This window comes from Dryas octopetala, chromosome 8, assembly GCF_963921425.1.
Source record: "Dryas octopetala chromosome 8, drDryOcto1.1, whole genome shotgun sequence".
Taxonomy (NCBI): Eukaryota; Viridiplantae; Streptophyta; class Magnoliopsida; order Rosales; family Rosaceae; genus Dryas; species Dryas octopetala.
The window spans coordinates 11913563-11984340 of NC_141373.1; the positions used below are offsets into that span (position 1 = coordinate 11913563).

Here is a 70778-nt window from a genome sequence, read left to right on the forward strand (position 1 = left end):
CTGATGTAGGGTGACTATGAAAAAACAAATTATTATTAGTAGTTATATGAAAAAACAAATTTCAATGGTTGTTTCAGCCTGCCTGTGTTTTATAGCCATTGGGAAATTTTGTGGACCAGGTAATTGCCATATTCTACAGCACCAGAGTTACATTCTGTACAATCCCAGACTGAGAAAACTAAAATTATTAAATGTATCAGGAAGTTGGAGTGCAGGACCCTTGAGAGGGAATATAAGCAATGAAAGATAAACACAAACTTGAATTTCATGAGGACAGAGAATATACTTCAAGACATAATCAGGAAAATTAAACAGCAAAATTTACCAACTCACTGAAGGTTTCATACTAGCAATTCAGTTATTTGGTATATGGAAAACCAGCAAGATGTTAATTATTCCCTCTACAAATAGTCCAGACACCATTAAACGAGCACATAAGCGTTGCTCAATTATCTCAGACTAAACACATTTTTGATCCTACTCTAATGAATTTGAAGGGTCACAGTTCTTCTGAATCAAAAGCGTGTGGAAATCATGGGTTTTTTCAGCAAACCCAATGTCTGTGAATGCATTCAAAAGCCTCCTACAGGCAGAAACAACAAAATCTGAAGTGGCCGATTTCTTCCACTGTTCAATAACTTCTCCTACTTCTTTCAACTGCCCAAGCATTAGATACGAAGAAAGAATGCAAATATAGTTTCTACTTGTCATCTTTTGTTTTGTCATTATTAAGGATTTCCATATCTGGTCAATTCTATCTTTGTTTCCTAAACCAGCATACAGAATAATAAGGAAGTCATACGTAATCCATTCTCTCTGTGTGATTCCTTTCTCAGCTTCAACTACACAGTTGGACTCTGAATTCACAAGTTGACCACTGTTAACATATATATTGGTCAGGTTAATGTATCTCTCCCAGCCTTCACCAAAACTAGGATCATATCTCATTTCATCTAAAATCTGTCTAACTTGATCAATCTTTAGACTTGCAGCACATGAACTTATCCAAAGATTATAAGTGAAGATATCTGGTGCAACCTTCTGCCTTTTCAGTTCTTCAACAACTAATGAGACCTTCTCCACTTGGCCCACTGACATGTACAGGGTCATCATCTCATTGTATGTAAGAGCATTAAGGGACAGGTTAGGCTCCTTTATTCTCTCATAGAGACCCTCAGCCTTGTCAGTCAATTTTGCCCCAGCATAAGAGTGGAGGAGAGCAGTATAGGTCTCACTAGTTTTTGCAGTAAGAGGTAGACCTTCAAAGTAGCGTTCTGCAGCATCAATGCCAAAAACTTTTGTCATCAAGACAATGCGCTCTGCATAGTCAGAATCTGATAACTCAAACTCATCATGGGTGACCATCCACTCGGATATCTGCAAGCTTGTATCAATTACAAAACAGAATGGACTAAATTTTTAGCAACTATGTGGGTGACAGAGAACTGAAAATGACATGCTAAGATTACATTGGGCTGCCTTCCCAATTTTCATTTTCTTTTTGAAAACAAGGAAAACAAAATGTCTTCATTTTTTAAAACAAATTGGTATGAAAACCAATTATACATTTTTAAACCCAAAAAAAAAAAAAATAGAAATTAAAACTTGCTTGGTACACCTACTAGCTGGAAAAAGATATTTATTTCATGTAAAAAAGAGTTTAAACCTACGTAAGAAAAGGTCCAGTATTGGTAGGGTCTACCATAACCCTTTTGGCCAAGTGAATCAACTAATCCTTCTGCCAAATTAAATTTCTAATTCGTTCACTCTTCTAGAAACAATAATTTTCAATTATAAGAAATTTTTTCTTAAAAGATAATAAGTATAAGAGAACCTGATTCTTACAAAATTTTATAATATAAAAGGAACAAAAACTAATGAAAACTTGCTGCAACCAATACATTTCAATTTACAAGGAGTCAAGCTCATTTTTCCATGAAAGTAATTTTGTTTCCAGAGGCATTATCTTGCCTGGAAAAATAAAACATAACAAAGATCAATCACCCATAATTTTTTTTTTAAATTATAAAGAAAATTTGTACAATGTTAAATAAAAAAATCGCACATGTCTACCTTTATGCAATCAATAACAATAAATCATCCCTGTTTGAAACTACTAATGAAATCATTTTAGTGATATAAATGTCAAACAGAAAAAAGCAAAACTCATGGCCCAAAGCCTTGAACAGTTGAACCAGGGCCACAAGTGTGGTCAGTGGTGGAGATGCCCTTGTTGCACGGTTGCACCTCCCATGATTTTATATTCCCAATTTGTTTTGGAAATTTATGAAAATAACAAACTTGTGCCAGATTTTGCCAAGGCTCCCAGCTTTTCAAAACTTTTGAAAACATTCTCACATTCTAGAAAACAAAATGGTGAAACAAATCTTTTATTTATTTACAGTTTAACAAAGAAGAGTAGAAAAGATAACATTTAAGGCGAAACAGTAGATAATCATAGCCTAGAAAGGCTAATTGTTTCATATGGATTGTCTGGAGAAAAGTCTGTCAACTATTGGTTCATAACAACTGTGTGGTATCATGGAAGGAAAAACCTATAACAAGAAACGAAATGAAATCTTACAACATCCAAGCACTTCACTAAGCCCAGTCTATACTAATTTTTATGTAGGTGAAAAATTAAATCTTATTCTTATTAACAAATCATACATGAGGACATCTGTCAAGTAATACGGGCACAAAATGACAAAATCTTATTCTTATAAACTATTTTCAAATTGAGAAAGTTTAGTAACACAGATTTCCTTTTAACAATATATCAAATGGTTAATGGTATAAGCATTTAGACGATCGGTCATGTTGTCATCTGTTTTTCAATACTCACCCTGTGATTAAAATCACATATCATCGATTTTTAAAACTGTGTTAAACGCATACTAGACCAATCCTTTTCTTGGGAAAAGATGAATAGTCATTCAATCTTTCATGAATTTATTCATATAATAACTCATTGGTTTTACTCAGAAAAAACTTCCTAATTCTAAAGAATGTGTATTTTGCATATGGATAAAAAAAACATTTCAAAGCCACAATAATTTCGTTTCTTATAAAAAAAAAAAAAAAAAAAAAAAAAAAAAAAAAAAAACACACACACACATGCACACACAATAATTGCATGGTCACAACAAATCATTAGTAGTTTCTTTTCAGTTTAGCTGTCTTGTTTGCTTTTTCTTGGGCTATGCTTTGATACTTTTTTGAGCTTTTATGATTTGGGTGAGCCTGCGGAGAGTTTTGTATTCTCCCTGGAGGATGCCCCTTTTATCTAATGCTACTATTTATCTATCAAAACTGTTTGTGGGAAAATCCACATCGATCCGAATAGCCAATCACGGCTCGACACGTGGCTGGTCAACACCCATCTCGGAGTTGACTTTCTATAGTCAAACTTTGACCTTCACATCATCACTGGTCAGCATTTCCTCTGCCAGCTCGGACCGAATTCCCACGCCGGGCCCACCATGTTCGGTCCGAGCCGAACCGATGATCTTTCAATGGATCGAGTGTCCATCTCACCACGGTCATTCCGGTTCGGCTCGGCTCGGCTCGGCACAGGGCACGGTCTCTTTTCGAGTTCTGGCGTCGACCAGTAAGGGCTCGGAAGGACCCCAGTCTACTGGATCGGCTCGGTCTTGAATCCCGTGCCCGATCCGATCATACATGGACTTTATGTCTACGCATAAAGACACGTGCTTGTATCGGCTCGGCTCGGCTCTCCGCCGCCATTCCCGGGAAGATCACGCTGGGACGAACCGCCGCACTTAAATGCACCTGACACAAATCTTCTGACAGAAGGGATATCAGGCTTGCATTCATGACTACTGGAGCAGTCTGCCTGAACCTTCCAGCCTTGCATTTAATGGAGCATTCAATGCAGCATTGAATGCTGAAGAAGCAGGCAGCTGAGCATGCAACTAGGTCTGACCAGGTGCGTGGGTCTCTGGCAACCATTCATTCACATGCAGGTATCTTACTCATTAAGGTTTCCTTTGCTTATATATATCAAGTCATATGTGCAAAAACTAGGACTACGCATCTACACACAAAACACTTACACAAAATTTCCACTCTCCCAAGAATATACCCAACTTGCTGAGAATAACCCAGAACATTTGCCTTGTTCTTCCCATTCTCCCAAGTTCTTCCTTTGTTCTTCCTCATCCACCATCAAATACCATCACTGACTTCATCATCGGAGCGTGTTTGGCTGGTACCACACCGGTCCATCTCCCTTGACCTTGTTTCTCTTGCAGGAAGATCTCAACCAGCATCCACTTCATCATCCAGCAAAGCACCTGATCAGCCAGATCAGCTTATCTAAGTTGTTGCATCTACCTTACAAGAATTTGCATCAACAGATTGGCGCCGTCTGTGGGAAGCCGACTTCAGCCGTTGTGTTCATCACTGCAAGTGCTAAGCCCCTCCTTCACATAAGTCATCATGGCTACCATCTTTCGGGACACCAGCTCTTCCTCAGGAGCATCTCAGAATGATGAACAACATCAGCCTGAGACACCTGAAAAGACAAGGGGAGCACAACCCCCCAGGACATCCAAGTCCAAAGGTCCCTCCAAAATCCGAGCTGCTCACAAACTCCTTAAGGAGAGCCAACGGCACCTGGCCGCTGAGAATGCACTTCTCAAGCAGAATAATGAGCTGCTTGCGAAGCAGGCCGAGCTGGCCGGCGAACTTGCACGCCATCGTGCTCGGCTCGAGAATAGTGGGGGTTCGGGTTTCCAATCGCGCCGAACCCGAACCGAGCAGGAGGTCCTTTCACCATCTCCTTCTCGGCAAAGCACTCCTGCCGAGCCGAACGACCAGACCGATCGGCAGGACTCGGATCACGTCTTCCCGGGCTTCGAGGACATGCCCCCGGCCGAACAGGCCGAGTGCCTGAACGCCCACCGTCTTCTTCAGCGAAAACTGGCGGCTTTCGGGAAACGTGTCCCCAGGAATTCGAGCGGAGACCGTGCCGACCCGAATACAAACCGACGATTCCCGGCCCAATCAAGGTTGGGGGCCAACAGTCCAGCCGGTTCGGCTGAAACCAGGGTCCCGATTGGGGATAGGCTCGGCCCCATCATCGGCCAGGATCCTTCCCCATCAGGAGCTCACTCAGGGAGACGATCGGTGAGCGACCGACTGGGATCGACTATGATCATGTCGGATCGACGACCGGTGAGCGAGAGGATCACTCGCCAGCCGGTGAGTGAGAGACTCGGTAACCAGGCCGAATGCTCGGGGGAAAATGTGGCCGAGCCGACCCCGCCCGACGTGGAAAATCTTGTCCGGACTCTGGTCCAGGACCAAATCCGGAGCGTCCACGATCGGCTCGGCCACGTCGAGGTCTCCAGGGGGTACACCGGTAGGGCCGACCACGGAGAGGAACTCCCCCTCCCGTACACCAGCAGAATCCTGGATGCTGAGGTCTCCCGCGACACCAAACCCCCCAAGATGGATCAGTACGATGGGACCAAGGATCCCTACGACCATCTTGACAGCTTCAGATACGCCATGGAGGCCCGCCAGGCATCTGAAGCCACGAAGTGCAGAATCTTCCCTTCGACCTTGAAGGGCTCGGCTCGGGGTTGGTTCCGAACCCTCCAACCGAACTCCATCGACTCCTTCTCCGACCTCCGGAGGGCCTTCCTGGCGAGATATCGGGTTGTATCCGAACGACTCTACAACTTGAACGATATGTCGCTCATTAAGCAGCAGAAAGGGGAGAGCCTCAAGGCCTATCTGATCCGCTTCAACATCGAGTATACGAAGTGTGACGATTGCGACGATAGGTCAGCTAAGAACGCCCTCATGCAAGGTCTGCACGCCGGGGGACTCCGCTCCCACCTAATGAGGAATCCTCCCTCCACTTACGATGAGCTCTCTGCCGAAGCCACTAAGTGGGCGAGGGCTGAGGAGTGGGATGCTCAGGTGGAGGCCCTGAACCCCAGGCCGACCTCGGCCAAGAGGAAGGAGGGAGAGGTCGCAACTCCCAAACCCCAGGTCCAATCCAAGAAGACCAGGACCGAGGAGCCACGCCAACTTCTGGGTAAGGGACCCAAGTTTGTCCAGTACACGGAGTACACTCCCCTCAATGCCGGTCTGGAGACAATCTACTCCAATGTCAAGGACCAACTCCCAGTTGCAAGGGAGATCAAGGGACCACCCCCAGACAAAATCAAGGAGGGCGTCTTCTGCAAGTACCACTCCAATCACGGCCACGTCACGGGTGATTGCTACGCCCTCCGCGACGGAATTGAGACTCTTGCCCGGGCGGGTAAGATCAATCAATTCCTGGCCAGTGGACCTAGGGTACCCAAGGCCGCGCCGAAGAAGCCCACCAACACCATCGAGGTCCAGGATGCTGCCATCGGATCAATCGGCGGGGGACCAACCTTCGTAGGGAGCTCGAACCGATCCTAGAAGGAGTATGTCAGACAGGCGGCTCAAGCTCACGAGTCCCTGTCGATCCAGGCAGGTCAGCCCAGCACTTCCAAAAGACAGCGGAAGGACTGGGCGCCGGTCACCTTTGAGCCGAACGAGGCAAACGAGATCATCTTCCCCCACTATGATCCGGTCGTCATAGTGGCTGAGGTGGCCGGGACAACCATCGCGCGCTCCTTCGTCGATGGAGGGAGCTCAGTCAACATCCTCTACCACTCTGCGTTCGCGCAGATGGGCATCTGCGAGGATAAGTTGGAGACCGATACACCTGCCTTGGTCGGGTTCGGGGGAGAAGTGGTTCAGCCCCTCGGACACATCTACCTTCCCCTTTCGCTCGGGAAGGGACCGATTAAGAAGACCTGCATGACGTACTTCATTGTCGTCAAGCGGCCGTCAGCCTACAACATCATTCTGGGCAGACCGGCTCTGGTCGACCTTGACTGCATCGTCCATTACGCCAACCTCCTCATCAAATGTCCGGTGGGCGACGACTGCATCGTCATTCAAGGAGACCAGTGCTCGGCTCGGTCATGCTACGCCGCTTCGATCAAACAGAAGGGTCAGCTGCCGAACTCGCAGGAACTTGACTCCATCGCCGATTCGGGCAGATGGCCGAGGGCGGAGACATTCGACTTCACTTCCGAGCCGAGCTCAGATTCTCGGCCCCTTCCCGCCGAGGCTTGGGAGGAAATGCCAATCTCGGACGAGACACCGGATCGGCTCGTCCGAGTGGGGACTCAGATCAGCCTCGAGCAGCGCTCCGCCATAATTGACTTCCTCCGTGCCAACGCGGAAGTGTTCGCCTGGTCTTACGATGACATGCCAGGCATATCATCTGACGTGATCACCCACAGGCTGAACACTGACCCAGGATGCAAACCGGTCCGTCAGAAGAGGAGGTCATACGATCCGGTCCGATACGCCGCCATGGCTGAAGAGGTAACCAAGTTGCAAAACAACGGGTTCATCCGGGAGGTCAACTACCCCGACTGGCTTGCCAACGTGGTCATGGTAAAGAAGAACAATGGGAAGTGGAGGATGTGTGTGGACTTCACCGATCTGAACAGGGCTTGTCCCAAGGATAGCTTTCCCTTGCCCAGAATAGATCAGCTCGTCGATGCAACAGCAGGACATCAGCTCCTCAGCTTCATGGACGCCTACTCTGGATACAACCAGATCCTGATGCACAAGTCCGACCAGGAAGGCACATCTTTCATAACGGATCGCGGCATGTACTGTTACAAGGTCATGCCCTTCGGCCTCAAAAACGCCGGAGCCACCTACCAAAGGCTGGTCAACCACATGTTCAGATCCTCCATCGGCAAATCCGTAGAGGTTTACGTAGATGACATGCTGGTCAAAAGCATCAAGGCGGACGATCACGTCAGGGACCTCTCAGACATGTTCGGAGTCCTGAAGGAGTATCAGATGCGGCTGAACCCAGCCAAATGTGTCTTTGGGGTTCGGTCAGGAAAGTTCCTTGGCTACCTGGTCAGCCAACGGGGGATTGAGGCCAACCCGGAGAAGATCCAGGCCTTGATCAACATGAAGTCTCCAAGGACACGCAAGGAAATCCAGAGTCTGACTGGAAGAGTCGCCGCCCTGAACCGGTTCATCTCGAAGTCCACTGACCGGTGCCTCCCTTTCTTCAAAGCCTTAAGGGGAGCAGGGAAGAGCATAGAATGGACCCCCCAATGCGAGCAGGCTTTTCAAGATCTGAAAAGGCACATGGGGGAACCTCCCATCTTATCCAAACCAGAAGAAGGTGAAGAACTTTTTCTCTACCTCTCTGTCTCTGACTCGGCTCTCAGCTCAGTTCTAGTGAGAGAGGTCGGCGGTGTACAACACCCCGTCTTCTATACGAGCCGAGCCCTCGCCGATGCCGAGACCAGATATCCAAAGTTCGAGAAGATGGCTCTCGCCCTGGTCAGCTCGGCTCGGAAACTGAGACCCTACTTCCAGGCTCATTCAATTGTTGTCTTGACGGATCAGCCGCTCAGACAAATCCTGGCAAAACCCGAGACTTCGGGTCGGCTCATCAGGTGGTCAGTTGAGCTCGGCGAGTTTGACATCATCTACCGTCCCAGGACGGCCATCAAAGGTCAAGCCATGTCGGACTTCATCTGTGAGTCGACCACCTCGACGGAGGATCCGCCGCGCACCGACGCTATGCCAGCGGCGTCTGATCCGAACTCAAACGGCGATCACGGCCAGGTTGACCTCCTCACCTGGACCCTCTATGTGGACGGATCTTCCAACACCATGGGAAGTGGAGCCGGGCTTGTTCTGATCTCCCCAGAACAAGTTGTGATGGAGTATGCCCTTCGCTTCAGATTTCAAGCATCCAACAATGAAGCAGAGTATGAGGCTCTCATCGCCGGACTCAGACTGGCAAAGGAGCTCGGCGCAACCAAACTGAACATCTTCAGCGACTCCCAACTCATCGTCAATCAGATATTGGGAGAGTATGAGACTCGAGAACCTAGCATGACTGCCTATCTCGAGAAGACTCGTCTGCTGCTTGGGAACTTCCATGAGTACAAAATATCCCAAATCCCGAGGGCAGAGAACTGCAGAGCCGACGCCTTGGCACGTTTGGCTTCGGCCACAGACACCGGATCCGCTAGACACGTTCCAGTTGAAATCCTGGACAGACCTAGCACCGCCGAAAACGAGGTCACTGTCATACAGACCGAGGCCGAGCCGAACTGGATGACGCCGATCATCACCTACTTGGTCTCCGGAATCCTCCCCCCAGAGAGGGACAAGGGGCGCCTCATCAAAACAAGGTCGGCTCGGTTCAGCATGATCGGTGGTCAGCTCTACAAGAGGAGTTTCTCCTTGCCTTACTTGCGGTGTGTCACTCCCCAGGAAGGTCAGGATGTACTGAAAGAAATCCACGAGGGGATATGCGGAAACCACTCTGGAGGAAGAGCCCTCGCCTACAAGACGATCCGGCAGGGCTACTTCTGGCCGACGCTGAACAAAGACGCGGATCATCTCTCTCGCGCTTGTATCAAATGCCAGCAATTTGCCGCAGTCCCCCATCAACCTCCCCAGTTGCTGACCTCCATATCCAGTCCCTGGCCGTTCGCGCAGTGGGGACTCGATCTGATCGGCCCAATGCCGAAGGCGAAAGGGCAAGTCACCATGGCTGTGGTAGCAGTCGACTACTTCACCAAGTGGGCCGAGGCCGAACCCCTGGCCACAACCACAGCCGAACGGATGGAAACCTTCGTCTGGAAGAACATCATTTGCCGGTTCGGCATGCCGCACACCATCATTGCGGACAATGGCAAACAGTTCGACTGCAAGAAGTTCAGGAGCTTTTGTTCACGTCTGAACATCAACTTGCGCTTCACCGCGCCTTACCATCCGCAGTCGAACGGACAGGTCGAGGCCATCAACAAGATCATCAAGAAGACCCTCAAGACTAAACTGGATAATGCTAAGGGGAATTGGCCTGAACTCTTGCCAGAGGTGCTTTGGTCTTACCGAACTTCCTATCGCAACTCGACGAAGGAAACACCCTATGCATTGGCATTCGGAACTGACGCCGTCGTCCCGGTCGAAATGGGGACTCCTTCATTCCGGACCGGCACGTACAAACCCGAGACCAATGACACCGGTCTTCGGCTCGGCCTGGACATAATCGAGGAGAGGCGAACCAACGCCAATCTCTGCCGAGCCGCTTACCAAAAGAGGGTAGCCAAATACTACAACCAGAGGGTCAGACCCAGGAGCTTCGGATTGGGCAGCCTCGTCATGAAAAAGAATCCCCTCGCTGTCAAGGAGAGCTCATTCGATCCGAACTGGACCGGACCATACAAAATCACAGGCATAGTCAAGCCTGGCACTTACAACTTGGCCACTCTAGCTGGTAAGCCTCTCAAGCATAGCTGGAACGCTGAACACTTGAAGACTTATTACCAGTAAAAATGTAGTTAGGATCGGGGACTGTCCGACCTAACACCCATTCCAATCAATGAAAAGATGAACACATTTCTACTCATTTTTCTTCTTATTTTTCGAAGCAAACACTGGGGACTCTACTCCTATACACTTCCAACAAAGAGGAAAGATCTAAGTGTTTCCTTCGAAAAAATAGTAAACACATGTGCCGAGCCGAAGTGCCATTCTCGGCCCGACGCTCGGTGCATTACAGACTCATCAGGTCTATAAACTCATGTGTCGAGCTGGCGCGCCATTTCCGGCCCGATGCTCGGCATATTACAGACTCATCAGGTCTATAAACTCATGTGTCGAACTGGCGCGCCATTTCTGGCCCGATGCTCGGCATATTACAGACTCATCAGGTCTATAAACTCATGTGTCGAACTGGCGCGCCATTTCCGGCCCGATGCTCGGCATATTACAGACTCATCAGGTCTATAAACTCATGTGTCGAGCTGGCGCGCCATTTCCGGCCCGATGCTCGACATATTACAGACTTATCAGGTCTATAAAAATCCCTGTCCGAGCCGAAGTGACTTCCTACAGTCCTAACGTTCAACAGGATATTTTTAAAAGAAAAATATACACTCCAACCAAAACTTTCATCGTGCATGCCGAGCCGATCTGAAAGTAGGTTTGAATATTTTTCTCAAAAAAAAACCGCATTCCTAAATACCTCAATGGGTATGCCGAACCCATTCGGAATCACTAGGGTTGTTAAATTTTTACTTATCTTGGTTATGCTTATCAAGCTGATCCGAAGACAAGTTTTAATTTACCATTACCATTCATTTTCATTACGATCGGCATGCCGAGCCGATCTCAAAATGCCTTGGTTTTTATTATGTCTTTCACTTTTATCATTTTCTTGTCCATGTGTTATTAGTTTTGTCTTTTAGCTTAATTTCCGAGCCGAACTGACAGCAACTTGTATCATATAAAGAAAATACTGATAAATAAATAACATAAAACCAAATACAAATTGTTCCAAAAACAATTAAACCCGAGCCACACTTCGGCTCGGGAACAAAAAACAAAAACAAGACAACATAAGAGTTAAACAAAATCAGCTATCATGCAGATCGCTCGGCAGGGCCCTCTTGGATCGGCTCGGTAGACTCCTCAGGCGTCTCCTCGCCGAGCTGCACCACCTCAACCCCGCCGATCTGCATCTCATCATTAGGATCGGAGTCGGGGACTGCGGGAATCGGGTTCGGCTCGTGTGCAGGCGGTGGAGGATCTTCCGGAGTCGGCTCGACTTCGGCGCGGACTTGGCGATCGGAGGGAGGAAGCTCATCCTGTTGACTTCCCTGGGTGTCTTCATCGTCATCGGACTCGCCAAGGAATGAGACATCCCAGTCCGGCCTCTTCGATTTGATCGCCTCCAAGAGCTCCTGATACCCATCAAAATGGGCATCAGCCAGTGCCTGGGCGCTCGGCACTTCAGCTCGACGTCGGAGTTCGGCATTTTCGACCCTCCGTTCGGCAGCCTCGACGTCTCGCTGGAGATCACCGACATAGTGCCTCAAGTCAGCCACATTTTGCTCCGAGGATGCAAGCTCTTTGCCGAGCCGAGCGACCTCCTCCTCCTTCCTGGCCAGCCTGGACTGCAGACCCTCTGACCGTTCGCGCTAGGCATTGACCGTCCGCTCGGCCTCGGCCAGCTTCTCTTTTAGCTCCAGGATTCGTGCCCGAAACCTCTCCAGTTTCGCCTCGGCATCGACGGCGGCCTTAGCAGCTTCGAACTGCCTCATGGCGAGCTGCAAGAGAAACATATCTGTTACTAATCCGAACCGAGCGAATAGACGAAATCCGAAGTAAAAGAGACTTACCAACATGGCCTGGCGGGATGCGATCAGAGCCTGGTGGCTGAAGCCCGGCTCGCCATGATCGGCCCACAGCCCCTCCTGCACCCTCGCGGTCATCACGCGCTTAAGGCCCGTGACGAACGGCTCGAGGCCGGGGTCTACCTCCACCGCCTTCAGGGGCGCCGAACCAGATGCTCCGGCACCAGAACCGCCGGGTTCGGCCCGAGCCCTCTTCTCCACCGGGGCCTCGGTCTGGGGAGCTTTCCTCTTCTCTGCTTGCCGAACTGGTCTCGGCGCAGGAGATCTAGGCTGGGCTGCCGCTGGGGCAGGAGCCTGGACCGGCTCGGCAGGGGGCCGCCCCGCTGCTTTCTTCTGGACGCTCCGAGCCGCCCTCCTCCTAAGGCGAGTCTCCAGTTCGGTGGGCGCCATTCCCCTTTCGGCCCTAGGATTCCACCTGGGCACAAACCAGGAGATCCCGCTCGATCGGATCTGAGTCTCCCCGAGCAGGAACTTGGTTGACAAGTACTCTGCCGGTGAGTCCCTAATCGCGGCGATCTGGTCCTTGAGTTCGCCTCGGAGCTTGTACTTGCCCCAGCTGACTGCAAAGGCGAAACCAAAAAGGGTTAGACAGAGGAAAAATGCAATTGTTACAAGACATAAGCAAATTGTCCTCGGATCGGCCCCAAACTCCCAATGCCCACCTGGGATCCTAAAGGCTCTGGGAACCCGAGCCGAAGTCATTCTGTTCGGATCGACGAATTCCCAATCCCCAGAAACAAAGAAGTATCTTTTCTTCCATGTCTTCTGGGAAGAGGGATTCCCACCGAAGAGTGGCCCCGAGTACGCCTGGAGGTTGTAGAATCCGAGCTCGCTCTGCTTCGACCTCAGCGCGTAATTGCAAAACAGGATATCCTTGTGTGGCACACACTTGTGCACTTTGTGCCACAAGATATGCATGGACAGGATGATCCTGTATACATTCGGGTTCAGCTGGTGTGGCGCCGCGCCGATCGTCGCGAGCCAGTCCTGCAGGAAGGTATGCAGGGGAAGCCGAACCCCATTCTCAAACATCTCCGGGTACATGGTCACCCATCCTATCGGGGGTCGGCTCGGCTTCTCCCCCTCGGTCGGCAACCTCATCAGCACGGAGTCGGGGACTGAGTACCTATTCCTCAAGTCCCTGAGATGGTATTCGGTCATCTCGTTGGGGATCTGATCGGCCTTCCACGCAAGTTCCTCATAGAAGTCCGGGTCGACCGGACTCCCCGTCACTCCCTGAGCCGAGGTCGACGCCTCGTGACCCCTATCCCTTTCATCCGAGCCTGAAGTGAGTCTGCTCGGGATAATGGCGATCGGCTCGACGTCGAGAGGCTCTTCGTCGCCTCCTTCGGCCGTCCCTTGTTCCCAATCGGAACTCAGTATCTCGGGGTTTTCTTGGTCCCCTCGGGCTCGGCGCTCTCCACCTGGATTGCGATTCAGTGCCGAGCCGGCCTCGTCCAATTCTTCGGACAAGCCATCCCAACTCGCCTCACCCGCAGGTGGGCTTCGGCTCGGCTCGGCCTCTTCCGCAGGTGGGCTTCGGCTCATCTCGGCCTCGCTGTCTCCTTCAAACGCCTCCCCAGAGCCGAGCCGATCACTCGAGTCGGATCCAGACATCACTAACAGTTTCTCTTTTTCTCTCTCTTGCTTTTTGGATCAAAAGATGTCCTTTTTCAAGAACACCAAGAACACACACCCAGAAAACCCGAAATGCAAAAAACTCAGAAAGGAGGAGAATCACTTACTGGTTTTCCTCCGCCCAAAGTTTCCGCCCCAAACACCCTCGGAACCACCTCGCCTACCGCCGTACGTGGTCGGATTCGAGATCGGACAACTTCGAAGACGATGGTGAGAGAAAGAAATTTGCGGTGAGAGAGAGAGAGTTTTCGCAGAAGAGAGAGAAGGTCTGAAGGTGAAAGTGAGGGAAGAGAGAGAAACCACCACTTTTATACCCCCATGCAAACCGATCTCAACCCTTCATTTCTGGCGCTTCACATGCCAGATCTTGACACCTGTCAAGCATTCAAAAATACCCATAATGAGGTGACCCTTACGTTCCCCCATGCAGAAATCAAACGTCCCTTCACCTGCCCCTGAGATATTTTGGCCAATCACAAGTCGTCATGTGTTCGGATCTTCGAGAACATAGATTTGTAGGGTTCGGCTCGGATCGAACAAAGTGCTATCTTTGGGAAAATCCTTACATCTCAACTTCCAATCCATCACTGTCTGCTCGGATCGGAAGTTGGGGGACTCCTGTTTGTGGGAAAATCCACATCGATCCGAATAGCCAATCACGGCTCGACACGTGGCTGGTCAACACCCATCTCGGAGTTGACTTTCTATAGTCAAACTTTGACCTCCACATCATCACTGGTCAGCATTTCCTCTGCCAGCTCGGACCGAATTCCCACGCCGGGCCCACCATGTTCGGTCCGAGCCGAACCGATGATCTTTCAATGGATCGAGTGTCCATCTCACCACGGTCATTCCGGTTCGGCTCGGCTCGGCACAGGGCACGGTCTCTTTTCGAGTTCTGGCGTCGACCAGTAAGGGCTCGGAAGGACCCCAGTCTACTGGATCGGCTCGGTCTTGAATCCCGTGCCCGATCCGATCATACATGGACTTTATGTCTACGCATAAAGACACGTGCTTGTATCGGCTCGGCTCGGCTCTCTGCCGCCATTCCCGGGAAGATCACGCTGGGACGAACCGCCGCACTTAAATGCACCTGACACAAATCTTCTGACAGAAGGGATATCAGGCTTGCATTCATGACTACTGGAGCAGTCTGCTTGAACCTTCCAGCCTTGCATTTAATGGAGCATTCAATGCAGCATTGAATGCTGAAGAAGCAGGCAGCTGAGCATGCAACTAGGTCTGACCAGGTGCGTGGGTCTCTGGCAACCATTCATTCACATGCAGGTATCTTACTCATTAAGGTTTCCTTTGCTTATATATATCAAGTCATATGTGCAAAAACTAGGACTACGCATCTACACACAAAACACTTACACAAAATTTCCACTCTCCCAAGAATATACCCAACTTGCTGAGAATAACCCAGAACATTTGCCTTGTTCTTCCCATTCTCCCAAGTTCTTCCTTTGTTCTTCCTCATCCACCATCAAATACCATCACTGACTTCATCATCGGAGCGTGTTTGGCTGGTACCACACCGGTCCATCTCCCTTGACCTTGTTTCTCTTGCAGGAAGATCTCAACCAGCATCCACTTCATCATCCAGCAAAGCACCTGATCAGCCAGATCAGCTTATCTAAGTTGTTGCATCTACCTTACGAGAATTTGCATCAACAAAAACAAAAAATATGTTTATGTTATGCATACCCAGAAAGAAAATACTCTAAAAACTCCCAGCTTTCCACTTTCCATTGTTTTCTTGGCGACCAAACAGAAAAAATATCAAACATTGCAAAAAAATAAAGAAAGAGAAAAAATAATCCCAACCTCGAGAGCGTGCTTGTAACGCTGAGACTTCCGAAGTTCCTTAGAGATCTGGCGAAGATCTGAAATGGTAATTTGGTTGCCTTCACTGACCCATTTCTGAAGAACGTTGGCGGCACTTCGCTTGGGCTGCCTCAACCTGAAGATTCTGCTCTTGAGGTCGTCACTTTCCTGAGAATCTTGGAGAAATTCACTCCTCAGAGCATCCGAACAGAACAATCTAGAACCATTGGGTCGAGAAGTGTTGCTGAGGATGCTGCTGCTGCTCGCACTGCATTTTCTTGGGTTCCATAATAGATTGCCATGAGTTCTCAGAGGTTATCAGATGGACATTCAGTATGTTTGGTTGCCAAGAAAGTTGCAGGAAACGGAAAGAAATGAAGGGGTCGATTGATTTGAGTTTTTTTTTCGGTCAGATGATATTCAAGAGCTGTAAAGTCCTTGGTAGAGGTTTTTGATTAGAAATCGAGCATTTTGGAATTCAGAGTATTGAATTTCCTTTGGTTTCCTGCATTTTCTCGGCAACCAAACGGAGAAATGGGAAAACAGATAGAGGAATAGGTTGTGGTTGAGCTTACCGTCTGAGAGCGATGAAGAGTGACCGAGACGCCATTGATACTCTTTGTTTTCCTTACGAATCTCTTTGACTTTAGCAAACCAGCTGTGCTGCAACATTTTCCATTTTTTGTTCAAAATAAATTCAGGGGATTGTTGACGAGAAAACAATTTCAGGGGATTAAAATTGGGTTATGAATAGAGAGGCCTACAATGGTCTGGGCCGGCCCGAATCCGGCACAAACACGGCCCACCTTGGCCTGTCAAAATTTATGAACGAATAAGCCCGCATAGGGATGGCAAACAAAATTGTGGGTTTGGGTACCCGCATGTATCTGAACCGAACACGGCGGATATGGTGAGAAAATTTGGGTACGAGGACAAATTTGAAATTTTTTTTGCAAATACACAATTGAATACAGAACGAGAATAGTATTGCAATCCCCATCCTCGAATTAAATATAAGCCAAAGTACATTTTTAGTTTCTGTATTTTAACGAAATTTCCATTTTGATCCTCGTTTTTTCAATTTTGGCAATTTTAATCTTATACTTTTATTACGTTTACAATTAGGTCCAAATTGTTAACTCGGTTTATTTTTTAGACGTAAATATGACGTGACATCTATGAATGGATAATTTAGATATTTCATGATTAATACGGTCTAAAAAATAACTTAAAAAATATGATTAAGAAAAAGATAATTAAGAAAGAAAGAAAAGACAAAAACTTAAATAATTAAGAAAAAAAAAAAGACATGTGTCCAAATGTAATTGGGCAACGTCACCCGGTTAAATGAGTTTCACTCATAGGTTATTTAAAATGTCCAAAATATCTCTGTTACGTCATATTTTCGCCAAAAATTTAGACATAATTAATGATTTGAATCCAATTGCAAACTTAATGAACATACTGGACTGAAATTTTCAAAATTGAAAGAACGGAACCAAAGTAAAATTTTTATTAAAGTACATAGACCAAAAGTACACTTTGGCCTTATATATATATATATATATATATATATAAATGCTCTAAAACTAACTAGTTAGTAAGTTAATACAAAACTAACCACCTTGTTGGGCCCACCGCACAATGTAATCTCAAAATACAAACCGTCTATTTTTTAGGCCCTACTTCAAATATCATCTCTGTAAAAAATCTCCAAAATCGAAAGTCATTTAGTCATTTGATTATAACAACAACTATTTATATGCTTTTATTGAAAACACTGATCGTCTATTTATTTAATCTCAATTAGATGACTAAATGATTTCTGATTTAGTTGATTTTTTGTAATGATGATCTTTGAAGTATGACCTAAATAATTGACGGTTCGGATTATGAGATTAGTTATGTGATAGTCCCAAAAACATGGTTAGTTTCGTATTAACTTGCTAACAAGTTAATTTTAGAACACTCCTCTATATATATATGTGTGTGTGATTATTTAATTCTATAATATTATGAATAAAAATTATATATTTTGAATTTATGGACTATTTTTAGATTTAGGAATAAGTTTTGGACTACGTTTTTAATCAAATATGAACTTTTTATTTTTCACTACATGATATGCTTTTAAAGTAAAATTTATTTATCTGATTGGGATTCAAGGATTAAGGATGGGATCGGGATCCCATTACCCATATATATGGTAAGGGGAATCCCCAAATTGAAAGATATGGGAATTAGGGAGGGTATGGGGGGGGGGGGGGGGCAAAAACAAATTTGATTATTGGTAGGGATGTGGCATACCTATCCCCCTATACCATTGCCATTCCTACTCTGACACTATGTTTAAAGAAATCCTTGGGTCCCAACCCATGGTGCATTTCCATGTCCACCCCAACGTACTAATTGACCAATTATATGCTTACACTTTTCTTTTTTAGAAAAAATTTACCAAACAACTAAACTTTTCACATAGTGACAATTATAATAGTGTTACTATATGAAAATTCTAGGCTTTTTTACTCAAATACCACCTGAAGTATAAAGGGTGTGCTCAAATACCACCCAAACTTTTTTTCTTGCCAATTTACCACCTGAACTTTCACATATTGGCCAATTTACCACCTACCGTCATTTTAGTTAAATTTTCTGTTTATTTCAAGGGTATTTTCGTCATTTATATAAAAAAAGCATTTTAAATATTAAAAAAAAAAATCTAATTAAACCCCTTAAAAAAAAAGGGTATTTCCATTTTCTATTTTTTTAGTTTTTAATTTTTTTTCTAATTATATTTTAAAAAAAGTTTTAAAAATAATAATATTTTTTTATTGTATTCAAGGGCAAAATGGGAAGTTTGGGAAATTTTTTGATGATTTAACAGAAAAATGGATGTTAGGTGGCAAATTAGCACATATTAATAATTTCAGGTGGTAAATTGACAAGAAAAAAAGTTTGGGTGGTATTTGAGCACACCCCCTGTAGTTCAGGTGCTATTTGGGTAAAAAAGCCAAAATTCTAAGGGCACCTTTGTTAGATTGGACTAGGACCAGATTAGGTTAAATAGGCCACTAACCTGCTTTTGTTTAAATTCACACACGGTATTAACTTAAGTTGGACTAAATAGCACCGGTTCCTGAAAAAAGCCTCACTAAACCTTCTAGTTTAACACCGTGTAAATGAGGGTTGTTGTTTAGCACTTAGTTAGAAGGCCACTAAATAACACCCAATTCACCTTCTCGTTTCACCCCTTTCACCATGTTAGTTTCTCTCTCTCTCTCTCTCTCTCTCTCTCTCTCTCTAGACAAGCTTGATTTAGAATTGACTTACTAGCTAGGTTTTTTTATTTTTTATTTTTTTTTTGTGGGATTGATCTATTGGATTGATGGCTTGCAAGCGGTCAACGATCCCTATTTGTTGCGGCGATGAACTTACACCCAATATTGGGTGTAACTTGATCAATCGAATAAAGCCTTCAAAAAGAAGGGTTCAAGAATTTTAGGCAAAATTCCAAAAACAAAGATTAAAGCTAGGTTAGGAATAATTGTTTAAGCTAGGTAAACCTAATACCATGTCAAAATCTAGGTTTAGGGGAAGAAATAATGCAATACATTATTCTTCTCAAAATAGGAACACAATAGTACAAGCCTTGTTAAACAAGAAATAGGATAAAAAAAAAGTAAATAATTAAAAATACACTTGGAATCCTAGAAAGACTAGGACTCAACACAATCACATTGAAAAAAAAAGAAAAAAAAAAACACCCAAATCTAGCCGCAACTAATCCACATGTTTGAACTGTTGAAATAGCAAGCCAGACCACTGTAAAAAACCTAGCTAGGTTCCAATGTGATCAAAGATGGACTTGGCAATGCCGCTTTTCTTAAGTTTAATATGTTCCTTATAATTCATTCCAATGTATTTTGGAGCTCGACCTTCCCTTTCACACAACTCTGGTGCTGGTGCAATAATTGTATCGAGCGATGGTCCATGTACTACGGCTATGGATATCCTTGTAGCTTTGTTGTTCACATTCGCTCTATGTATCACACTCTTGTATTTACCATTAGTGAGGATCTACATATATAAAACCATCAATTCAATCAAATATGAAGAATCATAATGATTGATATACAACATATCAATTTATAACCATCATGTAGATTCGGCAGTGTATTTGCACATGTTTCACTTTTAGCAATATTTTTGCTCCCCACATATTTAATCTTTTGGTCCTTCTAGTTTTGGTGAAGTTCTGTTTTCATCACTTTACTTTCAGATTTTTCGATTTTGGTCATATACTTTACAAATCGATCATTATAATTCAGAGATCGACATGTTATTAAGTAAAAGTATAGAGAGGAAAATAAAACTTAGACCAAATTACATGAACTAAATTAAAGTGAATTTTGACCTCCCATTTAATCTACTATATATGTAGAGAACTTCAACAGTAAAACCATCTTACATAAAATTAACTAATCCAAAACCTTTGTGAACACCGTATGTAGTGTATTTATGAGATTAATTCTCTAATTTTATGCTAATGTTCAAACACACATTATTGTGTTTATCATTAATATTTGACAATTACCTTAAAATAATGATTGTGCAAATTAATCTTTGTTATATATGACTTATGTGATTGTCAAACAGTCACAATTGAGTATTTAGATAAAATAAGAAAACGTTGTTTGACAAATCAATCAACCAAGCTATCGATCAATCAGTGGAACCGCGCTTGATTTGGTATCTAAAATAACATGACATAGAGTTTTTATATTTAAAATGAAAAAAATAAAAGTTCTAAGTTGGTACCTAAGGTTAATGAACTTCTACTTGGAACATTTTCTTGTAGAAAAAAGTACCTGCATTTGGTCGGAGAGGTTAACAAGAAAAGCGTTGGAAGGGGGATTGACATTGAACCACTTGCCATTGTGTTCTACTTGGAGGCCATTCATATCATTCTGTATGAGGAGTGTGAGTAAGCCATAGTCGGTATGATGTGGTAAACCAATTGCATCTTGTGGCTGAGGGCATGGTGGGTAGTAGTTGGTGACCAACAATTGTTTGCCACGATCCAAATTCATTGCCTCGTGTATGTAGTTGGCCTCCAATCCCAAGCTTTCTGATATTGCTTTTAGTATTTCCCTTGCTACTTCTCGGGTTCTTTTGGTATACTCCAATAAAACCTCACTGCATCACACAATAACTTTATAATCTAAACAAATAAAAAATAATTACCATTAATAAGGCTAAATTGCAGGTTTAGTTTTTGTGGTGTGACTAATATGTTTATAGACAAACCCGGGCAGTTTTTATATTTGTTTAAATGATACCTTCATGTGCTTGATGTCCATTTGACAATCACACGATAAAGTTCATCTTTTTGGTCAATTTAAGCTAGATGGACCAAGTGGGCATCCTTAGGAGGGCTATTTGGCTTAAAACCAATTAATACTAAATTTTAATATATATACCTGAAGCCAACCGGTTTGTCTGGGGAGTAGAATTCAGGATATACGCCGACCTTGAAGAAGTCTCGCCAGAAAAGGACTTTGTCCAATACAGGATTATTATAGCTGCTTCCATACTTGAATATTTCGTCCACATTGTCTCCTTTGTTAAACTCGTGCTTCTCATTCTCTGGAAGATTGAAAAATCTATTACTTGCATCAATCATCGCATTCATGAGGCTCTCTGGGACTCCGTGGTTAATCAACTAAGTACAAAAAGTTTGATGATTAGCTTTATATTCCACATGGTGTAATAATTAATGTGTTTAATGAATTGGTTACACCGCCACGTAGTGCATGTTACGGTCAAATTGAAACATTTCTTGACAAGCAAATACAAATTAACATACTATGAAGAAGCCCCATTCTTCACAAATTCTGACGAGGTCAGGATGGATGATTTTGGACCGTTCATCAGGAGAAGCAAAGGTGAGAAGAGAGAAATCAACGATGGGAATTGAGAAATCAGGGTGGTTTAGATCATCTGCTTCATCATAGGGGTTTTGGGTGTAAGTGTATGCAGAAGGCACAGAGTTGAGACCAGATGATGATTCAACTAGTGTTTTGATGCTCGTTTCTTTGGGTGGTTGAACAACCGGAGATGCCTGCAAGGTATGGACATTGGGAAAGTGAGTTGTTGCAGCCATTGGGAGATGAGTAATAGACTGATCAGACTGAGAGTACGTAAGAAGATATAGTACTGACAGAGAAGTGTAAGTATGGCTATTAAATGGTTCGAATTTATAGGCATACTTAGACTTGAAAGTGACAAATTGAAAAAAACAATAGTAAATAATTATAAACCTCCTAATTCTACTTTAGTTAATTCATAACCTCTGATCATTTTTATAGTTAATTCATAACCCCCTATTTTACTTAAATTTTTGTCTAAACCCCCTACTCAATAGATATATAGCTACTGTTGACTTTTATTTTTGTTATAATTTCGGTTGTGCCCATTTTCAATTACTGCTGTACATATGCACATCGCTGACATCATCCAAATGCATGATACACTCGCTGACATTGCCCAGCTGCATGATCCACTTGCTGACATTGCCCAGCTGCATGATCCACTCGCTTGGTCTAGCGCCATCTCCATCCCATATCTAAAAAATTGAAAAAAAGAGTTGGGTGAAAAATGAACAAATCATGGTTTGATGAACTCTAGACCTTGTACAAGAGGGAAGCACGGCCAACCAACTCAACCAAGTTGCAACTTGTGTAAATGTATTTATACAGTTTTATAGATATGTAAACTCTAATTCTAATTCTAGTTTGTCTATTTTTATTGCACTATTATTAAATCTTTATTTGAAAATTACTTTTTGAGTGCATTGTAATTGATGGATGTGAGGATTCTGAAAGCTGACAGGGAATACAAGTTAGAGAAATGTTAGCTACATTCCCTAATCTATTTTTTCTTTCCACCTTCTCTTATTATTGTAGTTTCCTTATCATTGTAGTTTCATGATTGTAACCTTTCATTTTTAATACAACCATATTGCATTTAAAAATGAGGAAATTACAGATTTAGTCCAGTTATTTTATACATAGTTCAATTTTGGTCCACAATCTTTTTAAAGTTGTGTTTTGGTCCACTAATTGTTCCACTTGTTTAATAAAGGTCCAGATTTGTTTTCTCAAATTTTGGTATGCCTTTTACCCTATCAAATCTCACCCAAATTCAACAAACATATACTTGTTTTAAAGTTATGCATTTTTTCTTTACAACTATATAAAAATTATTAAAATTGGAGTTTTAAAACTCAAGATAATTGACCCCAAAGTAGAGTATATGAAACTGCCAATTTTTCAAACTTCACCCAATCTCAATTCTCTTAGATTCTAATACTCCAAATTTGTTTTTATGACTAAGAAATGATGAAATATAACTTATACTTCAATTATAATTGAAGAAAACACTACCGAAAGGATTTAAAATCACAAATCTAGACCTTTATTGAACAAATGAAACAATTAGTGGACCAAAACAGAACTTAAAAAAGATCGTGGACCAAAATTGAACTAGGTATAAAATAAGTAGACCAAATTTGTAATTTCCTCTTTAAAAATCATTTCTATAAAAAATTAACTAAATCGAAAATTAATTTGTTGTATAATTGTTATCAAACAAGCAAACAATTTTGTTAAAAATTACACTCACTATTTGTTTCTTTAATAACATTTACATGACTAAATCATTTTCGATTTAGTTTATTTTTACAAAAAGAATTTTTAAAGAGTGATCTAAAAAAATGATCTTAATTGAAATAATAATTTTACCGATTGGTCTTGAAACTACACTTTAAAATGAGAACAATAAGAGAAAAAATCGAAAGAGAAAGTAGATTAGGGAAATTAGCTATAACATTCCTTTACAAGTTATCCAATGCCAAGATCTGGCAGTGATATGCATGTGCACACAGACAGAGCTACACAATTTGTAGTTTGTAGTTTGCTTCATTAATTATAAGCATATGTGCAAAAAGACATAGAAGTATAGGACGTAAATTCATGGCAGATTTATAATAAAATATCTATGGAAAGCGACTTTTCCATTTCTAAAATCAGGCATATCAAGATATGATGCAGGAGCATAGAGGCCTAATCAAGATCGAAATCAGCCCAAAATAGCCCAAAGAAGACCTATAACAAAAGTCAACTTTTAATTATTATTTTCTTAATTAAGAATATTGTAATCTTTATTTTATTATTTTCCTTTTACTAATTTCCTAATTCTATAAGGTTAAGAGGCTATTTAAGTCATGTTTTGTAGCTATTCTGGGAGTTTTTGATAATTAATAGAAAAATACAATAACTATTTTAGCTGTAGGCAGGATTGCCTTATCCTTTACTCTTGTGTCGTGTTTTAATTGAGTTGGTGGCTATGTTTGAAATTTGATCTGCATCATTAATAGCTATTGTATTTTTCTATTAATCATCAAAACTCCCCAAAATAACTACAAAACATGAATTAAATAGCCTCTTAACCCTACAAAATTAGAAAATTAGTAAAAGAAAAATAATAAAATCAAGATTACAATATTCTTAATTAAGAAATTAATAATTAAAAGTTGACTTTTGTCATAGGTCTTCTTTAGGCCATTTTGGGCTGATTTCGATCTCGATTAGGCCCCTATGCTCCTGCATCAAGATACTGTACAAACACCAATTCGAAAGGAACATAAAATATTAATCGTAAAGCACCAATACCAAAATTCCAAAAAAAAATCACCATTAAGTTTTGTTAAAAAATTAGATTTGAAGAAATGAAGAAATCTATCTCCAACTAATTGTGGTTATTACACTTATGAATATGATAAGCTGGTCCATCCAAAATTTTATGCCACATTAATTACCGTCTGTCTAACAACAAATAATATCGTCCTCAAATCATCCAAAATCAATGTTATATATCCACGACCTCTCCTTTAGTGAAGGATTTAAAATAACTCGATCAATAACTTGAAACAAATAATTTTAGCTTGGTCTTCAGGTCTTTAAGCTTCTGTTCCTCCAGAGCTTTGAGTTGAGCTTCTGTCAACATGGTCCCTTCTGCATAGGCTGTGATTCCATTCTCCACCAGACTCCAGTATTCTTTTGATCTCAAGAAGTTTTCCATCAACATGCTCCAATGATCGTAATGACCATCAAACCGTGGAATATATTGATGGTTGAACAAAACTGCTTCGCTCTGATGACATTGAGACTTGCTACGGCAAAGCTCACTGCTTTCTTTGATCTTCATAACCAAATGGTGTTGCTCTAATACCAATTGTTAGTTTCAGGAAGATCAAAATAGGAGAAAAAACCTATTGTTTATTGAATAACAATGAGGCTTAAATAGAATAACAATGAGGCTTAAATAGCCTTACAAAACAGAGGAAATACAAACATGATTTCACGATTAACAAGTCCTGAAATCAAGGGATCCTCCTGCATGTGGAAACATTCAACCCTTGGCTACTTTCCTAAAACATAGAGTTATTTCCAACGGAAACAAAACAACTGAAACAAATAACAAATAAATCTTCACACTCTCCTTTGCTTGTCCAAAATAATGCAAGTGAAGGATTTAAAATGTGTCAATTAATAAGTTTCGGGGTCCGAAGATAGGTGGAAAGTGGATGGTAGGTGGAGTGTGAAGCGACAGCACATTAAGGACCAGAAATCTGTGCTTGCTGTAGCTTTCATCTTTTATGTTGGCTAATGGCTACAAACAATTTATCATTCAAATCAAGTTGGTATAGAAATATTTGCAAGTACTCTCAGATCATAATTCTAGGCTCTAGCACTAACATTTTCTCATTGGCCAACGCTATCCATTTACTCATCATAATTGTAAGTTGACGCCACTTTAAACTTGATTTCTACGCATCCAACTTCCACAACACACTTTAGAGCATGTACAATAACATGACTAAATGTTATGCTATATGTTAAATATAATAGAATTAATAAAAAAAGGTCATTACAATGACATAGCTGAATTTAATAATTGATATTGAGGAACTAAGGAAAAAAGTGGACCCACCATTTAAAAAGTATGGATAAATAAAAAATAAAAAAATCAAGTGAAAAAAAGTGATTGGTTGAAAAAGTACTGGGTCTCACGATGAGAAAGAGAGGAAATGATATTTACGTGAATGAAAAAGGTTGTAGCAAGAGGCATGAGGATGGGCAACTATCATGCGTTGATTGGTCATATATTCAAATTTTACAATTCCTAAATTTGACTTTGACATGAAAAATACTAAAATATTAATTTGAGTATTAAAATAATAATATTTAAATATATTTAATATTGTACTCATATTAAAGATCTCATTAAAATCTTTATAATGATATAATTATAAAAATCATTTAATATATTAAATTTAATTTATAAAGATATATATTAATATATTAAAAATATAAACATATTAACATATAGCTATAGTTTTTGTGACAAAAAGCACAAAAACTATTGCTAAATGTTAAAAGTCATACTAAATATAGCATATAGCATAACATATAGCAAAAAGTCGTTGTACATGCTCTTATTCATATTTCTTCTTCTGCCTGCTTTTGTTTTTGGTTTGTGCGTGCTTCATTGCTACACTTTGGTTCGTGGCCGGAGAACATCCATACTTCTTATATTTTATCTTTTTTGTTACGTCCTCCCTTTCTTAATTTTTTCTTTCTTAAATTTGGTTTTGTTTTTTCCACTCTTGGATATATGGTAAGCATGCGCTGATGCGCATTCCTTAATTTGTTAGGATATATGGTAACACTCTTAATTTATATAAGGCTTTTTTACCTAAATACCACCTTGAGATGTGCTATCATACCATTCAAACTTTTTTTCTTGCCAATTTACCAACTGAAGTTATCAATATGTGTCAATTTGCCACTTGACATCCATTTTTTTGTTAAATCATCAAAAAATTTCCCAAACTTCTCATTTTGTCCATGAATACAATACAAAAATAATACTATTTTAAAAACTATTTTTAAAATATAATTATAAAAAAACTTAAACTAAAAAAATAGAAAAAGGAAATACTCTTAAAGTCTTTTTTTTTTTTTTTTTCTAGTGGTTTACTTAGAAATTTTTTTTTTCAATATTTCAAATGCTTTTATCATATGAATTGACGGAAATACCCTTAAAATAAATAGAAAATTTAACTGAAGTGAAGGTAGGTGGTAGATTGGCCAATATGTGAAAGTTCAGGTGGTAAATTCACAAAAAAGAAAGGTTTGGGTGGTATTTGAGCATACCCGGCCCCTATATATAGTTCAGATAGTATTTAAGTAAAAAAGCCTTTATATAAATATATTTTATATTAATTAAGACTTACAAAATAGACGGTTCGAATCGTTAAATATATATAATATAGAATAAAACTCATGATTGATTTCTTAAATAAAATTATTTAAGTAATTCCTCAGTGAAAAGAGCTTGTCTCATTATATATATATATAAATATATATTTCATTGATACGTACGTAGACTGTTATTGTTATGATTCAAAGCACGCTAACAAAACTAGATTTAAATATATGGAAAAAAATGGCTTGGAAAGTAAGATCAAATGGCGGTAAGAAAAAATACAAAAGGAAAAAGAAGAGAAAACTGGATTAAAATGTTTATGTTATTATCAAATGACCATTAAAAATGATTTGTTTTTTTTTTTAAATCTATGAGGGCGCATCAAACTTCACTATTATTGATGTGTAGCCACTTTTTCTATATTATTTTACACTAAACTGGAATGTAGTTTGCTAGCAAAAATGAAACGATAGCAAACAGATCTTTTATGAAGTAATAAAGGCCCTAATTTAGAGCAACACATACACTCTATAAGCGCCCTATTTATCTGGTTGCCCTATTTTAAAGCAAACAAATCTCTCAGGTTTCATTTATACATCATATAACACGTACTCACACTCTACAAGTTTCTAGCAAACTTGCTGGGACGCTGCATACACTGCCAACAGGTAAATATATATGTATCGCCAAGCAGAGCAAACATGTCGTAAGCCTTCATAAAATCAACCTTGAGGACACATTTAGAATTGCTAGTTGGCCCAATATAGGAATCTGTCCAACTAACACATTTAGAATTGCTAGTTAACCCAATATAGGAATCTGTCCCATGTTCAAGTAGTCATACCCTTAATTATGAAATGTATTTATGGTCTTACATAGGCGTTATTACATGTTTGATGACTACAAGATCTTTTGCAGTAACAGAGAATCGATCAGCACCCAAGGCTCGATAAAGAAGAAAAAATCAACCTTGAGGACACACTTAGAATTGCTGGAAATATATTTATTAATTGTAGTTCCGCGCGCAAGAGCTTTTGGCCAAGCAGTAGTATGTTATCACCAACATATATTTATTCCAACCAGAGCAGGCCCACACTTTAATTAGTATTTTTCGATTTTTTTTATCTGTCTGTTGTCGGCTTCTCCTCTATTGCCCTTTTTGGGGGTTCTTTATATATTATATTCAATTTACTATAAATTAAAACAGGCCCCTTGATCTCCATCCAAGTGAGAGGTTGACTAACTTTGGGTCTAGATCTCCATTCAAGTGGTTAGGAATTTAGGATTGGTGATCTCTATTCAAAAATAAGGATCAATATCACCAATCACTCACGTGCACATGCATACAATTGATCGAGTTGATTAAATGCACAAATATAGTTGAAATTTAGCCTAGCCGAGTCGATCATCCTCGCTTTTCCCTTAATGATGATATACATCATATATATATAAAGCTTTGGTAATAATTATGTATTGTTTGACAAAAGAATATTTATTAGTAGGTATATAAGCATATAGATAAACACTTTCATGTCAAATCGCGAATTAGTTTGTTGAAATTTTAGAAGAATAATGATAGCCAAATGACAATTTAGAATTAACCAGCCTTGTATGAAAAAAGTGAGCTTTTTGGAAATTAATTCAATAGTATTGATCCATCGATCTCAACGTGTTACAAAGGCCAAAATATATAAACTATACTTGGAGAGATCAGCAGAACTTGAGGGTTCTCTACTTGTTTTACATAGCTAATTAATAATATTTTATAAATTATCAAAATTATTGGGTTTAGTCTAAGTGGTGATGGTGGATGGGATAATGAATATTAACTTTAGAATTAATATATAGATTGAGTGTTCGATTCCCTGCATTGTAGCCAAAAACAAAGAATTTGAAGCATGAAATGTATTTATGATATTAAACACACGCTCTTACATGTTTAAGCCTAATGGCTTTTAAAGCTATGCGTTCAATCATCCCAGCCAAATTACAAGATCTTCGGCAATAACTGACTTATAGAACTAAAACACCGATGATAACATAATTATTGAAAGAGAGAAAAAATAAACCAAAAGGAAGCAGCAACTGTTTCATTATATGGTTGAAGCCATTGTAGAAAGTTCAGTTAGGCTCGTATATGATCAAAGGTGGACTTCATGTAGTTCTTGCCACTTTGTTGAAGTTGGATATATTCGTTATAGTTCATGCCAATGTATTTTGGAGGTTGGCCCTCTCTTTCACACAACTCTGGTGCTGGGGCAATAGTTGTATCTACCGATGGTCCATGTGGGATGGCAATGGATATTCTTGTAGCTTTGTTGTTCATATTGGCTCGATGCATCACACTCTTGTATTTACCGTTGGTCAAGATCTACCCAAAAGAAAAACATATATTTAAAATTTTAAATATACATGAGTAGTCAATTATACATGTGTTCTTTTTCTTCACAAATGTACAGAACATTTGGAAATTTGCAATAATGTTGACTAAATGTCAAATGGGATTGCTTTATTTCTCCCTTGTTGTTTTGAATGTAGGGCACATATAATATATAATTAATAATGATTGATTAGAGAGAAAATTTCTACCTGCATTTGGTCAGCAAGGTTTACAAAAAAACCATTGGGAGGGCCATCCACAGTGAGCCATTTGCCGTTATGTTCCACTTGGAGACCATTCATCTCATTCTCAATGAGGAGTGTGACCAAGCCATGATCAGTATGATGGGGTATTCCAATTGCATGTTCAGGCTGAGGGCATGGTGGGTAGTAGCAGTTGGCTGCCAACATTTGTAAGCCACGATCCATATTCATTGCATTGTGTATGTAGTCAGCCTCCAATCCCAAGCTTTCTGATATTGCTCTTGTGATTTCCAGTGCTACTTCTCTTGCTCTTTTGCTAAACTCCATTGAAATCTCACTACATCATCCAAGAAAATTATTAATCAATGAATCCAAATTTATAGTCTCACAATATAATTATTTTGGTAAGAAAATTATTAATAAATGATTTAGATTTATAGTCTATAGTCTATACATACCTGAAGCGAGACGGTTTGTAGAGGGAGTAAAATTCTGGATGCACTCTAACTTTGAAGAAGTCCCTCCAGAGAAGCACTTTATCCAAAGCAAGTTTGTAACTAGTTCCATACTTGAACATTTCCAGCACATCATTTCCTGATTTAAACTCTTGCTTCTCTTCGTCAGGAAGACTAAAAAATCCGTGACACGCGTCAATCATCGCTTTCATTAAGCTCTCTGGTACTCCATGGTTAATCGCCTGATTAGGTGAAATGATACAATGGTTAGCTTTGATATTCATCATTAATTAACACAAAGAATAACACAATTCACAAGTGATGAAACAAAATAACATACTATGAAGAAGCCCCATTCTTGGCAAATCTTGACGAGATCATGAATGATTTTGGAACGTTGATCAGGAGAACCAGAGGTGAGAAGGGACATATCCACAATGGGAATAGCGAATTCAGGATCATTTGGATCCGCTTCTTCACTGGGGTTTATGTTGAAAGCATAAGCAGAAGGAACAGAGCTGAGAGCAGGGGATTCAGCAAGTGCTTTGATGCTTGTAACTTGAGGTACTGCCTCCACGGTTTCAGCAGCAACTGGAGGAGCCATAGAGTGAGAGAGAGACACAGAGAGAGAGAGATTGTTGAGTTGCTATGGATGAGAAACATTGTTCTAATTTATAGGCAGTTCGGGTGACCTCAATTTACACGTGGTCAACATCCTTTATAGAAGCAAGAAAAAAATTTAATACTTTCTAGCCCACCTTACCCCATGAATTAATTGAGACACAACCTACAGAATCCACCAGCTATATACTTTTTTTTTTCCTTTTTTTATCTCTTTTATTTTGGCCATGTTGTTATCTGAACTATATTTAATTTCAATTGTTTTTCACATTCTTAATTATTAGAATATTGTGTAGAACTTTTTAATTATATACTTTAGTTAATTCATAACCTCCGATCATTTTTATAGTTAATTCATAACCCCCTATTTTACTTAAATTTTTATCTAAACCCCTAGCCACATCACCCAGCTGCATGATACACTCATTGACATTGCCCAGCTGCATGATCCACTTGCTTACATTGCCTAGCTGCATGATCCACTCGCTTGGTCTAGAGCCATCTCCATCCCATATCTAAAAAATTGAAAAAAAAGAGTTGGGTGAAAAATGAACAAATCAAGGTTTGAACACCAGACCTTGTACAAGTGCGAAGCAAGGCCAACCAACTCAACCAAGTTGCAACTTGTGTAAATGTAGTAGAATTAACTATATTTATACAGTTTAATAGATATTTAATTTCAATTTCTAATTTGTCTATTTTTATTGCACTATTATTAAATCTTTATTTGAAAATTACTTTTTGAGTGCATTGTAATTGATGGATGTGAGCATTCTGAAAGCTGACAGGGAATACAAGTCAGAGAAATGTTAGCTACATTCCCTAATCTATTTTTCTTTCCACCTTCTCTTATCATTGTAGTTTCCTTATTATTGTAGTTTCATGATTGTAACCTTTCATTTTTAAGACAACCATATTGCATTTAAAAATCATTTCTATAAAAAATTAACTAAATCGAAAATCAATTTGTTGTATAATTGTTATCAAATAAGCAAACAATTTTGTTAATAATTAGACTCACTATTTGTTTCTTTAATAATATTTACATGACTAAATCATTTTCGATTTGGTTTTGTTCGTATGACTAATCATCTCGGCATAACGACAAGTCACACAAAGCCTAACACCATGCTGTTTGGGCCTAGACCCAAAAGACTAAGCCCTTCCTGGGCTCCTAGCCCACGATCTACTAGGCTCCGGCCTCATGGGCTCCGGCCCCCTGGGCCCCGGCCTCTTAGGCTCCGGCCTCCCAAGCTCAAGCCTCCCGGGCCCCCGGCCCGTGTCAACTCACTCGGATCCTCGAGACCGGTGCCACGTGGCGCTCCTACAGTGCAAGTCACCACAAAGGACACGTGTCGTCACCGGATTGGTTGACACTCTTCCAAAGGTACTATAAAAGAGGTACCTTCTTGTCATCAAGAGGACAACTGAAATCATTATTATACTATTCACTCACTCTGCTCTCAGATCTCTCTGAACACTGACTTGAGCGTCGGAGGAGCTTTGGCCAGCACCACACCGGTGCCCTTCCCGCTCACTTTTGTGTACTTGCGCAGGGTGCTTTGGATATCATTCTCTCTCATTACTCACCAGTCGGACCCAGCTACCCGTTCCTGCCCCAGTTCGACGTGTCATCCACTCAGTGGCGGGTCAACGGGCCTACGTGGTTCGACTCGACGTTGACTGCTCTACCATTTTTTAGCATCAACAGTTTGGCGCCGTCTGTGGGAAAGTTACAACTTTTCCCCATTGAATTCTCTACCCTCAGTTGTGGTGCAAAAACCTTCCGAGCTTCCGAGCTCCCGAGCTTCCGAGCTCCCGAGCTTCCGAGCTCCCTAGCTTCCGAGCTACCGACCCTCACAATGTCTGACGGAGGTCCTATCCTCGACCAAGTTGACAACACCCCGCTGGTTGACAAGCGAGGCAAGAAGACTGCCGAATCTGATCAGGAGGAGTACATCCAGCGATTGGAGGCTCAGCTCCAACAAACCCAGGAACAGCTCGACCTCCAAAAAGGTGCAACACAGCTGTATGAGCGACTCCTCCGCGACAGGGAAGAACATACCACCCCCCGGAGTGGTGAGAGGAGGAACCCCCATGACAGGGACGAACACACCACTCTCCGGAGTGGTGAGAGGAATAACCCCCCCCGAAGGGACCAAAATGTTTCGCGTCAGCTGGACGCGGGGGAAGGTAGCCGCCCACCCCCAGGTTTCCAAAAGAGACTTATCCACCCGGTCGCCCGGGCTCGATCTGGCGAGCATCCCACTCGCTCTGAAGAGTTTCACATTTATCGGGACTGTCGTCATCTGCTCGACGACAACCGCTCTCGGCGAGAAGAGCAACGGACGAACCGGGGCGAATCCAACCCGCGTCCCCGAGACTTGGAGGAGGAGCAGGACCGATCCAACCCGCGTCCCCGAGACTTGGAGGAGGAGCAGGCTCCCCGTCCCAAGCGACGACGGGGAGAAGAGCAGGTCCTCTCGGCTGGGCGCCGCGCAGAAAGTAACACTTTCATAAGTGAACAAGTCGCTGACTCAGGTAATAGCGGCTCTCTTCCACCAGACCAGCTCCAGCAACTTCTCATGGACATCAGTGAGCGCCTGAAAAGAGTGGAGGGAAGAAGTCGGGGTGGGCACCCATCTTTAGAAACAAGGGAGCTGCCTGGACCTTTCACAGCTCGCATCCTATCCACTCCTCCGGTTGGCGACGTCCGACCTCCCAAAATCACTCCATACACGGGGAAGGAAGACCCATATGACCACCTCATGAGTTTCAGATCCGCTCTGGAATCTAAAGGTGCTGATGACATTACAAAGTGTCGAATCTTCCCTTCCACCCTCTCTGGCAGTGCAAGGGACTGGTTCTACCAACTTCCTCCGGGCTCGGTTGATTGCTTCAACGAGCTCCGAGAACTCTTCCTAGGCCAGTATATCATCCAGACCGATAGAATCTACACCACGGATGACCTGACTCGAGTCCGACAGGGCAGCAGGGAATCCCTCCGGGAATACATTACTCGATTTCAGCTAGAGCGATCTCGGTGTCGCGACTGTGATGAGAAGGTAGCCTTCGCCGCTTTCAAGGGTGGTCTCCTAGAGGGGGACTTCTTGTTCGAACTCAACCGCCGCAATCCGCGCACCTACAAAGAACTTATGCATGAGGCCATTGCCTATGCTACTGCGGAATTCAAAACATATGGGAAGAAGCCGCCCACCATGGATCGCGTCCACAAACTTTCTGAGATGTTTTCCGGTCTCAAGAAGTCCCAAATGCGCCTGAACCCTGCCAAGTGCACGTTCGGCGTATTTTCGGGAAAATTCCTTGGCTTCATGGTGAGCCAAAGGGGGATAGAGGCCAACCCTGAAAAAATCAAAGCCTTGATCGATATGCAATCTCCCAGAACTCAGAAGGAAGTGCAGAGCCTAACGGGCAGGGTCGCCGCCTTGACACGATTCATATCCAAGGCCACCGACCGTTGCGCCCCATTCTTCAAAACCCTTAAGGCTCGGACCAAATACATTGACTGGACTCCGGAGTGTGAGAAGGCCTTCCAAGATCTAAAAGAGTACATGGGCAAATCACCTCTACTTTCTAAACCCGAGCCAGGGGAAGAGCTACTACTCTACTTGTCCGTTTCCTTGACAGCCACCAGCTCAGTCCTCATTCGACTTGAGGATAGGGTTGAGCACCCGGTGTACTATACCAGCAAGGCCCTGCAAGATGCTGAGACAAGATATCCAGAGATAGAAAAATTAGCCCTTGCCTTGGTTACATCAGCCCGGCGCCTCCGCCCATACTTCCAGGCTCATCCTATCGTGGTTCTCACCAATCAACCACTTAGGCAAGTATTGCAGCGGCCTGAGGTCTCTGGCCGACTTATCAAATGGTCCATTGAGTTGAGCGAATTTGACATTTCCTACCGCCCAAGGCCCGCAATCAAGGGACAAGCCATTGCAGACTTCATTTCAGAGTCTACATTCCTACCCGAGGCTGAGCCCTCCTCCACCATTGTGTCGACCACCGATCCACCAACTTCTTCTACTCCAGCAATCAGGTTGGATCGCCCAATCTGGTCTTTATATGTTGATGGATCTTCTAATCAACAGGGCAGTGGAGCCGGACTTGTTTTGATCGCCCCTGACCAGACCACCATTGAGTATGCTCTTCGATTCGGCTTCCAGGCATCCAACAATGAGGCTGAATATGAGGCCCTCATTGCCGGCTTATCTTTGGCACTACATATGGACGTTGAGCAACTCCGAATCCACAGCGATTCTCAACTTGTGGTGAACCAGGTCACGCAGGAATACCAAACCAAGGGTGAGCGTATGGCCGCTTACTTCACCAAAGTTCAAAGCCTACTCAATCAATTCTCAGCATACCAGCTCATCCAAATCCCTAGGGCGGACAATGAGAGGGCGGATGCCCTAGCTCGCCTTGCCTCGGCAGTCGACCATGAAGCTGGGAGGTCTGTCCCCGTTGAGTTCTTACCTCAGCGCAGCATTGATGTTATGGAGGTCTGCCAATCGGCGCAACAAGCTAGTTGGATGGACCCTCTCCTTGCGTTTCTTAAGCATGGGAACCCACCCGCAGACAAGGCTGAGGCTCGGCGCCTTCGCCATAGAGCTTCTCGGTACACCATTATTAACGACAAGTTATACAAGCGGGGTTTCTCCCTGCCATACTTGCGCTGCCTTACCCCCGAACAAGGCGACTATATCCTCCGGGAGATCCATGAAGGGGTTTGTGGCAATCATGCAGGGGCCCATTCTTTAGCCCACAAGGCCATTCGCCAAGGCTATTATTGGCCGACCCTCCGCGCTGATGCAAGGAAGCTCACCCAGAAATGCATCAAGTGCCAAAAATTTGCAACTTTTCCGCACCAACCACCCGAGCCCCTCACTACCATGAACAGTCCTTGGCCCTTTGCCCAATGGGGCATTGACTTAATCGGACCAATGACCGAGGGGAAGGGCAAGGTCAAAATGGCAGTAGTCGCGGTGGACTACTTCACTAAGTGGGCAGAGGCCGAGCCCCTGGCAAAGGCAACCACCCAGACCATCAAGAGCTTTGTATGGAAGAACATCATTTGCCGCTTTGGTCTCCCTTACGCCATTATCACTGACAATGGCAAGCAGTTCGACAACAAAGAGTTCAAGTCATTTTGCTCCGCCTTCAACATCAAGGTTTTCTTTGCCTCTCCTGGTCATCCTCAGGCCAACGGGCAGGTCGAGGCAGTCAACAAGACCATTAAACATACCTTGAAGACCAAGCTCGATGCAAAAAAGGGAAAGTGGCCTGACCTCCTACCCGAAGTCTTATGGTCCTACCGGACGACCTGTCGATCCTCGACCGGGGAAACCCCCTTTTCTTTGGCCTTTGCTTCTGAAGCCGTCATCCCAGTTGAGGTCGGGCTTGCCTCTTACCGCCTCGATACATTTCAGCCTGAGCACAATGCGGACCAGCTAGCCCTCAGTCTCGACCTCGCTGAAGAGCATCGGGCCCAGGCTGAGCTACACAAGTACGCCTACCAGCAACGGGCTACTCGATACTACAATTCTAAAGTTAAGCCTCGCCACTTCCGAGTGGGGGACTGGGTCCTGCGCAGCACTACCTTGGCCAAAACAAGTGCTCTGAAACCTAATTGGGAAGGACCGTATGAAATTATTGAAGTCATCCGCCCAGGCACATACAGGCTCCGCGCCACAACTGGCAAGGAACTCGGCCACCCTTGGCACGCCGAGCACCTCCGCTACTTCTACAAGTAGACAAATGTTGTACCCCCCGGGGACTTTTTTCAATTTTATCTATGTTATCACTTTCAATAAATACAAGTCCTACCACGGACACATTTTTCTTCATTTTTATTCAAAGTGCTAATTGGCTGTATGGACCCCCGGGCCATCAGACATCCGACCCTGCCCATATCCGCCCCATGCATTCAAGGGAAGCTAAGTACCATGCATTCAGGGCGCGGCTATGGCAAATGCATTCAAGGGAAACTAAGTACCATGCATTCACGGAAGTCCTACCACGGACACTTTTTCTTCATTTTTATTCAAAGTCTTAATTGGCTGTATGGCCCCCCGGGCCATCAGACATCCGACCTTGCCCATGTCCGCCCGTGCATTCAAGGGAAGCTAAGTACCACGCATTCAGGGCGCGGCTATGGCAAATGCATTCAAGGGAACTTAAGTACCATGCATTCAAGGGAAAATCAATATCATGCATTCAAGGGAAACTGAGTACCGTGCATTCAGAGAAAATCAATTTCATGCATCCAAGGGAAACTAAGTACCATGCATTCGATAAAATTCTGCAATACCATGTATTCAAGAGAAGGGCATCCTACCCCATAACGGGTCGGACACCCTCCAAATCATCCAAAAAACAATAAGTACAAAACTTAACAATCAAAAGAGTTTGCAAGTTGGCACGGGCCACATCCGACCCGACCATACAACTCAAACAAAAATAGGGTAATGGTCCGCCCACCCCTGCCCCCGGGCCATAAGTGCAACCGATGCCTATTTGGGATCCTCTCCCATATCATGCTCTCCAACTGGGGATGCTCTGTCCTCATGCTCTACCTCCTGGGCACCTTCCTCCGGGACGTTGCCAGGCAATTCGTTGCCAGCCCCTAGCAGACCACGCACGCGGTCCCAGTCAAAGTCAGGGCACATCTCCTCCAGCTCCAATTTGCAATCGCCAAAGCCCATGGCATAGCCGCTGTTGTACTCATTGTCCAACTCCTGCCTAGCCTGGTCCGCCTCTTGCTTGGCTTGGCTCAGCTCCTGCCCGCTCTGCTCCAACTCCTGCCTAGCCTGGTCTGCCTTCTTCCTGGCCTGCAGCAGCTCGGCCTGCAACGCCTGGTTCTGGGCAACCAGGGTACCGACCCTCTCCTCGGCTGAGAGCGCTCTGTCCTTCCACACCACGAAGCTCGACATCTCGTCCTTCATCTTCTCCACCGTGGCCAGGACACTAACATGTGCCTGATAAGTGAAGAACAGTGCCTGCCAGGTCGGATGCCACGAAAGTGTTATCACAAGCTATAAAGTTTAAACTTTGGACATCTCATCAACATATACCACTTTCCCTTACCTGGGACTGCTCGGAGAAGGCCCGCTGCAAGACGGATAGCGGCTCAACCTCATCGCCAATCACCCGGTCATCCCTCCCCTTCTTCAGGGATCCTCCAAAGTCTATCACTGCCTGCTGTGCCAGATGATCCTCCTCTGGGACTGGATCAGACGCAGTGGCTGTGGCTGTCCTCTTGCCCTCTCTCCCGGGCTCGGCCGCATCTAACCCCGTCTTCCTTTTCCTCCCGGGAGAAGCCGCCTTCGGAACCTGGGTGTTGGTCGACCCACCATGCCTCATACCCCCGGGCACCGTTGCGCCTCTACTTGCATTCCCCTGGGACGAGCCACCTCCGGCCAACAGCGCCCCCATCATCATCCTCCTCTGAGCGGGCGGGGCATGACCAACCGGTCTACTTGTTTTCTTCGTGTTGGCCATTTTCACTGAAAGACAACAAAAAATTCAATGAGCACAAATTATTATCTCATCAACTACTACTCCAAGAGGGGAAGTACAGAAGCTCACCTGGAACTCCGAAGCCGTACTTGGCCAACTTTTCAGAAGACAAGAGGTAGGCAGCGCTCAACTTTCGAGCAGGTCGGCTAAGCACCCTCCGCACCTCTTCCGCGCTATCCTCCGACAATGGAAGCCTCTCCCACTCACCCCCTGCAAAATCAAACAACAAAAGCCGACTATCAGTATAAGCATGACATCCGCTAATAATCCAAGTGTACATAGACCAATGCATCGGCTCAGCCAGGCAACCTATTATGTGGAAATTTGTCGGCACCCTATTCATGGTCCTCCTCTCACTCCGGCCAAACTCCCAGGCTCCACTCGCAAAGAACCATTTTTTCTTCCACTCCTTGTGAGCGTCTGGGTGGCCTACCTGTATTTGGCGAGTCGCCCCATCGGTGAACTGCTCGTTCGCCAACTGCGAGCAGTACACCCAACCCCGCAATTTGGGACTCGACTTAATTTCAAACAAGTGTGAAAATTGAGCCATACTTGGGGCACCATACCCCTCATCCCGGAACATCACATACAACCCAATTAATGTCCTCCAACTATTGGGCGTCAGCTGAGCTGGTGCAATCCCTAACTTCCTCAACATATACTGGAAATAGGGGTGGAGAGGAAGCCTAAACCCATGGTGGAAACTCTTGGCAAAACACAAAATATGCCCCTCCGGCGGGTCACTCAAGACATCATCCTCTCCCGGGAGGCTCAGGTGGATATAATCGGGAATGTGGAACTCTACCCTCAATTTTTCAAGGTCCTCCTCCGTCATCCTATTCTCACACAATCCATCCACGGACCAGTAAGGCACAATGCGCCCACCCACATCATCACAACTAGTGGGTGTCTCTCCATCATCGCTGTCCTCACTACCAGTGCTTTTTCCCTCACTTCCCATCACCATGGACAAGCTCTCCTGGACGGTCTTGAGCACTTTGCCCACCCCCATATTTCCACACCCCATCCGGGGTCGAGGCATATTTGGCCTCATCGGCGTCCCATCACTTGTGGACACCCGATCAGACTCCATAGAACTGTTATCATCTGAGGAAGCCATGGAATGTCCGACCTCAGCACACCTGCTCATCCAAGACAACACCATGGACATATCAGATCAATACTGGTTTCCCACCCCCCCCATATGTGCTCTTCTACACCCAATTTGGGACCATTCACCCTATCACCTTTTCACATGCTCAGCCACCAATCATTTATCAAAGCAAATATTCACAATATCAATTCAAGCAGACAGGCAATAAAAACACAAGCCTTTACCTGTATTGCGCGGCTCCAACGGCTCAGACGGGTTCCGACCCACTTATCTTGTCTCCTCTGTACCTAGCCACAAACCACAACACTCAATAAATTACAAAGTCAAAAATGAAGGCATGTTGCCTACCCAGTGCTCGGCAAGGCTCCGACACACTTGCACCTCCACCTGCCCCTACTCACATCATCCACAAAATTCACAAACAGAATTTCAAGGTCCGCCTCAGGCTGGACGACCACAACTTCTCAAAGTTCTCAATTTTCAAAGGCACAATCAATATGTCAAGTGGGTATGAAAATTTTTATTTGAATTACATACCTCAAAAGTGTGAGAATCAATGTTGCCCGAGCCCACTCAGCCACCCTCCGCGCAGCACAACTCCGGCCCGAGCAACCACCTACACCTGCACAACCCGAGCCGAGCAGCCAAAGCTTCTCTTGTTCCGCGCCGCGTCACCAACCGAAGCCTCCACCTCCACTCCGAGCCGCGCGAAGCTCTCCCCTCTAACCCAGCCGATCCGAGCAGAGGACCAAAGCGAGCACAAGTATCCGAGCCCTCCAAGGATCCGAGCCCTCCAAGCTGACCCGCACCTCCACTGCAGACCCGAGCTCGGCGTGAAACACTCCGACCCGAGCAGAGCCTCCTCGACGAGACAGCCCGACCCGCGCCTCCACTGCAGACCCGAGCTCGGCGTGAAACACTCCGACCCGAGCAGAGCCGCCTCGACGAGACAGCCCGACCCGCGCACTCCCTCACCCACCCGAGCAGAGCCTCTGACCCGCGCGCTCCCTCCCTCCGCCCCGAGCACAGATCCGGCCCGCACTCTTCCTCTCCGGCCCGAGCTCAACAGATCCGGCCACTACCCTTTCCGACCCGACCCCTACCCCTTCAACCCCAGTCCAATCCGCGCCTTAACCACCCGACCCGAGCACCAGCAATGATCCGAGCCGAGCCCTTCTTCTTCCTCTGTTTTTCTCTTTTTTCCGCCCCTTGCAGTTCACGTGAATAGTGCCCTAAGTACTTGCAATTCACGTGATAACTCTACCTCACAACAATTCTCTCTCTCCAAAAGTTTTGTCTACAGTACCAAGTGTGAGATGTGGGGGTGGGTCTTTTATATCTGAGCTATACACTGTAATTCTACCATCCTCTTTACAGACGGCAACATCCCACCATTACAGTCGGACGAGGTTTACTGGGATTACATAAAGTGTCTACTGCTCGGCATACAAGATGATCAGAAATAAAAAAAAAAAAAAAAAAAAGAAATAAAGTGTCATCTGTAACCCCCAAGCTTTCCTGCAGTACAGCTTTTCTTGCTAAGGAACTTGGGGGACTTCTAGACAGTAGCTTAAGCAGGAACAAGTGTGTGGTTACTTGTCGTTCTGCTCGGACTTCTTTGTGTGCAAAGTTCCCAACCAAGAAGTATCTTTTGCTCGGAAACTTGGGGGACTTCTGTTCGTATGACTAATCATCTCGGCATAACGACAAGTCACACAAGGCCTAACACCATGCTGTTTGGGCCTAGACCCAAAAGACTAAGCCCTTCCTGGGCTCCTAGCCCACGATCTACTAGGCTCCGGCCTCATGGGCTCCGGCCCCCTGGGCCCCGGCCTCTTAGGCTCCGGCCTCCCAAGCTCAAGCCTCCCGGGCCCCCGGCCCGTGTCAACTCACTCGGATCCTCGAGACCGGTGCCACGTGGCGCTCCTACAGTGCAAGTCACCACAAAGGACACGTGTCGTCACCGGATTGGTTGACACTCTTCCAAAGGTACTATAAAAGAGGTACCTTTTTGTCATCAAGAGGACAACTGAAATCATTATTATACTATTCACTCACTCTGCTCTCAGATCTCTCTGAACACTGACTTGAGCGTCGGAGGAGCTTTGGCCGGCACCACACCGGTGCCCTTCCCGCTCACTTTTGTGTACTTGCGCAGGGTGCTTTGGATATCATTCTCTCTCATTACTCACCAGTCGGACCCAGCTACCCGTTCCTGCCCCACTTCGACGTGTCATCCACTCAGTGGCGGGTCAACGGGCCTACGTGGTTCGACTCGACGTTGACTGCTCTACCATTTTTTAGCATCAACAGGTTTATTTTTACAAAAAAATTTTTTAAAGAATAATCTAAAAAAATGATCTTAATTGAAATAATAATTTTACCGATTGGTCATGAAACAACACTTTAAAATGAGAACAATAAGAGAAAAAATCGGAAGAGAGTAGATTAGGGAAAGTAGCTATAACATTCCTTTACAAGTTATCCAACGCTAAGATCTGGCAGTGATATGCATGTGCACATAGACAGAGCTGACAAAGCTGCACAGTTTACAGTTGCTTCATTATAAGCATATGTGCAAACAGACTGACGCAGTGTAACACGCAAGTAAAAGAGATTAGAGAAAACCAACGTTAACCCTAAGAAAGAATCTGGGTCCACCAGAGAAATGAAAGAAATCTCAAGGTTTTCTGATTAAAAATAATAATAATAACTATACAAACAGTCAAAAAGGTTGTTTAAATACGTTCAGAACCCTAGACATTCGAAATTCAAAATGAAAATAAAGTGCAATTTAGGAAACTTATTAAAAAACACTAAATTGCTTATTTGAAGCCCTAAACGAAGGAATTTGTCTGGTCGTTTCCTTCGAATCGGTATGTCATGAGCCCATTTCTCACACTGGGCCGGGCTGAAGCTTGTTCATTTTCTTGGCCTTCTGGCGGTCGAGTTGTTGCATGAATTATTCTGCCATTTGTTCTACATCACAGACACAGGACTAGAGGACATAAATTGATGGCAGATTTATAATAAATTAAATATCTATGGAAAGTGACTTTTCCATTTCTAAAATCAGACATATCAAGATACTGTACAAACACCAATTCAAAAGGAACTTAAAATAATAATTGTAAAGCACTAATACCAAAATTCCAACAAAAAATCACCATTAAGTTTTGTTAAAAAATGAGATTGGAGGGATGAGATTTGAAGAAATGACGAAATCTATCTCCAACTAATTGTGGTTAGTACACTTATGAATATGATAAGCTGATCCATCCAAAACTTTTTGCCACATTACTGTTTGTCTAACAACAAATAATATCGTCCTCGAATCATCCAAAATCAATGTTATATATCCACGACCTCTCCTTTAGTGAAGGATTTAAAATAGCTCGATTAATAGCTTGAAACAAATAATTCTTGGTCTTCAGGTCTTTAAGCTTTTGTTCCTCCAGAGCTTTGAGTTAAGCTTTTGTTAACACGGTCCTTTTTGCATAGGCTGTGATTCCATTCTCAACCAGACTCCAGTATTCTTTTGATCTTAAGAAGTTTTCCATCAACATGCTCCAATGATTGTAATGACCATCGAACCGTGGAATTGATGGTTGAACAAAACTACTTTCTTCTGATGACATTGAGACTTGCTACGGCAAAGCTCGCTGCTTTCTTTGATCTTTAGAACCAATTGGTGTTGCTCTGATACCAATTGTTAGTTTCAGGAAGATCAAAATAGGAAAAAAAACCTATTGTTTATTGAATAACAATGTGGCTTAAATAGCCTTACAAAACAGAGGAAATATTTGTTAGAAATACATTTTGATTGTCCGTTTTTGAACATTTGAGTTATGAAAACGAAACAGAACTCAAATTAGAAATCAGAATTGTGGTGTTTGAATCAATAGCTGAACAATTTATGGCTTTTTTTGGTGTGTCTATTTTCTAATGAATTAAGGATTGAAAGTGACTATTAATTTCTGACTAATACAAGTTTTATTATTTGAGATAGGTATGGTACTCTGGTCTGGTATTGCTCAAATCAGAATTATGCACATTCCCCACAAACAGGCACACATACACACACACACACACGTACGAGTCATTACTGTTTTTAGGGAAAAAATTGTAATGTTTAGTAGGACTTGGACTACTTTGGTGTTCATCTCCAAGTTTGCCCATCACTAGTGTATTAGCTGCAAGAAGGCTGAGCCTTAAGTCCCAAATTTATATGTGCTTGAGAATTGAGAATTGAGAATAGAAAGTAGGCCTGGAAAGTCCCAAATTTATCTGTTTTGCTGGCAGACTCCAACCTCATAATTTTTATCCTCTGCAACATCCTTGTATAATTTGCTAGCTTTGATTAATTAAAGCTTTGCCTTGAGTTTGATCAGAGTTTATATCAACTGGGGATTTAGCTATTTAGCTTTTCATACATTCATATGGTCAGTGACTTAATGTGCTTGATTTTTTTAATCCAAAACCCTATTTGCTCACACTTCTTGTTATCATTGTCACTGCAGATCAAGAAGTAAAGAGTGGAATTAGGAACGACCTTCAAAAGTAGTGCTACTTTTGGGACAGAATCATCCTCGCTCAAATTACCACTAATAGGTTGGCTTTTGAGGTTATATATATGTGCTTTTTGGGACAGTATTTTAAGTTTCTAATGGTGTATGTACTAGCTAGAAACAATGCATGTCTATATTATTAAACGACATTTCATTATATGTATTAGGATTTCATTACCATATAATTATCCTTTTGTTGTAATGGTGGAAAACCTTGAACAATTTGGTTGTCTTTAATGTGAATTCTAATTTGATGTTATCATTCTTATTGGTTTATCTTTAGATTGCCATAATACATGCATTTGATAAAATTGATTAGTATTATCATTATTTTTTACAAATACACCCAGTATTCCATGGCATCCTTGTAAAGTCACCAAAAGCAATGACATTTCAAACATGGCAAAATTAGATGATTTAGGTCATCTAATGTTAAACTTTTTCATTGGCAATGTAAACAATGTCATAAAAAATCTTTTCATGACGTTTAAACCACGTCATTGAAACACTTTAACATGACATTTTTCAGGTGTCATTGTAGGCCCAACCCTTTCAATGACATTTAAATCATGCCATGTAAACAAAATTAGATGATAGCTACTGAAAGTCATCTAAAGTTAGCAATTTTAAATGACATTGGAATAACACCATGGAAATGTTTTGCATGACATTGATCAAACGCCATATAATTGTACCCTTTCAATAGCGTTGAAGCCATGCCATGTAAATTATTTAGATGACATGTACTGAAAGTCATCTAAAGTTAACCATTTTCAATGACAATTCATTAACGTCAAAGAAAGACTTTACATGACACGAATCAAATGCCATAAAAAGTGTAGAAGGATGACAATTTTTCAACGTCATGGAAACTGTTTAAGATGGCGTTTTATGGGGGCCGTAGTAGGGCCACCTTCTCTATGGCACCGGTATTTAGGACGTGGCTTGCGGCGCTTGAAAAAAGCCATGAAAACCCTTCCATGACGTTTTTCAAACGTCATGGAAAGGGTTTATGGTTGTAGTGAATAAGGATCAATATCACCAATCACTCACCTGCACATACAATTGATCGAGTTGATTAAATACACAAATATAGTTGAAATTTAGCCTAGCCGAGTCGATCATCCTCGCTTTTCCCTTAATGATGATATACGTCATAAAGCTTTGGTAATAATTATGTATTGTTTGACAAAAGAATATTAATTAGTCGGTATATAAGCATATAGATATAGACTTTCAAGTCAAACCGCGAATTAGTTTGTTGAAATTGTAGAAGAATAATGATAGCCAAATGACAATTTAGAATTAACCAGCCTTGTATGAAAAAAGTGAGAATTTTGGAAATTAATTCAATAGTATTGATCCATCTCAACGTGTTACAAAGGCCAAAATATATAGACTATACTTGGAGAGATCAGCAGATCTTGAGGGTTCTCTACTTGTTTTACATAGCTAATTAATAATATTTTATGAATTATGAAAGTTATTGGATTTAATCTAAGTGGAGATGGTAAATGGGATAATGGATTAACTTTAGAATTAATATATAGATTGAGTGTTCGATTCCCTGCATTATAGCCAAAAACAAAGAATTTGAAGCATGAAATGTATTTATGATATTAAACACGCGCTCTTACATGTTTAAGTCTAATGACTTTTAATACTATGCGTTCAATCATCCCAGCCAAATTACAAGATCTTCGGCAATAACTGACTTATAGAACTAAAACACCGATGATAACATAATTATTGAAAGAGAGAAAAAATAAACCAAAAGGAAGCAGCAACTGTTTCATTATATGGTTGAAGCCATTGTAGAAAGTTCAGTTAGGCTCGTATATGATCAAAGGTGGACTTCATGTAGTTCTTGCCACTTTGTTGAAGTTGGATATATTCCTTATAGTTCATGCCAATGTATTTTGGAGGTTGGCCCTCTCTTTCACACAACTCTGGTGCTGGGGCAATAGTTGTATCTACCGATGGTCCATGTGGGATGGCAATGGATATTCTTGTAGCTTTGTTGTTCACAGTGGCTCGATGCATCACACTCTTGTATTTACCGTTGGTCAAGATCTACCAAAAAAAAAAATATATATATATATTTAAATATACATGAGCAGTCGATCAATTATACATGTGGTTCTTTTTCTTCACAAATGTACAGAACATGCATTTGGAAATTCGCAATAATGTTGACTAAATGTCAAATGGGATTGCTTTATTTCTCCCTTCTTGTTTTGAAAGAAGGAGACATACAATATATAATTGATAATGATTGATTAGAGAGAAAATTTCTACCTGCATTTGGTCAGCAAGGTTTACAAAAAAACCATTGGGAGGGCCATCCACAGTGAGCCATTTGCCGTTGTGCTCGACTTGGAGACCATTCATCTCATTCTGAATGAGGAGTGTGACCAAGCCATGATCAGTGTGATGGGGTATTCCAATTGCATGTTCAGGCTGAGGGCATGGTGGGTAGTAGTTGGCTGCCAACATTTGTAAGCCACGATCCATATTCATTGCATTGTGTATGTAGTCAGCCTCCAATCCCAAGCTTTCTGATATTGCTCTTGTGATTTCCAGTGCTACTTCTCTTGCTCTTTTGCTAAACTCCATTGAAATCTCACTACATCATCCAAGAAAATTATTAATCAATTAATGAATCCAAATTTATAGTCTCACAATATAATTATTTGGTAAGAAAATTATTAATAAATGATTTAGATTTATAGTCTATAGTCTATACATACCTGAAGCGAGACGGTTTGTAGAGGGAGTAAAATTCTGGATGCACTCTAACTTTGAAGAAGTCCCTCCAGAGAAGCACTTTATCCAAAGCAAGATTGTAACTAGTTCCATACTTGAACATTTCCAGCACATCATTTCCTGATTTAAACTCTTGCTTCTCTTCGTCAGGAAGACTAAAAAATCCGTGACACGCATCAATCATCGCCTTCATTAGGCTCTCAGGCACTCCATAGTTAATCGCCTGATTAGGCGAAATGATACAATGGTTAGCTTTGATATTCATCATTAATTAACACAAATAATAACCAGTGTTTTCAGACGCAAAAACATGACGCGAGGCGTTTTAGTCGTAGAAGGCGAGGCGTAAGCCTCAACGCGTTAAGGCGTAAGCTTTTCGGTATATATTTTTTATAATAAAAAAATTATAAATATATATATAAACATATATAAATAGATAAATATATATATATATATATAAGTATATATATAGAACATAAGACCCAAATATATATATAAGCAAGGGTATTGTTGTCTTTTCAGCACATGTAAAAAAATTAATATTTTAAAATGTTTTTGAATTAAAAAATAAATAAAAACAGTATTAGCTATTTATATATGTTTGGGCCAAAGTCTCGTCGCGGATGTCGAAGATGGCCTGGAGGAGGGCGACGTAGAGGTGGATGTTGAGGGGGTAGCCGTCGGCCCAGTGGCAGACGTCGGTGGGGGTGCCGTTGGAGCTGCGCCAGGAGAGGGAGACGACGGCGTTGCAGAGGGTGCGCATGGTGTTGGAGTTCTTGCCGGTGTCGATGGGCTTGTTGTCGGCGGCGCGGATGATCTCGCAGAGGCGCATGGCGAAGGTGTTGCTGCGGTCGAGCGTGATGGAGGGGTGCTGGAGGAGGCCGGCCTCCAATATCTTCAGCTGCCGCTTCTGCCAGTGGTGGTACTCGTTCGAGCTCTCGTTGAATTCAGACGGTTTCAGCTGACGGAGGAGCTCCAGCGGGAGGATTATCGTCTCTGCTCGCCTGATGGCCATCACCATAACTGCAAGTCAACCTTTGCCTTGCACGATCTTACTCGGTTGGAAGAGTGGGTTCTTCTCCAACCGATCTTCTCCAAAACAGAGGTGCAAAAAACCTAGAACAGAGGTTGAAAAAAATCCTGCAGAGTTGGTCGCGAGGCGACGCCTTTAACGCCTTGCCGTCGAGAGGCGTACGCCTTCAACGCCTTGCCGTCGCCTTTCAGTCGTTTTTCACAGTCTGGCGACGTCGTGCGCAATCGGCCGCCGCCTCGCCATGACTCGCGCCTGAAGCTCGCCTTTGAAAACACTGATAATAACACAATTCACAAGTGATGAAACAAAATAACATACTATGAAGAAGCCCCATTCTTGGCAAATCTTGACGAGATCATGAATGATTTTGGAACGTTGATCAGGAGAACCAGAGGTGAGAAGGGACATATCCACAATGGGAATAGCGAATTCAGGATCATTTGGATCAGCTTCTTCACTGGGGTTTATGTTGAAAGCATAAGCAGAAGGAACAGAGCTCAGAGCAGGGGATTCAGCAAGTGCTTTGATGCTTGTAACTTGAGGTACTGCCTCCACGGTTTCAGCAGCAACTGGAGGAGCCATAGAGTGAGAGAGAGACACAGAGAGAGAGAGATTGTTGAGTTGCTATGGATGAGAAACATTGTTCTAATTTATAGGCAGTTCGGGTGACCTCAATTTACACGTGGTCAACATCCTTTATAGAAGCAAGAAAAAATTTAATACTTTCTAGCCCACCTTACCCCATGAATTTTTTTTGGCCAAGTACCTTACCCCATGGATTAATTGATACACAACCTGCAGAATCCAGATGTAGCAATCCACCAGCTATATATATATATATACAGGTTCCTTCTGTTGAGGTATACCTCAACTTATTTATGTTGAGGTATATCTTGTTGGGGCCCACACGAGTCGTTTTGTGTCGATCCGAACCGTTCAATTTTTACATCTACATAGATAGATCATCTTTGCAAAAAATTAGCCAAATCGAAAATCATTTGCCTATCTAACTTTGATCAAATAAATGGACGAACCAAATATTTTTGATGAAACCGTCCATTTGTTTTATCAAAGTTAGATAGGCAAATGATTTCCGATTTGACTAATTTTTTACAAGGATGATCTATCAATGAAAATGATCATTGCGAATGGTTCGGATCGACACAAAGCGACTCGTGTGGGCCCCAATATGGTATACCTCAACATAAATAAGTTGAGGTATACCTCAACAGAAGGAGCCTGTATATATATATATATATATATTTTATCTCTTTTATTTTGGCCATGTTGTTATCTGAACTATATTTAATTTCAATTGTTTTTCACATTCTTAATTATTAAAATATTGTGTCAAACTTTTTAATTATATACTTTAGTTAATTCATAACCTCCGATCATTTTTATAGTTAATTTATAACCCCCTATTTTACTTAAATTTTTATCTAAATCCCCTAATCAATGGATATATAGCTATTGTTGACTTTTATTTTTGTTATAATTTCGGTTGTGCCCCTTTCCAATTACTGCTGTACATGTGCACATCGCTGACATCACCCAACTGCATGATGCACTCGCTGACATTGCCCAGCTGCATGATCCACTTGTTGACATTGCCTAGCTGCATGATCCACTCGCTTGGTCTAGCGCCATCTCCATCCCATATCTAAAAAATTGAAAAAAAAGAGTTGGGTGAAAAATGAACAAATCAAAGTTTGAACACCAAACCTTGTACAAGTGGGAAGCACGGCGAACCAACTCAACCAAGTTGCAACTTGTGTAAATGTAGTAGAATTAACTATATTTATACAATTTTATAGATATTTAATTTCTAATTCTAATTTGTCTATTTTTATTGCACTATTATTAAATCTTTATTTGAAAATTACTTTTTGAGTGCATTGTAATTGATGGATGTGAGCATTCTGAAAGCTGACATGGAATACAAGTTGGAGAAATGTTAGCTACATTCCCTAGTCTATTTTTCTTTCCACCTTCTCTTATTATTGTAGTTTCATGATTGTAACCTTTCATTTTTAAGACAACCATATTGCATTTAAAAATCATTTCTATAAAAAATTAACTAAATCGAAAATCAATTTGTTGTATAATTGTTATCAAATAAGCAAACAATTTTGTTAATAATTAGACTCACTATTTGTTTCTTTAATAATATTTACATGACTAAATCATTTTAGATTTAGTTTATTTTTACAAAAATAATTTTTAAAGAATGATCTAAAAAAATGATCTTAATTGAAATAATAATTTTACCGATTGGTCATGAAACTACACTTTAAAATGAGAACAATAAGAGAACAAATCGAAAGAGAGTAGATTAGGGAAAGTAGCTATAACATTTCGTTACAAGTTATCCAACGCTAAGATCTGGCAGTGATATGCTTGTGCACACAGACAGAGCTGACAGAGCTGCACAGTTTGCAGTTGCTTCATTATAAGCATATGCGCAAACAGACTGACGCAGTGTAACACGAAAGTAAAAGAGATAGAGAAAACCAGCGTTAACCCTAAGAAAGAATCTGGGTCAACCAGAGAAATGAGAGAAATCTCAAGGTTTTCTGATTAAAAATGATAATAATAATTATACAAACAGCCAAAAAGGTTGTTTAAATACATTTAGAACCCTAGACATTCGAAATTCAAAACGGAAATAAAAATGGAAATAAAGTGCAATTTAGGAAACTTATTCAAAAACACTAAATTGCTTATTTGAAGCCCTAAACGAAGGAATTTGGCCAAAATTGTCTCGTCTTTCCCTTCGAATCGGTATGTCATGGGCTCATTTGTAACACTAGGCTGGGTTGAAGCTTGTTCATTTTCTTGGCCTTCTGGCGGTCGAGTTGCATGAACCGTTCTGCCATTTGTTATACATCATAGACACAGGACTAGAGGACGTAAATTGATGGCAAATTTATAACAAATTAAATATCTATGGAAAGCGACTTTTCCATTTCTAAAATCAGACATATCAAGATACTGTACAAACACCAATTCGAAAGGAACTTAAAATAATAATCATAAAGCACTAATACCAAAATTCCAACAAAAAATCACCATTAAGTTTTGTTAAAAAATGAGATTTGAAGAAATGACGAAATCTATCTCCAACTAATTGTGGTTATTACACTTATGAATATGATAAGCTGGTCCATCCAAAATTTTATGCCACATTAATTACCGTCTGTCTAACAACAAATAATATCGTCCTCAAATCATCCAAAATCAATGTCATATATCCATGACCTCTCCTTTAGTGAAGGATTTAAAATAGCTCGATCAATAGCTTGAAACAAATTATTCTTGGTCTTCAAGTCTTTAAGCTTCTGTTCCTCCAGAGCTTTGAGTTGAGCTTCTGTCAACACGGTCCTTTCTGCATAGGCTGTGATTCCATTCTCAACTAGACTCCAGTATTCTTTTGATTTGAAGAAGTTTTCCATCAACATGCTCCAATGATTGTAATGACCATAGAACCGTGGAATTGATGGTTGAACAAAATTGATTCCCTTTGATGACATTGAGACTTGCTACGGCAAAGCTCACTGCTTTATTTGATCTTTAGAACCAAATGGTGTTGCTCTGATACCAATTGCATGTTAGTTTCAAGAAGATCAAAATAGGAAAAAAAAAAAAACCTATTGTTTATTGAATAACAATGTGGCTTAAATAGCCTTACAAAACAGAGGAAATACAAACATGATTCCACGACCAACAAGTCCTGAAATCAAGGGATCCTCATGTGGAAACGTTCAACTACTACAAGAAATGTGAGCAAATGTTACATTCATTGGTTGCACAGAAAGAAGTGGCAATTAGACAATTGGAAAGTGCCTTGATTTTAACAAAAATGGATGGTAATTGGATAATAGGGACTAAAGTTTTCAAATGTCACCCATTTTTATGCAATTAATAAAGGTGATTTTTGTTCACATTTATTACAGTGAACCCTCAGCTACTTCCCTAAAACATAGGATTATTTTCAACGGAAACAAAACAACTCAAACAAATAATAAATAAATCTTCACACTCTCCTTTGCTTGTCCAAAATAATGCAAGTGAAGGATTTAAAATGTGTCAATAAGTTTCCGGGTCCCAAGATTGGTGGAAAGTGGATGGTAGGTGGAGTGTGAAGTGACAGCACATTAAGGACCAGAAATCTGTGCTTGCTGTAGCTTTCATCTTGAGTGCTGCTATTTGCACACCCTGTTTTTTCTTTTTGCACACCCTTTTTAAAAAAAAAAATCAAAACTAAAAAAAAAAGACACACTTACCCCTCACCCAACACACCCTAACTCAATTTTTTCTCTTCTGCACACCCCATCAACAGACAAAAAAAAAAAACACACACACCCCCTTCATCTCCCTCACCCGACCACACCCACCGGCCACCCACGCAGCACCCACCTCCTCCCTCCCCTCCACCAAGCCCAGCCCTGTCGCACCCTCCCTCCAGCCCCGACCCAGCCCACCTCTTTCCCATCCATGCACCCAGCCCGACCTCCTTCCTCCCCTCCACCAAGCCCCAACCCCGTCGCAACCTCCCTCCAGCCCCGACCCAGCCCACCACCTTCCCCTCCACCTTATCAAGCTCAAACAACATTCACGTAATATTTTTTTTTGGCTTTTTAATTACAACATCAAGAGATCAGATGAGAAAGTCCAGTTGCAGTGCCGCGTCGTCGGGCATAAGGAGAGGTAATTAATTATGCACTTCTAGGCAACAGGTAATTAATTATTTGGGTACCTAATTGCAAGCTTAGTTATCATCATATATATATATCCAGTACAACTTGGAAATGAATCAAACAGAGTACGTACACCAGGATTTGATTAATACATAGTAAGTCTATATCCAGCATATATGATGTTTTCCATTTCCTTATATGTCTTTTACATGTTAATGGTGTATGTTATATGCATGATGTACGTCTGTCTGTGAGAACTAATGTAGGTGGGAGGGGATGTGATGGGGCCGGGGCTGGGTGGAGGGGAGGGAGGAAGTCGGACTGGGTGGAGGGGAAGGAGGTGGTCGGGCTGGGGCTTGGTGGAGGGGAGGGAGGAGGTCGGGCTGTGTGCATGGATGGGAAGGAGGTGGGCTGGGTCGGGGCTGGAGGGAGGGTGCGACGGGGCTGGGCTTGGTGGAGGGGAGGGAGGAGGTGGGTGCTGCGTTGGTGGCCGGTGGGTGTGGTCGGGTGAGGGAGATGAAGGGGGTGTGTGTGTTTTTTTTTTTGTCTGTTGATGGGGTGTGCAGAAGAGAAAAAATTGATGTTGGGTGAAGGGTAAGTGTGTCTTTTCCTTTGAGTTTTGATTTTTTTTTTTTATAAAAGGGTGTGCAAAAAGAAAAAACAGGGTGTGCAAATAGGAGCACTCTTCATCTTTTATGTTGGCTACAAACAATTTATCATTCAAATCAAGTTGGTATAGAAATATTTGCAAGTACTCTCAGATCATAATTCTCGGCTCTAGCACTAACATTTTCTCATTGGCCAACGCTATCCATTTACTCATCGTAATTGTAAGTTGACGCCACTTTAAACTTGATTTCTACGCATCCAACTTCCACAACACACTTTATTCATATTTCTTCTTCTGCCTGGCTTTTGTTTTCGGTTTGTGCGTGCTTTATTGCTACACTTTGGTTCGTGGAGAACATCCATACTTCTGATCTTTTATCTTCTTTGGTACGTCCTCCCTTTCTTACTTTTTTCTTTCTTAAATTTGGTTTTGTTTTTTCCACTCTTGGATATATGGTAAGCATGCGCATTCCTTAATCTGTTTGGATATATGGTAACACTCTTTATTTATATAAGGCTTTTTTTTGTCCAAATACCACCCGGACTACAAGGGATGTGCTCTCATACCATCAAAACTTTTTTTCTTGCCAATTTACCAACTGAAGTTATCAATATGTGTAAATTTTCCACTTGGCATCCATTTTTTGTTAATTCATCAAAAAATTTCCCAAACTTCTCATTTTGTCCATGAATACAATAAAAAAATAATATTATTCTAAAAACTATTTTTAAAATATAATTATAAAAAAAAAACTTAAAAACTAAAAATAGAAAAAGGAACTACCCTTAAAGTCTTTTTTTTTTTTTTTTTTCTAGTGGTTTACTTAGAATTTCTTTTTTCAATATTTCAAATGCTTTTATCATATGAATTGACGGAAATACCCTTAAAATAAATATAAAATTTAACTAAAGTGACTGTAGGTGGTAGATTGGCCAATATGTGAAAGTTCAGGTGATAAATTCACAAAAAAAAAAAAAAAAAAAATTGGGTGGTATTTGAGCACACCCCCTATAGTTCAAATGGTATTTAAGTAAAAAAACCTTTATATAAATATATTATATATTCTTTGAAACTTACAAAATAGATGGTTCAAATCGTTAAATATACATAGGGTTAATTACATATATATACCTCAACTATACATCACTTATCAATTGAGTACCTCTGGTTCAAATACTTTCATTTGGGTACCTCAACTTCAATATTTTGTCAACTTAGTACCTCCGTTAGTCTAACCGTTAGGAAGACCGTTAAATGCCTACGTGGTGCTGACGTGGCACACGCGGACCCACCACTAAACGTTGACTTGTCTTAAAAAAAAAAGCCACATATACAAAAATTAATCAAAAAATCAAAAAAACCATTAAAATTATATAAAATTGAAAAAAAAAAAAAAAAAAAAAAAAGCCAACCCCCACCTAGCACCCTCCCTCCCCCACCCTTCCCCCACCCAGGCCACCCCCTTCCACCTTCCCCGCCCCTCCCCCCCAAACCCAGGCCACTCCCCCCACCTCCCCCGCCTTTCCCCCTAAACCCAGGCCACCCCCTCCACCTCCCTCGCCCCTCCCCTCCAAACCCAACCCCCCTGGCCTGTCGCACCTCCCCTCCCACCTAACCCAGAAACACCTCCAAAGCCATGCGTGAGACAGTTAAGCCCTCAACGTCGTCGTTTTCGTCTTCGCCGAAAGACAGAGACCCACCCACCTTGCTGATTCACCCGCGGCGCGAGCCCTTTGAGCATGGGCTGCTGCCCATCCCCAAGCTCATCTTCACCTACCCGACGTAAACCCTAAGTCTGCTGAAGCAGAAGTTGATCGAGCACTGCCCGAGTCACCGGGTCAGCTCGGCCGCGATCTCCGAGGCCTTCCAGATCTTCGCCGATCACGCCAGGCTCGTCCTCGACACCCTGTCCTCGGTCATTCATTCCGAGTTCGACCCGCTCGTTCGGGCCAAGCCCGATGCATTCGACGAGGTCGGAGCCGATGTGCATGATCTGGTTTTGTTCCTCTACATTCAGTCGTACAAGAAGTTGCTGCCCCGGACGCACAAGGACTCGGCTGCCGTCGCCGATGTTTGGCCTTCGACGTCTGCTTTCGATGGAGGAGAGTTTCTGGGTTCTGAGCTTCTTTCTGGCTGTGCAGGGGAGGCGGGGGGAGGCGGTGGGGATGCTGGGTTCTGACTTTCAGGGCTTTTGTTTTTTTTTTTTTTTTAAATTCAATTATTTTTTAATATTTTATATCATTTTCAAAGTTTTATTAATTTTTTATTAATTTTGGTTTACGTGGCTATTTTTTAATATTTAATGGTGGGGTCCGCGTGTGCCACGTCAGCGCCATGTATGCAGATAACGATCAGACTAACGGAGGTACTTAGTAGTTGACGAAATATTGAAGTTGATGTACCCTAATGAAAGTTTTTAAACCAGAGGTACCCAACTAATAAGTGATGTATAGTTGAGGTATATATATGTAATTAATCTATATATATATAATATAGAATAAAACTCATGATTGATTCCTTAAATAAAATTATTTAAGTGATTCCTCAATGAAAAGATCTTGTCTCATTATATATATATATATATACAAATACAAGAATGCTCTAAAACTAACTGGTTAGTAAGTTAATAAAAAGCTAACCACCTTGTTGGGCTCACCGCACAATGTAATCTCAAAATCCGAACCGTCTATTTTTTAGGCACTACTTCAAATATCATCCTTATAAAAAATCTCCAAAATCGGAAGTCATTTAGTCATTTGATTATAACAATAACTATTTATATGCTTTTATCGAAAATATTGATCGTCAATTTATTTGATCTAGTTAGATGACTAAATGATTTCCGATTTAGTTGATTTTTTGGAATGATGATCTTTGAAATATGACCTAAATAATTAATGGTTCGGATTATGAGGTTAGTTATGTGGTGGTTCCAAAAGCATGATCAGTTTCGTATTAATTTGCTAATCAGTTAGTTTTAGAGCACTACTCTATACAAATATATATTTTCATTGATACGTACGTAGACTGTTATTGTTATGATTCAAAGCATACTAACAAAACTAGATTTAAATATATGAAAAAAAAACTCTAAATGGCTTGGAAAGTAAAATCAAATGGCCGTAAGAAAAATTACAAAAGAAAAAAGAAGAGAAAACTGGATTAAAATGTTTATGTTATTATCAAATGACCGTCGGAGAAGCTGCAACCATTAAAAATGATTTGTGTTTTTCAAATCTCATGAGGGCGAATCAAACTTCACTATTATTGATGTGTAGCCACTTTTTCTATATTATTTTACACTAAACTGGAATGTAGTTTGCTAGCAAAAAGTAAACGATAGCAAACAGATCTTTTATGAAGTAATAAAGGCCCTAATTTAGAGCAACACATACACTCTATAAGCGCCCTATTTATCTGGTTGCCCGATTTTAAAGCAAACAAATCTCACAGGTTTCATTTATACATCATATAACACGTACTCACACTCTACAAGTTTCTAGCAAACTTGCTGGGACGCTGCATACACAGCCAACAGGTAAATATGTATCGCCAAGCAGAGCAAACATGTCGTAAGCCTTCATAAAATCAACCTTGAGGACACATTTAGAATTGCTAGTTAGCCCAATATAGGAATCTGTCCAACTAACACATTTAGAATTGCTAGTTAACCCAATATAGGAATCTGTCCAATGTTCAAGTAGTCATACCCTTAATTATGAAATGTATTTATGGTATTACATAGGCGTTATTACATGTTTGATGACTACAAGATCTTTTGCAGTAACAGAGAATCGATCAGCACCCAAGGCTCGATAAAGAAGAAAAAATAAAAAAAAAGACAAGCCTACAAAACGCCTAGGCTCGTATGTGGTCAAAGGTGGACTTCATGTAGCTCTTGCCACTTTGTTGAAGTTGTATATATTCTTTTTAGTTCATGCCAATATATTTTGGTTGTTGGTCCTCTCTTTCACACAACTTTGGTGCTGGTGCAACAAGTGTAAGAATGTGGAGTGTTGTCTCATATTGAAAAATAACCTTACCTAGTAGCTTATAAGGATTTTGAGCTACTTTTCCTATTGCCAATAAATTTTGGAATAAATGTCTAGATTCCTTCAGTAAATGTGTCCACTGATGGTCCATGTGCAAGTTGTTCACAATGGCTTGATGCATCACTCTTGTATTTACTCTTGTATTTACCATTAGTCAAGAACTTAAGATCTACAAAAAGACATATTTAAGTATATGAGCAATCAATTATATATACACATGGGTTTTGTTATTTGTACAGAAAAGGTACAGAAGATTTGGAAGTTTGCAATAATGCATATTGACTAAATGTCAAAAGAGATTGCTTTTGTTTTTTTATTTTTTTATTCCTCCCTCTTTTTCAAAAAACGAGGCCCCCAACCATAAAATTTGAAAAAGAGAAACAAAAAAATGATCGAGTAACTGCATTTCGTGAGCAAACTAGGTTTACAAAAAGACCATTGGAAGGCCCATTCACAGTGAGTCAATTGTGTTCGACTTGGAGGTCATTCATCTCATTTTGAATGATCAGTATGCATGGTATTCAAATTGCATGTTCAGGCTGAAGAAATTTAGGCATTTATCTCAAAATTAATTGATAATGAAAGAAATAGCCCAAACCCTTATAAGTCACTAGGAATGCTCTCACATATTTAATATGAGATTTTTCTCAACACGCCCCCGCACGTGTGGCATCATTTAAGCTTAACACGTGGACAATTTATATTGGGTGATGTGAGAGCACGTGTGGCCGTTAAGTGCATCACGTGGATAACCTACTCTAATAACATGATCACAGTATCTCCAAGAATAAAAAAGAAAATAAAAAAGAGAGAGAAAAAGAGAAATCTTGAAGAAGAAACTGTGTTTTCATTAAGCAAATCGTATTACAAGAATAAGGAACCTAAGGACCTTTTATACTAAAACAACTGCAACTGCTAAAGCCATCTAGCTAACAAGCTTGCTAACAGAAATATCTAACAATTCTAGCAGATGCTCTAACTAAAGTCACACGTTGTACAGCCACATGTCATACACTAATAGGTCTTCAAATAATCAATACTCCAACCACTAAGCTATTGACAGCTGGACAGTCAACAAGGGCATGGTGGGTAATAGTTGGCTCCCAACATTTGCAAGCCACGATCCATATGATACCCAAACTGTGAGGTTGAAGATGAAGTCAACGAAGCCCGAAGAATCTCGGAGAGAAACGAGACAAAGAAAAGAGACCGATGAAAGTGTTTTATATTTTCTGAATGAATAATCGTACAAGCTGATGTGCATGACTTATATATATGCACACAGTCAATTACAAGAATACCCCTCCTTACTTAACTAACTAACCACCTGACAGCTTTACCCTAACAGACTAATGATTAGAGTAACTAAACCTAGCTGATACAAGTTTAATTACATTAATTACAATTATAACAGTATAACCTCTATCACCATATTCATTGCATTGTGTATGTAGTCAGCCTCCAATCCAAGCTTTATGGTATTGCTCTTGCTATTTCTAGTGCTACGTGTCTTGTTCTTTTGTTAAACTCCATTAAAATCTCACTACCCAATTGATGGTGCTGATTGGTCCTTAATTATTTATAGGGACATTTGACTGTTGGGGAAGCTCTACGTTTCCCCATATGGAATAAGGGCGGGCGACTTGTTCCATTGCTTCACATGTGGATCAGCACCGTGCATATTGCTTCCCTTGCTAACTACCGTACGATATGAATAGTAGTATTTTGTGGTGAGCAGATTTTCCTTTTCGTGCACGTAGGACGACTGTCCTTTGTGGTCATCATTACATCTTTTCCGAGCCATAATTTCTAACCGTGCAGTAGAGTTCAAAGAAAATAGTAGACTTACGATTGGTGGGTGGGGTAAGGACCGTTAGGTATTGTACATACATGGTGATCGAGAGGTTGACTAACTTTGGGTCTAGATCTCCATTCAAGTGGTTAGGAATTTAGGATTGGTGATCTCTATTCGGTACATGCAAGGTATGGTACCAACAATAAGGATCAATATCACCAATCACTCACCTGCACATACAATTGATCGAGTTGATTAAATGCACAAATATAGTTGAAATTTAGCCTAGCCGAGTCGATCATCCTCGCTTTTCCCTTAATGATAATATACATCATATATATATAAAGCTTTGGTAATAATTATGTATTGTTTGACAAAAGAATATTAATTAGTCGGTATATAAGCATATGGATATAGACTTTCATGTCAAATCGCGAATTAGTTTGTGAAATTGTAGAAGAATAATATAGCCAAATGACAATTTAGAATTAACCAGCTTCATTAACCAGCCTTATATGAAAAAAGTGAGAATTTTGGAAATTAATTCAATAGTATTGATCCATCTCAACGTGTTACAAAGGCCAAATAGACTATACTTGGAGAGATCAGCAGATCTTGAGGGTTCTCTACTTGTTTTACATAGCTAATTAATAATATTTTATGAATTATGAAAGTTATTGGATTTAATCTAAGTAGTGATGGTAAATGGGATAATGGATTAACTTTAGAATTAATATATAGATTGAGTGTTCGATTCCCTGCATTATAGCCAAAAACAAAGAATTTGAAGCATGAAATGTATTTATGATATTAATAAGTCTAATGACTTTTAATGCTATGCGTTCAATCATCCCAGCCAAATTACAAGATCTTCGGCAATAACTGACTTATAGAACTAAAACACCGATGATAACATAATTATTGAAAGAGAGAAAAAATAAACCAAAAGGAAGCAGCAACTGTTTCATTATATGGTTGAAGCCATTGTAGAAAGTTCAGTTAGGCTCGTATATGATCAAAGGTGGACTTCATGTAGTTCTTGCCACTTTGTTGAAGTTGGATATATTCCTTATAGTTCATGCCAATGTATTTTGGAGGTTGGCCCTCTCTTTCACACAACTCTGGTGCTGGGGCAATAGTTGTATCTACCGATGGTCCATGTGGGATGGCAATGGATATTCTTGTAGCTTTGTTGTTCACAGTGGCTCGATGCATCACACTCTTGTATTTACCGTTGGTCAAGATCTACCAAAAAAAAAATATATATATATTTAAATATACATGAGCAGTCGATCAATTATACATGTGGTTCTTTTTCTTCACAAATGTACAGAACATGCATTTGGAAATTCGCAATAATGTTGACTAAATGTCAAATGGGATTGCTTTATTTCTCCCTTGTTGTTTTGAAAGAAGGAGACATATAATATATAATTGATAATGATTAATTAGAGAGAAAATTTCTACCTGCATTTGGTCAGCAAGGTTTACAAAAAAACCATTGGGAGGGCCATCCACAGTTAGCCATTTGCCGTTGTGCTCGACTTGGAGACCATTCATCTCATTCTGAATGAGGAGTGTGACCAAGCCATGATCAGTGTGATGGGGTATTCCAATTGCATGTTCAGGCTGAGGGCATGGTGGGTAGTAGTTGGCTGCCAACATTTGCAAGCCACGATCCATATTCATTGCATGGTGTATGTAGTCAGCCTCCAATCCCAAGCTTTCTGATATTGCTCTTGTGATTTCCAGTGCTACTTCTCTTGCTCTTTTGCTAAACTCCATTGAAATCTCACTACATCATCCAAGAAAATTATTAATCAATGAATCCAAATTTATAGTCTCACAATATAATTATTTTGGTAAGAAAATTATTAATAAATGATTTAGATTTATAGTCTATAGTCTATACATACCTGAAGCGAGACGGTTTGTAGAGGGAGTAAAATTCTGGATGCACTCTAACTTTGAAGAAGTCCCTCCAGAGAAGCACTTTATCCAAAGCAAGATTGTAACTAGTTCCATACTTGAACATTTCCAGCACATCATTTCCTGATTTAAACTCTTGCTTCTCTTCGTCAGGAAGACTAAAAAATCCGTGACACGCGTCAATCATCGCTTTCATTAAGCTCTCTGGTACTCCATGGTTAATCGCCTGATTAGGTGAAATGATACAATGATTAGCTTTGATATTCATCATTAATTAACACAAATAATAACACATTTCACAAGTGATGAAACAAAATAACATACTATGAAGAAGCCCCATTCTTGGCAAATCTTGACGAGATCATGAATGATTTTGGAACGTTGATCAGGAGAACCAGAGGTGAGAAGGGACATATCCACAATGGGAATAGCGAATTCAGGATCATTTGGATCAGCTTCTTCACTGGGGTTTATGTTGAAAGCATAAGCAGAAGGAACAGAGCTGAGAGCAGGGGATTCAGCAAGTGCTTTGATGCTTGTAACTTGAGGTACTGCCTCCACGGTTTCAGCAGTAACTGGAGGAGCCATAGAGTGAGAGTGAGAGAGAGAGAGAGAGAGAGAGAGAGAGAGAGAGAGAGAGAGAGAGAGAGAGAGAGAGATTGTTGAGTTGCTATGGATGAGAAACATTGTTCTAATTTATAGGCAGTTCGGGTGACCTCAATTTACACGTGGTCAACATCCTTTATAGAAGCAAGAAAAAAATTTAATACTTTCTAGCCCACCTTACCCCATGAATTAATTGAGACACAACCTGCAGAATCCACATGTAGCAATCCACCAGCTATAAACTTTTTTTATTTATTTATTTTTATCTGTTTTATTTTGGCCATGTTGTTATCTGAACTATATTTAATTTCAATTGTTTTTAACATTCTTAATTATTAGAATATTGTGTCTAACTTTTTAATTATATCTACATAATTTGAAATTCGATATCCAAAAATATGTCATATAGCTTGTTTTTTTTTTGGCCAATGGGAAACGTACTTTCATTAGGCTTAAATACACTTATCTGTTAAAATGATCATTAGGCTTTCTTACTTTTTGGACACTTCGCCAACAGTACCACAAAAATACTACTAAAAGGACCAATTAAAAGACGAACAATAGGGGGCGGCTAGACTTTCATGCCAAATCATTAATTAGGTTGTTGAAATAGTTTTAAGAATAATGATAGTTAATTTACTTTATAACGGTGGGTGGTTGAAATTCAGAAATAAAGTACTGTCATGGAATAAGAAAATAAAGAAAACATTACAATATGGCTGAAGTTGGACTCACTTGCTTGATTTTATTACGTTAGAAAGCTTGAACTTGTTATCTATATGTGTTCAAATGTGGATGTTGCTCTCAATGTTTAGTTACAAAGACTTCTAGAATTAATGGTCTCAAAATTTTCAGTGTAGTCATAAATTTGAAGCCACCTACCTCTCAAGTTTCAACTCTGTCGTTTCTTTCTTATTTGCAACCCCACCCACGGTCCCATCTCATTCTTCCAGAGTAGTGTTGGACCATTTTTACCGTGGGATATACGGTCAAACTTATCAGCCCACCAATATTGTATTATATGAGATTTTGAGAAAGCAAAATTAACGCAATCAGACAAGCACGAGCCATGAGGTAATGTCCAAAAAAAAAAAAAAAGACAAGCACGAGGTAATTTCCATGAATTCCTCATTTATAAGAGTTTTTTATTTTTATTTTACTGTTTTATAACATAAATAGGCTGATCAACCGGCATATGCGTGAAATGTGGTGTTATGATTATCAATTTTTGCAAAGATGATTTTTTAATAAAAATTTAAAAAGTTGACGATTTGAATCGTTGAAATTCTATATAGGATATACCACATTAAAAATTTTTGTGAAAAATATAATACTATGATCCTTCTCCGTAATTTTATCATGGAAGGCTCCGTTAGTGGCACCACCCCAATGTCCTAAGTAAAGTTCAATCCCTTTTTTTTGGTGGTGAATCAGCCTCTCAATCTCAACCATTAATGAATTTTCTTCATATCAAACAATATAATTAGACGAGAGATTTGAACTTCAAAACAATTACAAATTTTCGTGACAACAACTTGGTACATTTAATTTCTTGCATGGCCGCTACATCTCTTTCCGCTGCAAGAAAATATTAAAATGTGGTAATCATCAGTTCAAGATGAAACATCAGTGACTTTCGAAGAATTTCCAAGGCTTGGAGCCTAGGTTTGACTATAAGAGACCTCAGAGTTGACACCCAAGTATTTAATCTTTTGCTTTTGCAAGCTATTCTCGCACGATTATTTTGATCGTCAACAAAACCATATTAGGGGAAAGATATAGAGTCTCAAAGTTTGTGTCTTAGGGCTCGTTTGGCACTGCTTTTAAAATTGTCAAAAGCGCTTTCAAATTAGTAAAAGCACTTTTGATAGCGTTTGGCAAAAATAATTAGAAGTGCTTTTGAGTTATAAAAGCACTTCTAAGGAGTTTTTTGAGAAGCACCTGACAGGTGCTTTCTCAAGAAGCACTTTCAAGTGCTTTTGCATAAATAATTTAGAAGTTTTATAAAAATTTATATGTGCTTCTTAACATAAGCGCTTCTGATAAAAGCGCTACTAAATAAAAGTGCTTCTAAGAAGCAGTGCCAATATTATGTGCAAAATTAATTGGTACACATCACTATTTAATTTGTTAATGATTATACACTTTACAATATTAAATTAAAATTATTTTTTTAAAAGATCATCTTACCATCACAAATCCAACGGATGTGATTCATAGTTTTATTAAGATTTATATTATTAATTTATAATCTTTCTAATTTCATAACCTACCAAAATGCCAAGTGTCCAAAACCACATCTTAAGGTTCATAATCACTACTCTTAATTTTTTTCTTTTTCTCTCATCTTCAGCACATTTTATTTTGTCTGGATTTTTCATCAACAACATTCAACATTCAACTACAAAGATTCAACTACAAAGAGACAAAAACCACGTGAAGTCGCCACGTACATGTGTTAGAAATATAGAGGAGCTGCTTTGTTCCTGATCTTTTACTTGTTTGAAAGTCATATCAACACTTGGGTTTTGAATTTCCATCATCTTTTCTTCAAATTAGTGAGAGAATAGTTGTATTAATTGATTAAGCAAAAAATTGTGGAGTGAAAGAGTAGAAAAAACCAGGAACAAAACTTAAAAAAAAAAAGGGAAAAGCTTTGCAAATTAAAGAAATAAACGGTGAAGCATAAAATTTATAAAAAGTTAAAAACTTTTAGGGATAGTTAATTTTGGTGCACATATCATCTCCCAAGAAAAGTGAAGATTAAATAAATAAAATTAAAAAATAGAGCACGAGAATATAAAATGAAAGTGCGGATATGGTTTTCCAAAAAAAAAAAAAATTAAGATTAAATACCAAATATCAATAGTTTTTCAGCAAAGCAGCAAGTCACTAATTTTTTTTAGTTTAGGTACTAACTTAGAGCAAGACATTTTGGATTAGGTTATAAATTAGTTTGCTATACAGTTATGACAGTCGAACAGTCACAACTACTGTTTGAAATTCATAAAAATTTAAAATTTATAAGAGTTTAGTGCTTTTGATTTAGGTTTGGAAGATGAAGTCCTGTAACTTAGAGACTAAACTTTAAAGTTTAAGCCTTGCAAACACCAAAAAAACAACAAATCAATAAAAAATTGTGACTGTTAAACAGTCACAGTTCGGTTGAACCATGTTTTATAAGTTGGTATCTAAACTGAAATTTAGTATCTAAAATGAAATGACATAAATATTTTAGTAAGTAAAATGAAATAACATTGAAATTTAGTACCTAAAGTCAACGGATCTTAAAAAAAATCAATGATTAAGATTTGTTGAGTATAATTTCAGATCTTGATATAAAAAACGTATATTCCTTTTGTTGGACATATATGAGATTATGGGCATCAAAAGAAACTTATAAATTGTCCAAAGTTGGTGCTAGAGTTGGTTTGTGGCATTTAATTTTTGAGTGAAATGCCCAACATGCCGTTACTTAAAAATTTCGCCCCGGCCCCCACATTTATTGTCTTCACTTTGTTATTATCATTGCCAAAACATTTTAATACGTGACCATTTTGCAATGAACGATAAATGTTAAGGGCGAAATATTCAATGAATGGTAGGTTAGACATATCTCCAAAAAAGAGTTCTAAATTCTGAAAGAATTTTATTAAACCATTTTACAAAGTGATTATACAAAGGCATTATTTTCATAAGTTTACGTAGTATTTTTATTTACTAAAAAACAATCCTCTTACTCCAGCCACAATACAAAAAAAGAAGTTCAGGATATGAGTATGTACGTAAAAGAATTGGACACATTCTAATAAATAAGAGAGCAAATTTACTCACCACTTTAATTTGACGATGAGCATTACCAAGTTACCAACTTATTAAAAGTTTCTCATGTGTCACAAATTATAACTATGGTTAACTATTTAATAAAATAATAGTTTTACACATATTTTTTCTTTAAATAAAATAAAATTCAAAATTAAAAACCCATCAGCTACCCCAACCAATATGTAGCAACCCCACCACCCAACTTTTCTGCAGCCCTCCCCCGTCTTTGCGATGGCGACCTTCTCTTGAGAGCAACATTTGACCACCATGGCCCTCCATTTCACGACTTTCTTCTTCGACCCTTCTTCTCTCTGCTATTATTCTCATTCTAGAATTTAATGTTATGGTTAACTATGTTTATTTTAAAAAACATATGGCGCCTTTGTAAAGATAGATGGTGATCGATGCTCACCACCAACTTAAGATGGTGAGCAAACTTGTTCTCAATAAATAATGTAGAAAAATATGCATTTTATTATTTTTTTTGCTCACGTTGTGTATTAATGTATTAATTTATAGAGTAAGGTGGGCTACTGAAAATTCCGACAGCCTGGAATGTAGCCAAGAACGTATTATATTTTCTTGCTTCCACATATATCTTTTCTTATTGTCGAGCTTCCATGCATACATATACCTTAATTATAGGTATTTTGACCACGTGCAAATTGAAGTCCCCCCCTCTAAGTGCCTATAAATCGGAACCATTTATTTCATAATACACATCCATAGCAACTCAATACCCTCTTCCTCTCTCTCAATATATCTTCTGACAGTCCTAATTACTCTCAAGTCTCTTTAATCTCTATCACTCTCTCTCTCTCTGTTGAGACTGATGGCTCCTCCAGTTGCTGCTGAAACCATGGAGACACCAAAAGTAACAAGCATCAAAGCACTTGCTGAATCCCCTGCTCTCAGTTCTGTTCCATCTGCATATGCCTTCACCATTAACCCCAGTGATGAAGCTGATCCCAATGATCCTGAATTCGCTATTCCCATTGTTGATATGTCCCTTCTCACATCTGGTTCTCCTGATCAACGCTCCAAAATCGTCCACAACCTCGTCAAGATCTGTCAAGAATGGGGCTTCTTCATAGTATGTTATTATCTTTGATCAGTTGTTTGAATTATTATTTGCGTTAATTAATGGTGAATATAAAAGCTAATCATCATACTATTTTACTTAATCAGGCGATTAACCACGGAGTGCCTGAGAGCCTAATGAAGGCGATGATTGATGCGTGTCATGGATTTTTCAGTCTTCCAGATGAAGAGAAGCAAGAGTTTAAATCAGGGACTGATGTGCTGGAAATGTTCAAGTATGGCACTAGTTACAATCTTGCTTTGGATAAAGTCCTTCTCTGGAGGGACTTCTTTAAAGTCAGAGTGCATCCTGAATTCTATTCCCTCTACAAACCGGCTCGCTTTAGGTAAATATATGTTCTTTTACCATGCAGCTGTATAACAACGTAATAATATTATATTGTCAAATTGTGAATTAATTTGTATATTTCAGTTTGTGCTGATGGGTTGTTTTCTTCCTTTTGGTGCAGTGAGATTTCATTGGAGTTTAGCAAAAGAACCAGAGAAGTAGCACTGGAAATCACAAGAGCAATATCAGAAAGCCTGGGATTAGAGGCCGACTACATACACAATGCAATGAATATGGATCGTGGCTTACAAATGTTGGCAGCCAACTACTACCCACCATGCCCTCAGCCTGAACATGCAATTGGAATACCCCATCACACTGATCATGGCTTGGTCACACTCCTCATTCAGAATGAGATGAATGGTCTCCAAGTCGAGCACAACGGCAAGTGGCTCACTGTGGATGGCCCTCCCAATGGTTTTTTTGTAAACCTTGCTGACCAAATGCAGGTACTCATTTTCTCTCTATTAATCATTTTTAGTCTTTTCTTTTTGTTTTATTTTAATTCTATGGTATGGGGGCCTCGTCTTTTGAAAAAGTGAAGGGAGAAAAAACAGAAAAAAGCAGTCCCATTATTGCAAACTTCCAAATGTGAAGAAATTGAAAAGGCATGTGTATAATTGATTCCTCATAATTAATTGAATTTATGGTTTTGTGTAGATATTGACTAATGGTAAATACAAGAGTGTAATGCATCGAGCCACTGTGAACAACAAAGCTACAAGGATATCCATTGCCATCCCACATGGACCTTCGGTGGACACAATTATTGCACCAGTACCAGAGTTGTGTGAAAGAGAGGGCCAAGCTCCTAAATACATTGGCATGAACTACAAGGAATATATACAAGTTCAACAAAGTGGCAAGAACTACATGAAGTCCACCTTTGATCACATACGAGCATAATTAAGCTTCTTACAGTCCATACTTCAACTATAGTCATGACGGTTGCAGCTTAATTCCCAGCTCTTTTTTTTTTTTTTTTTGTTCAATAATCATGTGATCTTGGTTTGGGTATTGATCCTCTGATAGTGCCAAAGATCTTGTAGTTCGACTGGGCATGTCCCGAAAACATGGCATTAATTAAAGGGGCAAATGATTCTTTTGGCTCCGTAGTTTAACCTTGTTTTCAATTGGATCCTTTAGTTTCAATTTTTTTCAATCAAGTCTTTATATTTAATTATTAGAATTTAGTTGCAATCAGCTTCAAAATTAAAATTTTGTAATTATATAGACGACACAGTTGCTAGTGTTTAAGATTAATATGCTCAAGGCAGTTAATTGGTGTGCAGTTCAGTTGAAAGAACCGTAGAGTTTGTCTCTCTGCACCCAAATTCGATTCTCCCTCCCCTTAAATCTCAAAAAAGGGATTAATATTATAAGGAATGGTCTAAAATATATAGTCATATGCTGTTAATATAAGAAAAAAAGATATAACAATATTTAAAAATTTCAAAAAGGGCGTCGTTTGTTAGTATTTAAGAAATAGATATTACTAAAGCTAAGCACTATTTTAACTCAATGTGGTTCTTGGTATTTTACCAAATTATTTCACATCCGTTTTTCATTGAGTAGTTTTATATATGTGAAAATATATATGCATCAAACCTGAGGGGTTTGCATTGTAATTTTAGAATTTTATGGGTTTATGTGTAAATATGATCGATAAATCTAGGCCTGGTATTATTGTAATTAACTCCAAGGTTAAAATTTTCATTTAAAGATGCTTTATGTTATTGTCGATGGATTTTGAATATATGGAATTCTAAAGAAAGAGTTATGTGAAAACAATTTAAAATCTTACAACGTCTCACATTAAATCTCATAGAGTGCGTGTAATTAATTATTGCCTTGATAATATATATATTTTGAACATTTTGGTTATGTATGATTTGCCTATATATAAATAAAATATTACGGAATATATATAATTATATATAAATCCACATGTATGTATAAGTGTGCATGTACACATGCATTGACTTTCATGCCAAATCACTTATTAGTTTGTTGTAATTGTTGACCAATAATGATAGTCAAATTACTTTAGAATCAACTTCATCAATGCGTGGGATGTTGGAAGTACTGTCACGTGGTAGGGGAAAAATAAAAAAAAACAAGATAACAAAGATTCAACTGCGGCGAAATAAAATAAAGCTTTCATATAATATTTTTTTAAGAAGACGGCCTAAAATCTTAGAGTTAAACCTTATTATAAAAACTGACAAACTAGGCCATGCCTCAATGCATAAAATTTTACACTGCTGAGAACTATATAAGCCAACTCTAGGCCTTTGTTATTGAATTATCCAGTATTTTTATCAATAAACTCTTTAAGAATTCTCTTAATTTTCTGGTGGACTCCAGTTTTTCCTTTCATGATCTCACTGGGTCAAGTGGTATCAGAGCGAGGATTTGCCTGGCTTGATGGGTGAATGCCCCGCAGGAGGATATCATGGAATAGACTTTGAACAACACCTTTATCGACTAAAGGAGTGAGGAGGATGTGACTGTGGTAGTGCCGCAGAGACTGAATTAGGAAGCTCTGAAAGTAGGAGTGAAAGTGATTCTGATGCAGATGATGTCCCTAATGCTCCTAAAAGTGTACTAGCTTCTCAAGCTCCTACTCCTTCCAAGGATGTTGCTAATCAGTTCTCTGCGGCTCTGCCCCTGCCAATGTTCCAGTCTTGTAGATCCGAGTGTTTCTGTTCGTGAACCTCAACCTCGATCAATATGAAGTTGCTCCAACTGCTGCCCCTAATCAAGATTCCCAGATTACTTCTGTAGATGTGCCAGTTCTCCTCCCAAGAAACTTATTTAGTAGATCACACATTTAGTAGATGTGCCAATTCCTGACGTACGTTTGAATTATCTGCCGTTCCTATTTTCTCTGAATATATTCCCAACTCATGCACTCTTCTTCATCTCCATGTTTTAATAGTTGTGATTAATGTTTTGGTAAACATCATATGCTGAGTTAAACGTGAGTACATATTTACAACTTAGTGTGCACATTTGACATTTCTATATACAATCTTTCTCGACTTCCATTTTTATCTTTCTTTACCCCTAACAAAAGGTTGAAGTCTCCTTAAAAAATGCGTACGTAGCTTTTACAAATGTGTACTGCAATTTGCAATGTGCATATGGAATTTGCAATTTGTAATATTATAAAAAAAAAAAAAAAAAGGTGAGATTTTGGAAAATTAATTTAATAGTGTTAATTAATCCATCTCAACGTGTTATAAAGGTCAAAATATATAGACTATACTTGGAGAGATCAGAAGATTGAGGATTCTCTACTTTTAATTACTTGGTGAATTTATAATATTTTATGAATTATGAAAGTTATTAGGTTAGTCTAGTACGTAGGGATAGTGGATGGATAATGAATTAGCTTTAGATTGAGTATGTGTTCGATTCCTTGCAATATAGCCAAAAACAAAAAAATTTAAGCATGAAATGTATTTTTCATATTAAATACGCGCTCTTACATGTTTATACGTCTACGGACTTCTAAACCTATGTGTTCAATCATCAATCAAATTACAAGATCTTCGGCAATAACTGATCGAGCAGTATACCTAAAACACCGATGATAACATAATTATTGAAAGAGAGAAAAAATAAACCAGAATGAATCGGCAACTGTTTCAATATGGTTGAAGTCCCTGTAGACAGCTTAATTATGCTCGTATGTGATCAAAGGTGGACTTCATGTAGTTCTTCCCACTTTGTTGAAGTTGTATATATTCCTTGTAGTTCATGCCAATGTATTTAGGAGCTTGGCCTTCTCTTTCACACAACTCTGGTGCTGGTGCAATAACTGTGTCCACCGATGGTCCATGTGGGATGGCTATGGATATTCTTGTAGCTTTGTTGTTCACAGTGGCACGATGCATCACACTCTTGTATTTACCATTAGTCAAGATCTACAAAAAGAACAAAAAAATACCAAATATTTAAATATTCATGACTACATGAGCAATCAATTATACACGTGGTTCTTTTTCTTCACAAAGGTACAGAACATTTGGAAGTTTGACTAAATGTCAGATGGGATTGCTTTTTTTCTCCCTTCTCTTTTTGAA

General features: G+C 40.6%; 7 protein-coding genes across 8 annotated transcripts in view; 1 reads left to right on the forward strand and 6 right to left on the reverse strand.

Moving 5' to 3' along the window:
• Window positions 1–272: 272 nt before the first annotated feature.
• LOC147277257 (Tetratricopeptide repeat (TPR)-like superfamily protein) lies at window positions 273–16430 on the reverse strand. 2 transcript variants are annotated; one of them, XM_086254387.1, is made up of 3 exons: window positions 16310–16430; window positions 15735–16002; window positions 273–1377 (listed from the first exon to the last, which is right to left on the reverse strand). In XM_086254387.1, the coding sequence occupies exons 1-3, from the start codon at window positions 16342–16344 to the stop codon at window positions 478–480; spliced, it is 1203 nt and encodes a 400-aa protein (XP_086110513.1). In that variant the 5' UTR covers window positions 16345–16430; the 3' UTR covers window positions 273–477. The 2 variants fall into 2 exon arrangements, with proteins under 2 accessions (XP_086110513.1, XP_086110512.1); XM_086254386.1 differs by having other exon boundaries at window positions 15735–16011; window positions 16310–16421.
• Window positions 16431–19571: 3141 nt separating this feature from the next.
• LOC147277258 (2-oxoglutarate-dependent dioxygenase 19-like) lies at window positions 19572–21897 on the reverse strand. The gene is made up of 4 exons (XM_086255614.1): window positions 21601–21897; window positions 21215–21456; window positions 20603–20930; window positions 19572–19811 (listed from the first exon to the last, which is right to left on the reverse strand). Exons 1-4 carry the CDS (start codon window positions 21895–21897, stop codon window positions 19572–19574), a joined length of 1107 nt encoding a protein of 368 aa, XP_086111740.1.
• Window positions 21898–28955: 7058 nt separating this feature from the next.
• LOC147277259 (2-oxoglutarate-dependent dioxygenase 19-like) lies at window positions 28956–30730 on the reverse strand. The gene is made up of 4 exons (XM_086254182.1): window positions 30444–30730; window positions 30107–30345; window positions 29655–29985; window positions 28956–29436 (listed from the first exon to the last, which is right to left on the reverse strand). Exons 1-4 carry the CDS (start codon window positions 30705–30707, stop codon window positions 29191–29193), a joined length of 1080 nt encoding a protein of 359 aa, XP_086110308.1. The 5' UTR covers window positions 30708–30730; the 3' UTR covers window positions 28956–29190.
• Window positions 30731–45527: 14797 nt separating this feature from the next.
• On the reverse strand, window positions 45528–48332 carry LOC147277260 (2-oxoglutarate-dependent dioxygenase 19-like). The gene is made up of 4 exons (XM_086253978.1): window positions 48060–48332; window positions 46693–46931; window positions 46241–46568; window positions 45528–46015 (listed from the first exon to the last, which is right to left on the reverse strand). Exons 1-4 carry the CDS (start codon window positions 48321–48323, stop codon window positions 45770–45772), a joined length of 1077 nt encoding a protein of 358 aa, XP_086110104.1. The 5' UTR covers window positions 48324–48332; the 3' UTR covers window positions 45528–45769.
• Window positions 48333–59687: 11355 nt separating this feature from the next.
• On the reverse strand, window positions 59688–61444 carry LOC147277261 (2-oxoglutarate-dependent dioxygenase 19-like). Its single transcript, XM_086253864.1, has 4 exons — window positions 61152–61444; window positions 60815–61053; window positions 60366–60693; window positions 59688–60143 (listed from the first exon to the last, which is right to left on the reverse strand). Exons 1-4 carry the CDS (start codon window positions 61413–61415, stop codon window positions 59898–59900), a joined length of 1077 nt encoding a protein of 358 aa, XP_086109990.1. The 5' UTR covers window positions 61416–61444; the 3' UTR covers window positions 59688–59897.
• Window positions 61445–66017: 4573 nt separating this feature from the next.
• LOC147277262 (2-oxoglutarate-dependent dioxygenase 19-like) lies at window positions 66018–67811 on the forward strand. Its single transcript, XM_086254539.1, has 4 exons — window positions 66018–66351; window positions 66447–66685; window positions 66809–67136; window positions 67348–67811. The coding sequence occupies exons 1-4, from the start codon at window positions 66091–66093 to the stop codon at window positions 67591–67593; spliced, it is 1074 nt and encodes a 357-aa protein (XP_086110665.1). The 5' UTR covers window positions 66018–66090; the 3' UTR covers window positions 67594–67811.
• Window positions 67812–70307: 2496 nt separating this feature from the next.
• The window catches only part of LOC147277263 (2-oxoglutarate-dependent dioxygenase 19-like), a 1576-nt gene continuing 1105 nt past the window's right edge, over window positions 70308–70778 (reverse strand). The window contains exon 4 of the mRNA XM_086254475.1: window positions 70308–70619. Within this exon, the coding sequence (XP_086110601.1) occupies window positions 70374–70619 (246 nt within the window). The 3' untranslated portion in view covers window positions 70308–70373. The remainder of the gene's footprint in view (window positions 70620–70778) is intronic.

Coding starts and splice junctions, on each gene's coding strand:
- LOC147277257 (XM_086254386.1), bottom strand. CDS start 16,344: ATGGCGTCTCGGTCACTCTTCATCGCTCTCAGACG. Junction 16,012..16,309: donor CTCTTCATCGCTCTCAGACG/GTAAGCTCAACC, acceptor ATGGAACCCAAG/AAAATGCAGTGCGAGCAGCA. Junction 1,378..15,734: donor GTTACAAGCACGCTCTCGAG/GTTGGGATTATT, acceptor ACAAGCTTGCAG/ATATCCGAGTGGATGGTCAC.
- LOC147277259 (XM_086254182.1), bottom strand. CDS start 30,707: ATGGCTCCTCCAGTTGCTGCTGAAACCGTGGAGGCAGTACCTCAAGTT. Junction 29,986..30,106: donor TACAAACCGTCTCGCTTCAG/GTATGTATAGAC, acceptor TGGATGATGTAG/TGAGATTTCAATGGAGTTTA. Junction 29,437..29,654: donor ACCTTGCTGACCAAATGCAG/GTAGAAATTTTC, acceptor TCTTTTGGGTAG/ATCTTGACCAACGGTAAATA.
- LOC147277260 (XM_086253978.1), bottom strand. CDS start 48,323: ATGGCTCCTCCAGTTGCTGCTGAAACCGTGGAGGCAGTACCTCAAGTT. Junction 46,569..46,692: donor TACAAACCGTCTCGCTTCAG/GTATGTATAGAC, acceptor TGGATGATGTAG/TGAGATTTCAATGGAGTTTA. Junction 46,016..46,240: donor ACCTTGCTGACCAAATGCAG/GTAGAAATTTTC, acceptor TTTTTTTGGTAG/ATCTTGACCAACGGTAAATA.
- LOC147277258 (XM_086255614.1), bottom strand. CDS start 21,897: ATGGCTGCAACAACTCACTTTCCCAATGTCCATACCTTGCAGGCATCT. Junction 21,457..21,600: donor AAGAATGGGGCTTCTTCATA/GTATGTTAATTT, acceptor TTTTGTACTTAG/TTGATTAACCACGGAGTCCC. Junction 20,931..21,214: donor GACAAACCGGTTGGCTTCAG/GTATATATATTA, acceptor TGTGTGATGCAG/TGAGGTTTTATTGGAGTATA.
- LOC147277262 (XM_086254539.1), top strand. CDS start 66,091: ATGGCTCCTCCAGTTGCTGCTGAAACCATGGAGACACCAAAAGTAACA. Junction 66,686..66,808: donor TACAAACCGGCTCGCTTTAG/GTAAATATATGT, acceptor CTTTTGGTGCAG/TGAGATTTCATTGGAGTTTA. Junction 67,137..67,347: donor ACCTTGCTGACCAAATGCAG/GTACTCATTTTC, acceptor GGTTTTGTGTAG/ATATTGACTAATGGTAAATA.
- LOC147277261 (XM_086253864.1), bottom strand. CDS start 61,415: ATGGCTCCTCCAGTTACTGCTGAAACCGTGGAGGCAGTACCTCAAGTT. Junction 61,054..61,151: donor AAGAATGGGGCTTCTTCATA/GTATGTTATTTT, acceptor TCACCTAATCAG/GCGATTAACCATGGAGTACC. Junction 60,144..60,365: donor ACCTTGCTGACCAAATGCAG/GTAGAAATTTTC, acceptor TTTTTTTGGTAG/ATCTTGACCAACGGTAAATA.